This window comes from Bufo bufo, chromosome 2 (assembly GCF_905171765.1).
Source record: "Bufo bufo chromosome 2, aBufBuf1.1, whole genome shotgun sequence".
Classification (NCBI taxonomy): Eukaryota; Metazoa; Chordata; class Amphibia; order Anura; family Bufonidae; genus Bufo; species Bufo bufo.
The window spans coordinates 172,760,531-172,832,619 of NC_053390.1; positions in this window are offsets into that span (position 1 = coordinate 172,760,531).

Sequence of the window (72,089 nt, forward strand, 5' to 3'; positions counted from 1 at the left end):
GAGCAGGCCGTTCCGAGAACGGCCCCGGGAGGCTGTTCTCGGAACTGCCTGCTCCCGGAGACCGCATTTCATTTCAGACCGGCTCACACACAGGCACAGGTAAGGACTTACCTGTGCCTCGCCAGACTTGTCAGTTAAGATGGCAGATCGCATGTGTTCGCTGGCGAACACTGCAAACTGGCCATCACTGGTTATCACTGGTTACGGGACACATGCTGTTGTAAAGCAGCCACAGCACACTTTGAAAAACAGTGGTGCCTGGGGACTGCTTAACGCGGGATGGCCGCCAGCATCAGGCTGCGGAAGGCCTCACTGTCCACAAGCCTAAATGCAACATTTCCAGGGCCAGTAAGGTGCGCATTTAGTGTTATGGCCTGTGGGTGGGTGGCTGGGTATTTGTGCTTGCATTCAAATTCCTGGGGTAAGGACATTTGTACGCTGCGCTGGGACACGGAAGTGGATGTGGTCGCTGATGGTGCTTGCGAAGGTCCAGGTGCAGGGCGGGGGGCATCTGGGCTTGAGCCTTTGACAGGAGATTTGCCAGCATGTAACACAGGGGAAGAGGAGGCAGTGGTGTGACCCGCAGACACAGATTGTGGACCCAGGCGTTCGCCCTACCTATTACGGTGCTTTGATGCCATGCGCCGGATCATGCTGGTGGTGGTGAGGTTGCTAGTGCTTACGCCCCTGCTCATTTTTGATTGGCACAGGTTGCAAGTTACAATTCTTTTGTCATCCGCACTTTCCTCAGAAAAGTGCCATACTGCGGAACACCTACCCCTTGGCAAGGGAGATTTACGCAAGGGTGTGCTCTGAGGAACAGTTGCGGGCCTGTTTGGTGTGGCTCGCCTTCTCTCTGTTGCCACCCCACTGCCTCTTCCAGCCTGTTGCGGTGCTGCGGGTCCCTCATCCTCTGTACTGCTGTCCTCGCTCGGCTTTCCACCTTCCCAGATTGGGTCAGTGACTACATCGTCCAGCACCTCCTCTTCCACTTCCTCACTTTGGTCATCCTCCTGACTTGTTGACCTAACAACAACCTCAGATATTGACATCTGTGTCTCATCCTCATCATCAACCTCTTGAGACACTAATTGCTGTTAACTTATTGGCAACTGTGTCTCATAGTCATCATCCACCTTGTGAAACACTAATTGCCGTTCCCCACCGTCATCTTCTTGTGACTGTGGATGCTCAAGAGTTTGGGAATCAGGGCACAAGATCTCATGTCCCTCTTCACGCAGGCTTGTCAAGATGCCCAAATGAAGGAATGGCGATATGAATGTCCAAATGTGGGATCACTTGTTTGCCCAGACTCTCCATGGTGGGAGAATGGAGGATCATGGTGAGGATTGTGTTGACCATAATCTTTGCTGCTAAGACTGGACTTGGTGGAAGACAGGGTGGTGCTTAACTGACTGGAATCCAACCGACCACCTGGTCGAACTGGTCTGACTACAAGAGCATTGTCCTGCGCCGCCCTGCAAACTGGGACATGAAACTAGGTATCTTGGATGATTGTTTTTCTTGTGCTCTGCGTAGCAGCCAAGAAACATGCGAGGCGGAGACTCGAGCATTGCGTTCGAGTACATGCGATATTCGGCCGAATACCGCCATGTGCCGAGCATCAAGATGCTCGAGCCGAACTGGTGTTCGGCCGAGCATGCTCGATTATCACTAGTGCATAACAATAAATAAATAAATAAATAAATAGAGCATCAGTAGTAAAATCCCAGAAAACCCCTTTAATGTAAGGACCTCAGTTATTGTAAAGCACTAAAAAGTATAACATGCCAAAATATCTACATCAATAAGACAGTCCTATAGCTTTACTAACTTAGGTTCCAAACACTACTTTCCTTACCTACCTTAGTAGCAAAACAACCTCCCTGTGTGAAAATAAACATTTGTCTTCCTGTAGAAATGAATACCAGTCTTATTGCATACCAGATACTTAGAAGATATCCTACTGCTTGTAAACAAATACAAAACTTGAAAACACAATAGACCAACATGTCATGGCCCTAAAGCTTTTTGTTTTCTTAGCCCTAAGGTCATGGAGATTTATCTCTGTCATTCCATTCCACTATATTTAGTTGTTGGGCATATCTAAGAGAAGTCAATCTCTAGCCAAAAACTGAAAACTGATTAAGTCTTCTTAAAGACCTGATGAAGTATCTTCAGTAGAGCAGAGCTGCAGTAGGTGTGGGTCTTGCTGTGTTTACTAACCCTAAATCCACAAATGTTAGATTGATCTTGGTTGATCCTGTTATTGTTCTAAGCATCACTGTTGTATGTTGGACTTTTCAACCTATTCTTCTGTCGCACACCCAAAATGAATAGTAAAAGAGGAGCCAGAGATTTTTGGCATCCATGAGCAATTGGGGATGGTAACTACTATCTGAATATTGTCCAGCTTTTGACCGATTTAATTTTTATACAGCACTGCATAACCTGCATTCACTAAGGACCCCTGGTAAGGAGGACTTTTGGACTTCAGGAATCTAAATAGACAAGAGCTGACACAACGCTATAGGCTAAACAGTGAGAAGGGGCTGGATGTAAAAGTGAAACAGAATTCTAGTATGACCACATGGCACGGTTGTGATCCGGTTGGGTTTGCGGCCGTGCTGAGAACCACGCTGCCAATTAGCCCGCAGCTGCCTTTCATTTAACTAATGAAGACCGCACTGTTTAGTCGGTCTTCATTGTTAATGGCCGTGCCCTACTGAAGTTGCTGCGTAGCCATTAACAACGAAGACCGACAATATAATGCGGTCTTCATTAATTAATTGAAAGGCAGCTGTGGGCTATCACAACCTGAACGGATCATGACCGTTCCATGTGGAACCCTTCGTGTGTATTAATATACAAACAATGAATATTGTAAATTACAGCCAATAGAGTGTAGTTGAGTGCAAATCTCGTTTATTTGAATGCAAGTAAAAAAGTGCGGCTTTTTGTGCAAACGTTTTCGGCTGATATAATCAGCCTTCTTCAGGAACTGTGTCGCTTGTGGGTAAAAGAGTCAAAGGTTGTTACACCATGAAAAGAGAGAGTGGGGCGCTACTGGGCGCCTACAAGAAATGTGTAGGAGGCCAGTAGCGCCACACTCTCTCTTTTCATGGTGTACCAACTTTTGACTCTTTTACCCACAAGCGGCACAGTGCCTAAAGAAGGCTGATTATATCAGCCGAAAACGTTTGCACAAAAAGCCGCACTTTACTTGCAGTCAAATAAACAAGATTTGCACTCAACTACACTTCATTGGCTGTGATTTACAATATTCATTGATTCGGGGCTGGAAACCCTATTCACAGCACATCTTAAGCATGAAGCAACAAAGTATTTTGTATCACGTTTAATATACAAGCAAATACCTTAGATAAAGGTAGGTTGAACCTGTAAATTGTGGTCCGATCTGCCAACAATCTAAAGTGTATGTGGCAATATGACAGTTATTCCAAATAGGTTGCTGGAAAATATCACCTTGGCAGTGGTATACTTATTTCTCCTTGTTGAAATCATAAATGATAAGGACCATTTTGTTGACAGCTAGCGATGGACGAACATCTGCCGGGATGGTTAGCGAACGCGATCAAATGTTCGCGAACGGCAAGTTTGCGGCGGGTCCCATTTATTTTAATGGCAGGCGAACCTGAAAAACCTTCAGCTATATAGTTGCAGCCAAGAAATAATTACTAGAAGTGCACAAATAGTCCCACAACATGGACAGTGACATACCAGATGTATTATTCGAATTAGCGATTTCCATTCATTATTTTTTTCAATGCAAAATATCGGCAATATAATTTTCACGTACGCGCATGCGCAAATGCACTATACAGTACCCAAATGCACTATAAAGTATATTATAACATTGTACAAGGAAGGCAATCCATTAGAATATACTTAAAGATAAAACATAACCTTTAATAATGTTACTATGAGGGTCCATTCACACGTCCGTAAGTGTTTTGCGGATCCGCAAAACATGAACAACGGCAATGTGCATTCCGCAATTTGCGGACCGCACATCGCCGACACTATAATAGAATATGCCTAATCTTGTCTACAGTTGCGGACAAGAATAGGACATGTTCCATTATTTTGCGGAAACGGAAGCACGGATGCAGAAGTGCGGATCCGCAAATGCAGATGCGGACAGCACATTCCGGCCCCATTGAAAATGAATGAGTCTGCACCCGTTCCGCACCCATTTTGCGGACGTGTGAATGGAAAAGATATCCCTCAAAATGAAAATAAATTAAATTATTAAAGTTAAGCAAAAAGCATAGATGTGGTAGGCAATAACAAGTGTTCGGCGGCACTAAATCAGATGCTCGGCGGCACCAAATCAGAAACCATATGTCCTACCACAATCTGGGGGGTTCCAGTGCACATCCATGAATCCTGGAGGGAAAGCAAAAAACATCTATCCCTGGGCTAGATGATGATGTGGTATTGAAGGACAGGGTGGGCAAAGAACTGTCCCTGATATTGCCCTACAGGGGGGTGCTATTCTGGCCCTGATAGCCTAACCACAGAGCACCTGCCCTAATAAGAGTGACCCCGTCCGGAACCTTACCCTATATAAAAATGGCCCTAGTAAGCCCCTAGCCCCTAGGCCCCTGACTTCCAGGTGATCACTATATAGATCTATGTGTTTTTGACTCATTATAAAAGTATATTATAAGTATATCGCACCCCTCTGTGTATCACACCTATCGATAGCACACCTATACCAGTTCTTAACCACTTAAGGACCACAGGTTTATACCCCCCTAAAGACCAGGCCCTTTTTTACAAATCGGCACTCCACAAATTTAGCGGTTTATTGCTCGGTCATGCAACTTACCACCCAAATGAATTTTACCTCCTTTTCTTCTCACTAATAGAGCTTTCATTTGGTGGTATTTCATTGCTGATGACATTTTAACTTTTTTTGTTATTAATCGAAATTTAACGATTTTTTTGCAAAAAAATGACATTTTTCACTTTCAGTTGTAAAATTTCGCAAAAAAAACGACATCCATATATAAATTTTTCTCTAAATTTATTGTTCTACATGTCTTTGATAAAAAAATAATGTTTGGGTAAAAAAAAATGGTTTGGGTAAAAGTTATAGCGTTTACAAACTATGGTACAAAAATGTGAATTTCCGCTTTTTGAAGCAGCTCTGACTTTCTGAGCACCTGTCATGTTTCCTGAGGTTCTACAATGCCCAGACAGTACAAACACCCCAAAAATGACCCCATTTTGGAAATTAGACACCCTAAGGTATTCGCTGATGGGCATAGTGAGTTCATAGAACTTTTTATTTTTTGTCACAAGTTAGCGGAAAATGATGATTTTTTTTTTTCTTTCTTACAAAGTCTCATATTCCACTAAATTGTGACAAAAAATAAAAAGTTCTATGAACTCACTATGCCCATCAGCGAATACCTTTGGGTGTCTTCTTTCCAAAATGGGGTCACTTGTGGGGTAGTTATACTGCCCTGGCATTCTAGGGGCCCAAATGTGTGGTAAGGAGTTTGAAAAATGGGAAAAGTTGTCTTTTGCCAAGATATTTCTCTCACCCAGCATGGGTATATGTAAAATGACACCCCAAAACACATTCCCCAACTTCTCCCGAGTACGGAGATACCACATGTGTGACACTTTTTTGCAGCCTAGGTGGGCAAAGGGGCCCACATTCCAAAGAGCACCTTTCGGATTTCACAGGGCATTTTTTACACATTTTGATTTCAAACTTGTTACCACACATTTGGGCCCCTAGAATGCCAGGACAGTATAACTACCCCACAAGTGACCCCATTTTGGAAAGAAGACACCCCAAGGTATTTTGTGATGGGCATAGTGAGTTCATGGAAGTTTTTATTTTTTGTCACAAGTTAGTGGAATATGAGACTTTGTAAGAAAAAAAAATAAAAAAAAATCATCATTTTCCACTAACTTGTGACAAAAAATAAAAAATTCTAGGAACTCGCCATGCCCCTCACGGAATACCTTGGGGTGTCTTCTTTTCAAAATGGGGTCACTTGTGGGGTAGTTATACTGCCCTGGCATTCTAGGGGCCCAAATGTGTGGTAAGGAGTTTGAAATTAAATTCTGTAAAAAATGACCTGTGAAATCCGAAAGGTGCTCTTTGGAATGTGGGCCCCTTTGCCCACCTAGGCTGCAAAAAAAGTGTCACACATGTGGTATCTCCGTTCTCAGGAGAAGTTGGGGAATGTGTTTTGGGGTGTCATTTTACATATACCCATGCTGGGTGAGAGAAATATCTTGGCAAAAGACAACTTTTCCCATTTTTTTATACAAAGTTGGCATTTGACCAAGATATTTATCTCACCCAGCATGGGTATATGTAAAATGACACCCCAAAACACATTCCCCAACTTCTCCTGAGAACGGAGATAGCACATGTGTATCACTTTTTTGCAGCCTAGATGCGCAAAGGGGCCCACATTCCTTTTAGGAGGGCATTTTTAGACATTTGGATCCCAGACTTCTTCTCACGCTTTACGGCCCCTAAAATGCCAGGGCAGTATAAATACCCCACATGTGACCCCATTTTGGAAAGAAGACACCCCAAGGTATTCAATGAGGGGCATGGCGAGTTCAAAGAAATATTTTTTTTTTGGCACAAGTTAGCGGAATTTGATTTTTTTCGTTTTTTCTCACAAAGTCTCCCTTTCCGCTAACTTGGGACAAAAATTTCAATCTTTCCTGGACTCAATATGCCCCTCAGCGAATACCTTGGGGTGTCTTCTTTCCAAAATGGGGTCATTTGCGGGGTGTTTGTACTGCCCTGGCATTTGAGGGTCTCCGCAATCATTACATGTATGGCCAGCATTAGGAGTTTCTGCTATTCTCCTTATATTGAGCATACGGGTAATGAGATTTTTTTTTTCCGTTCAGCCTCTGGGCTGAAAGAAAAAATGAACGGCACAGATTTCTTTATTCGCATCGATCAATGTGGATGAAAAAATCTCTGCCAAAAAGAAAAATGAGGGGAAAGGCGTCTGCCAGGACATAGGAGCTCTGCCCAACATCCATACCCACTTAGCTCGTATGCCCTGGCAAACCAGATTTATCCATTCACATCAATCGATGTGGATAAATAAATCATTGCCGAGATTTTTTAATTTTTTTTATATATACAAAGTGTTTGCCAAAGTATATGAACACTGCCGCCTCCTCAGCTCATATGCCTCGGCAAACGTATCTTTTACTGCAGAGGAGAAATCTCGTGTTGCAGCGCCGCATACACCGACTTGTGTGTAATCTGACAGCAGCGCAATGCTTCTGTCAGAATGCACATCAGTGCTGCAGCTGCTTGATTGCTTGGTCCACCTAGAAGGTAAAAAAAAAAAAAAAAAAAACAGGCCGCAACGCAATAAATTTTATTAACATTAACTTTAGAGAACATTAACTTTTATAAACTTTTGAAACAGAACAATAACTTTTTTGCTTACCGGTGATTTTATTTTTTTTGTTTTTTTTTACCTTTATAGGACAAACCTCTTCTTCCCCATGGGACAATGTGCAAAGCGCAAATCGCCCAGAGATGTGGCGAAGTACATTATGCACTTTGTCCCAGGTGAAAGGAGAGGTTTGTAGCAGCTCTGTGTGAAAGGGCCCTAATAGCCCTGTGTGCCTGTCCTGTGTCACGCGATCCCTACACTAATAGTGTACCTGAGTGTGGAACTTGCGGAAACACTCCCCTATGCATAGGGCAGGCTGGTCAGGACAGTCAGGACAAAAAAAGGTGGTGTCACGCCTTATTCCACCCCTGCTGCAGACACAACATCTTTTTCTTGGGGAACGTTGAGTTGGGGTACCAGGATAGACAGACGGGAAGTGTCTGCCATGTAGCCGGCTCACTACATCAGGGCCTTGGGGCACGGACCCTCCTGGATACAGGAGTTCCGAAATGATCTCTTCCTGGAATTTTAGGAAGGATCCTGTTCTCCCAGCCTTACTGTAGAGAACAAAACTATTATAGACAGCCAATTGAATTAAATAAACAGATACCTTTTTATACCAGCGTCTGGTGCGTCGGGAAACTAAATAGGGAGCCAACATCTGGTCATTGAAGTCCACCCCTCCCATGTGAAGGTTATAGTCATGGACAGAGAGGGGTTTCACAATGACTCCAGTTGCCCGTTCAATTTGGACAGTCGTGTCTGCGTGAATGGTGGACAGAAGGTAAACGTCCCTCTTGTCCCTCCACTTCACCGCGAGCAGTTCTTGGTCACACAAGGCAGCCCTCTCCCCCCGTGCAAGTCGGGTACTAACGAGCCGTTGGGGGAAGCCCCGGCGACTAGGTCGCGCGGTGCCACAGCATTGAATTCCGACTAGATGTAAGTGCCGAAAGAGGGCAACGCTTGAGTAAAAATTGTCCACGTATAAGTGGTACCCCTTGTGGAGTAAGGGTGACACCAAGTCCCAGACAATCTTGCCACTGCTCCCCAGGTAGTCAGGACATCCGACCGGCTCCAGTTTTGAGTCTTTTCCCTCATAGACCCTAAAACGATATGTATAGCCTGTGGCCCTTTCACAGAGCTTATACAGTTTGACCCCATAACGGGCGCGCTTGCTGGGGATGTACTGTTTTATGCCAAGGCGCCCGGTAAAATGTACTAGGGACTCGTCTATGCAGATGTTTTGATTAGGGGTATACGCATCTGCAAATCTGGATGACAAATGGTCTATGAGGGGCCGAATTTTATGGAGCCGGTCATAAGCAGGGTGGCCTCTTGGATGACAGGTGCTATTGTCCGTAAAATGCATAAAGCACATGATGGCCTCAAAACGTGCCCTAGACATTGCAGCAGAGAACATGGGCATGTAATGTATTGGGTCTTTAGACCAATATGACCGCAATACATTTTTTTTTGTTAGACCCATGCTGAGGAGAAGGCCCAAAAAAATTTTTAACTCAGAAACGGTGACTGGTTTCCACCGGAAAGGCTGGGCATAGAAGCTTTCCGGATTGGCGGTAATAAACTGTGTGGCGTAGTGGTTGGTTTCTGCCACAACTAGGTCATAGAGATCCGCGGTGAAGAACAGCTCAAAAAACTGAAGGGCCGATCCTAAATGAGCCGTCTCCACGCGAACTCCAGACTGGGCGGTGAAAGGGGGCAATACAGGTGCGGCGGAAGCAGGGGAGTGCCAATTGGGATTTGCCAGCACCTCTGGGAGACTAAGGGTTCTACGGGCCTGTGAACGCGGTGGCTGCGACAGGGGAGTTATTGCACGTGCCACCGTACCAGCTGGAACTGCCCTTCTGGTGCTCGCCACTTCACCAGGGAATACGGCAGTGCTGGTAGAAGGTCCAGGATGTGCTGCGCTGCTGGTGTATGCCGCACCATAAACAAGATCAGCGCTAGCACCACTCTGCTGCAAATGAGGGTCATCATGCAGGGTAGGTAGAACCCTGACATGGGATCGGGTACGTCTGGCCGTGGCAGGGACCTCTACCTCGTCATCCTCACTAGCGGTTAGAGTGCCACTGCTGTCTACAGGTTCATATTCTGAACCACTGGATTCAGCGGGTGAGTCGTTCCCATCGCTTTCATCCATCAGGGCCAGAATCCTGTAGGCCTCTTCAGCGGAATACCCCTTGTTTGACATTTTGGGTTCACTAAATTTAGGGGGTATTCCTCTGAGACTACCCAGGAAAAAGAGCAAACCTACCTAGCAAAAAGGAGTGCTTGCGAAGTAAAGCTGCGACCGCTAATAAAGATCCAAAAAGCTCAAAAGTGATCTTTATAGCGGCGCAGCGATTTTACTGTGTTTTTGCAGGGATCAGAAAAAAAAATTCTGTCACTGCGGCGGGGCGGACTGAACGCAACTGTGCGCACAAGATCAGGCCTGATCGGGCGAACACTGCGTTTTGTAGAGCCTAAGGTGACCCTAATGTACTTATATAGATCTGATTGTGATCAGTATTGATCACTTACAGATACTATATAGTACTAGTGCTGATTAGCGACAGCGATGACGCTAATCAGCGACTAATCGGTGACTGCGGTGCGGTGGGCGCTAAACTACCTAACAAGTGGCTAACTAACTGGCGGTGATAAGGGACCCTTACAGGGGGGGTGATCAGTGACAGGGGGTGGACAAGGGGGTGATCAGGGTGATCAGGGAGTCTAATATGGGCGATCAGGTGCTAAATAAGGGGTTAAATAAAGACAGGGTAATGTCTAATGTGTAGTGTGGTGATTTGGTGCTACTTACTGAGCTGCCTGTGTCCTCTGGTGGTCGATCCAAGCGAAAGGGACCACCAGAGGACCAGGCAGCAGTTATATCAGACGCTATTTTCAAAATAGCGTCTGATATAAGCATTTCATTCGTCCATTCAAAAATCTACAGCCTGCCAGCCAATGATCGCGGCCGGCAGGCTGCAGAAGAACTTGTGCACTATGCGTTCCTGTGAACGCGCGCTCCTGTGTGCGCGCGTTTACAGGAAATCTCGGCTCACGCGAGATGACACCAATCGGCGTTAGCGTAGCCTGGGGGAGCCGCCGCGATGACGCCTTTCGGCGTTAGCTTAGCGGTAAGTGGTTAAAAATACTTTTGTGGCCCTATTAGCTAGCGTTTTTGTGTCCCTAACAGCCTGTCCCTGCTCCACACAGCAACCGCTCCCTACACTGGCAAAACACTGAATGTAAAATGGCAGCCAGATCAGGTTTATTTATAAGGTAGGGGGTATGTCCATGTGCTGAAACATCTCAGTTGGCTGTCCTGTACCACCTGATGGATGTGTCATGGGTCAAAGTTCTTCACAATGTAAAAGAATATGGCGGGCGTGAATATCTCCTTATGTTCACATGTTCGGCGAATCGCGAACATGCAAAGTTCGCCGTGAAACGATCGCCGGGCGAACCGCAAGGCCATCTCTACCGACAGCTGTCTCATTTAGGCAGAGTTCACACGTCAGTTATTTCCATCAGTTATTGTGAGTCAAAACCAGGTGCTGGTCAGAAACACAGAACAGGAACAAATCTTTCCATTATACCTTATTTCTGTGTAGCCTTCATTACTGGTTTTGGCTCACAATAACTGATGCAAATAACTGACCAAATAACTGAAGTACGAACTTGGCCTTACATGGCTGACTTAAAGCTTTTAAGGTTTCAGGCAGTTGTTTTCTGAATGATTTGTCAATCAGATTGGTCTGTGAAGATTATTGTTCTGGATGACACTGTGTTAGTTAAAATGACAAATTGACCAACAAACTCTGCCTTTATCTGTGACTAGGATGGACTTCTCTTACTAGAGTGCACATCTGACATTTGGCAAGAACAATTTCCCAAGTATTGTCAATGATTGCACCTCAAAACAACCAAAAAAGCAAACACGTCAGTTCAAGTTTTCCACAATTGTGTCATCAGCTTTTGTCATGCCTGTTCTTGCATATGGCCTGACCTCAAATGGTCCACAAATATAATAAAAGATTTGGTTCATCCCTTATCAGCCTCCCTGGACTTAACTATGAACCCTAACTAAATCAAACTGACTCTAAAGATCTAGAAAATTGCTACATTTTTGTATGACAATACTGTATGTAGAAGACTCCTAGAGTATGTTTGGAGCAAAACTGGACATAGAATCACTTAGAAAACGAAATAAACCCAAACACCCTAGACATATAGGTTTGACCAGGAGCCAGGATTATTGATTAGCCTAAACGTGCTTCCAGATCCACATCTAAACTTAATATCTGAAAGCTTCCAAAGAAACCAGGGAACAAATAACCTAGACTTATTTGAAATTTGGCCCCAGTCTTCACCACTGTGATCCATTCTACTATATGTATCCATACTGCTCTACATGGTTTCCTATTCAGACTGCTTTGAATGAAAAAAAAATCACCAGTTGGCACATTCCCAGATCTATGTCCCTCCACACTCCAATCAAGTACTTTTTTTTATTAACAGTTGTCAACTAATTTAGACACCATTTCAAACAAGTTTTCCTACTAGGAAACCTCACGTGAACATTTGATTGCCTTATCCTCCCAAGTCCCCAAAACTATTCAAAATCTATAAAGACTTGATCACCCAATCTGTTGATAAAGTTCTACCTCATATTGGGGCCTCAAAGAGGGACTAGATTTTCTGCCACAGAAATAGAACAAATTACAATCTTTGCTATGGCCCTTCCAAATCCCTAAACCTACAAGAAACCTATTACAAATGTATTTAGTGTTTAACAGTTTCGGTGCAAAGTTAGTGCTCACCTGGATGTTTAGGGAAGGGAAGGTATAACTATTAGATCTGTGGGGGTCCTACCTCTGGGATCCTCACCAATCATGAGAACCCAGCACCCAGTGGAGCACCCTGAAATGAACAGAGTGGCCAGTCGGTCATGCGAGTGGCCATTCATACATTTCTATGGGAGTTTCAGAGATAGCTAAGTACAGTGCTTGGCTATATCTGGAACTCCCATAGAAATGAATGGACAGAGGATAACTTCACATAACTGGAATACCCATGCTCTGGCTTAATGTCAGGTTAGGTTTGGTTGAGCTTAGTCAAATATACCGTAATACGATACTGTCTATCAGGGGCGTTTCTAGGGTCTCAAAAGATCCGGGGCCCAAGTCCCAATGAATATGGCCCAGTTCTCTAAATCAACCCCCCTCCCCCCACACACCGCATTTTGCAGAATGTGCTATACAGCAGCACATACCTGTCACATACGGGGCCTCCCAGGTGACGTCTCCTCCGATGTAGATCTTCTTTGTCATCATTTTCTCCATTTGGTCCGTACAACCTCTTTCAGACGCTCCTTGTCTCTGCAGAGTGTGACACACAGACATCTTAGCTTCCTCATGTTTCTATCATCATCCCCCAACCTGGAGTCCCAACAGTGTTATCCTGCTGCTTGCTGTGCTCCCCAATACCCCCAAATATTATCCTGAAGAAAAATGAGTGCCCTCATTAGTAATACTGCCCCCTACAGTGCCCCTAATAGTGATAACGCCCCCCAAGAATGCCCCCATTAGTAATACTGCCCTCTACAGTGCCCCCAACCGTGATAACGCCCCCCAAGAGTGCACCCATTAGTAGAACAGCCCTCCAGTATTAATAATATCCTCACAGACCCCTCAGTAGTAATAAGGCCCCCCATAGTGCTCTTAGTAGAAATAAGGCGGATCTAGAAGTCCCTCCTATAGAGACCCCAGTAGTAATAAGAACGCCTATAATGTCCCCTGGATTTATAATACCCCTACAGTGCCCCCAGTATTTATGCTGCCCCTCACTGTTATAATGCTCACCCTGAAGTGCCCTCAGTATTTATAATGCCTCTTGCAGTTATATTCCTCCCTCAACTATACAGTCCCATGTAAATAACTTCACACCATCTCTCTGGCCCCCTCCAATATACAATCCCATGTAAATAACATCCCTCTCTATCTACACCCCCATCCAAAATACAGTCCGGTAAATAACATCACCTCCTCCCCAGTCGCCTCCAACATGAAATCCTATGTAAACATCACCCCCTCAACATTTAGTCCCATGTAAATAAAATCACCCCCCCCACCAACCACCTTCAACATACAGTTCTATGTAAATAATATCGCCCCTCAACATTTAGTCCCATGTAAATAACATCCCTCCCTTCCTCAGACCCCTGTAACATTCTGTTCCATGTAAATAATATCGCCCCCTCAACATTCAGTCCCATGTAAATAACATCCCTCCCTTCCTCAGACCCCTGTAACATACAGTTCCATGTAAATAATATTGCCCCCTCAACATTCAATCCCATGTAAATAACATCCCTCCCTTCCTCAGACCCCTGTAACATACAGTCCCATGTAAATAACATCACTCCCTCCCACAGCCGCCATCAATATACAATCCCATTCAAATAACATCACTGCCTCCCCAGCCCCCTCCAACATACAGTCCCATGTAAATAACATCACTTCCTCCCCCAGCCCCCTCCAACATACAGTCCCATGTAAATAATATCACTTCCTCCTACAGCCACCATCGATACACAGTCCCATGTAAATAACATCCCTCCCTTCAGCCTTAACATACAGTCCCAGTTAAATAACCACAACAACAGCATTGCTCTGCCTCTGCCCTCACTTACCTCTCCTCATGTAGCAGACATCACCACAGCATCTTCACCCAGGACTTCTCCTCTTCACTGCGGTCCTCTCCTGCACTGGTCATATGATGATGACATCAATGCAGGTCCTTCCAAACCACTGCCTGCTTTAATGGTCACATGATCTGTGATGTCACCACAGGTCCTTCAGCTCTGCAAGTGCATTAGATTTTATTGTATTGCCGTCCTGAGGATGGCAATACAGTTGTATGTATCTGGCAGGTAGTACATTCGGGGCCTGGGACTAAACATCAGGGGCCCAGGCCCCGAATATTTTAACCTAGCAACGCCCCTGCTGTCTATAATATATATATATATATATATATATATATATATATATATATATATATATCACAAAAGCAAGTAAGACCTGTAATTTATTGGTTGCTAAAAGAAAGAAGCAGACAACTAACAAGACGACCATGTTAAAGGGCAACTGAGATAGCCCTAAGCCTCTTGTAATATTTATTAATGTCAGCCTTTCAATTTATTTTGTTTGCTTCTTCAAAGTTTTTGTAGTTTTCCATCTTGACCTAATACCCTGTTAACTTTTATGAGCAGGATGTGGTTTAATTAACAAAGCTGTTCCATGAAAATGTCACATGAACTTAAATTATTAACTGTTTTTTTTGTCTGTTAACATGATGATTGATTTTAAATGGTTCCCCCTCTCTGCCAAATAAATTGAATCAAAGTTACCATAAGAAAGTCTAGTAAATGGTGGAGCCACTACCCCTTATTTCTTCAAAAGATGCGTAAGGCAGTACAAACCATAAAGTGTATATTAAAAAGTGATAACATAATAGCAGAATATACAGTAGGATATCTAAAACATATTTGGTATTGAACTGGAAAATTGCCCAATTCAGATCATAAAAAAAGCAAAACCTGACACTTGTATTAGTCAATAGAAACATATAGTCTAAATGGCAACCCCATTAATCTGCTGCATGTAGTAATCCTGACATTTGGAGAAAGAACATTATAATACCCTCGATCAGTGCTTGAAGTGGGCCGGAACGCGGCGGCACTCAGTACCGGCACTTCCAAAAATTGCCCTGGAGAGTACCAGCACCTCTCCGTGCGCCCAGTACGTGGGTTTCCGGTACCGGAGCGCAGCGGAGAGCTGGCAGTATCTCCTCCCTAATGTCGTTGGCTGGGCAGCTAGTGGAGGGGGGCGGGTCGTTGCAGAGTACGGCTCAGGCTGGCGCAGGCAGGGAGTTGACCTCACGTTAGGTGACGTCAACTCCTTCCCGCGCGCCTGTGACTGAGGAGCGATCAGTGCGGCGACCAGTGACTGGTCCTCCTTGGAGTCAGGAGTCGGACGGTGCAGCAAAGAACATCGACTTTGCTTTGGAATCCAACTTCTGAAGAGTACTGGTGAGTGACAGGCACCCCCCCTCCCCCCACACACATTAGTTCCTCTCTGTACCAGTACCCCCCCCCCCCCCCCTGGCAGGGGGGTACTGGTACAGAGAGGAATTAATGTGTGTGATGAGGGGGGGGGGGGTCTGATGTGCAGGGGGGTACTGGTACAGAGAGGAACGAATGTGCGGTGGTGGGGGGGGGGGGTACTGGTACATAGAGGAACTAATATATATGTGTCTGATGGGTGGGTCTGATGTGTAGGGGGCCCCTGCACATCAGACCCCCCCATCACACACATATATATTAGTTCCTCTATGTACCAGGACCCCCCCCCCACCACCGCACATTCGTTCCTCTCTGTACCAGTACCCCCCTGCACATCAGACCCCCCCCCCCTCATCACACACATTAGTTCCTCTCTTTACCAGTACCCCCCCCCCCACCACCACCACACATTAGTGCCTCTCTGTACCAGTACCCCTCTGCACATCAGACCCCCCATCACACACATATATATTAGTTCCTCTATGTACCAGTACCCCCCCCCCCCACCACCGCACATTCGTTCCTCTCTGAACCAGTACCCCCCTGCACATCAGACCCCCCCCTCATCACACACACACACACATTAATTCCTCTCTGTACCAGTACCCCCCTGGCAGGGGGGTACTGGTACAGAGAGGAATTAATGTGTGTGTGTGTGATGAGTGGGGGGGGGGTCTGATGTGCAGGGGGGTACTGGTACAGAGAGGAACGAATGTGCGGTGGTGGGGGGGGGTACTGTACTGGTACATAGAGGAACTAATATATATGTGTGTGATGGGGGGGTCTGATGTGCAGGGGGGGGGAGCACCGGCGCCTAATAGAGTACCGGCACCTCTTTTGGCCCACTTAAAGCACTGCCCTCGATGCTCTGTACTGAACACTTAGATGCATTGACAGTATAAGGGCAGAGTTTGCAGACACCTAGTGTGCCATTGATTATGCATTAAAACATGCTATATATTTCACAGGATGATTGCTGCTGAACCCCAGCTAACATCTATAATCTCCAGGAGAACCTAACAGCAAATGCTTAATCTCCCTCCCGCATCACCACAGGTGAAATTAAACATTGCATGTACCCTTTAAAATTAGTGACACTCATGTAATGCATGGAAATGCTAGGTCCTCCAAAGAGAGAGACACTCTTACTAGCAGCTCAACACGTTAGTTTATAGAGGATGTTATTGGGGGAATTCAAATCTGTTAAATAACTCAGAATTATTTAATAAGATGTTTTTTTTGTTTTTTTTAAACCAGATACAACTCTTCTAACGTATTTTTCTAAGAAATACTACTAGGTATTTTCCTAGTGCACTGTTAAAGGTTATTAGGAGTGTCCATTTTATTCTCAGCCCTGTGCTATTATCCCGGGTTTCCTGCCAGTGTGCTAAAATTCTATGAAACCCACAATCCATCACAGTCAACCAACATCTTTTTTTAGAAAACAATCCGTTTTCACTATAGACTGTTGTAACGGAAGTCAGTTTAAACTTTTACCATCTGTTCCACAGTCTCATTATGAATGTAAAATGAGCATAATTCACAGTTGCATCATAACAAAGGAGGGTGTAAGTGATCAGAACATGTGTGTATTCTTTAATTCATAAATCATACATCTGTTGTTTTTCATTTATTACTGAAGAGAGCCAAATAAATGACTTCTAGTATCTTCAGTAACAGGTTTATTTACCGTAGAAATACATTTATAATTTCCACGTAGTTGGGCTGCTTTTTATGTTTTTTTTCTAGATTTTACAATTCTTTTAAAATTTTTCAAACAGAATATTTACCAGTAATTTTGTTTTTTACAAAAATTTTGTGTAAAGTAAAATAAATATATACAATGGTATGTCTAAACTGCAAAACACTTGAGGAGTTACATGTATACATATACATAATATGGTTTTGTAAATTGTTAATAAAATTCTAAAGAGTCCGAAAAATGCCATAATGATTTCTGCACTAAAATAGTTGTAAAACTTCATATATAGAAATTAAACGAAGTATTAACTCTATAATCACATTTTAGTGCTACCAATGAAAATTATCTTATTTTTCAGAATATTTACTTGTATTTAGTGTTGGGAGAGCATGCTCAGCCGAACACTTTTTTACTCGATCATCGCGATGCTCGGCACATCGCGGTGTTCAAGTGTGATGCTCGAGTCTCCTCCCCGCACGTTTGTTGGCTGCTACGCAGCCAATAAACGTGCTGGTAAGTACTGGCACTCACTGGAATGCCATAGCCATGTTGGCTACTGGCACTACAGTAATTTGCTGGCTGGAACGCGTCATCAGGTTCAATATAGCACCCGATGACACGTGGTTCGGCTCAGTCTTAGTCAGGGAGAGCTGCAGCAGAAGGGACAGATAGTGAAGGGACAGGAATTGGTTTGTTTGTTCGGCAGGTGAAAGGTGTTAGAGACCCAAAAGTCCTTTTAAGGACTATTGTTTTATCTGGCTGCAATATATATTATTAGCGCAACCTGCGCTAAATTGCATGCAATTGTTTGGCCGCTGCGCTGACAGTGACACAACCTCTGCTACATCTGCTGTGTTACATTTGCGCTGTGAAATTCAGCGTAATTGTTTGGCCGCTGGTGACAGCGACATTACCTGCGCTACATCTCCAGTGTAACGTTAGCGCATCCTAAATATCCATTGGAACGACAGGCACTCACCATCTGTAACCACCCAGATATATCTTAAAAAGTTGAGGTTTATTGGCAATTACATTAAGATACGATTAATAACAGCACATAAAAGAGGCTAAAATACATTCCAAACCAGTCACATACAATATCCTGTGTGGCACATGGGCAGGAGACACCAGCCTCCAGGACCAGGCGGATGGCTACTGACCACGCAGCCACACCACCCAAACAAATATCCTCCTATGCAGTATAAACAGCTGATTGTGATTTGAGTGGCGCACACTTCCTCAACTTCCAAAAAGCTGTTGAATATATCCTCCTATGTGAGAGGTTGCTAGTAATCATAAAATAAGGCAATCTTTCTCCCCTGTATAACATGCAATTAAAAAGTCAAATAAAACAGTCAAATAAAATAAAACAAAACAGTCCTGTTTGGTCCTCCTGGACTATAACATCAGCTGCAGTCAGATCAATACTTGAAGTCTGCAGCACGCCAGACTTGCAGGGTATAGTGAAGTGAGGTCACGGTTATGGGCGATCGAGGGTTACTCACTGTATTGGAGAACCCTGGGCAGGCATGCGGCAGTGAAGGAGAGGTAGACACAAGTTCCTCTGGGGCACACTCTGTATGTAGGGACCAGTCCTGATGGTGGATGAGGTGCCCTGGATGTTACAGGTATTTTGAGTGCCTGAAGCAAGGTCCCTTTTGGAATCGTGACGCCAGTGCCTGTAACGGTGGCACACCGATTTATAGTAGTAATAAGTGAGGTACACAGGTGGTATAGTGAACCAAACGTTGCTTTACTCAAACAGTCCAACTTTGTACATCAAGATGGTAATGCAGTCCTTTATATCAAGTGCTTCACAAGCAGGCTTATTTCACAAGATGGCAGGTATTGATCATGCAAGATACTCAGAGGGTAAATCCATAACACACTCAGAATCAGGTTGTACCTTTCCTCGGAAATAGTGTACACTGCTCTTTTAGAACTCCTGTCTGGTTTCTTATCCCAAGGCCCGGATGCCTAAATGCTGGCTTAAATCCTTGGTAAATATATATCCTCCTCCCGTATTAATTCTTGCTTTGCTTTATAGTTCCTCTGCCTATTAGTTTACTTATCTTGGCTGGAAATATCCTTACTTGGCTTGAAGGTAACTGCAGGTTTCTCCCAGGAGGTCCTGTCCTTCTACTGGGGTGACTTCTGAGCTAACTGAGGCTCATTTGGAGTACAGGCAGGCTAGGATTCTTCACTAGCCTCCTGGTCATAGCTAGCAGCCGGGGCTATCAAGCTGCATGTCAGGAGGAGGCCCTCAGCATATTTCTGGCTGGTGCCTTCTCACTTCTGTCTCCACAGACTCCTGACTATGAACTCTCCTCTCCCTGTCTGGGCCTGAGAATTTATACTAGGGGCTCCCTATCTCCCTCTAGTGTCTGGGATGTCTAACTACACCCTAACTAGGCCTGCTAAGCATTAACACAGGGGAACATTGCATATGAAAACACATTAGAAAATACATTAAATGCATAGTTAAACATAACATTTCTGTCCCTTGTGAGTAGGAGTAACGCATCACCCAATTGTCCCTTGTGTAGTGCCCACCTTTACCTAGTGGGACACTACAAGTCCACTTATTAGTTCAGGGTTTTTACACTAATACCAAGTTTGATTGTATGTACACACTTCTGAGTCGGATATATAAATTGGTATATATAATCTATAATATCTGTAAGAGATGATCTCTTCCAAAGATTCCGTACTGGCTGAGGGTTAGTGTGCCATATCAGTTAGACAGTGGTTACTATCAAATGTCACTTAATTGATGTTGTGTCCGTTAGAGGTAATTGTCGTGCTTCAAGCAAAACTGTAAATAAAAATTGATAATAGCTAAAGTTGGTTGATTAACATTACTGTGTGCATAGGTATTGTTATCCAATGTCACTGAGTTGGTATTATTATCCAATGTCACTGAGTTAGTATTGTGTCCATTTTATCATCATAGAAATAGAAGTAATGTATATCAATCGGTAGAGCCGCTGCACCGTGGCATCCCACGTGGCGGTCGGCACCTTAGTGTCTGTTACCTCCTTTCTGAAGACAGCTCTGACCATAGACCATAATACCTCTACTCCCGGCAGCGTTGGATGTGATCTCTGAGGACGGTACCTGGTGTCTCACGTAGTCCTGTGTGAGAGCTTGGCGTCCCACGTGTTCCTATGCATCGACTTCAGGTTTCACAGTCCTGTAGTTCAGTATCAGGCAATCTCCCTTGCCAAGGAGTAGGTGTTCCGCAGTCTGGCGCTTTTTTGAGGAAAGTGTGGACGGTAAAAGAATTGTCATTTGCAACCTGTGCTGTATCAAAATGAGCAGGGGCGTGAACATTAGCAACCTCACCACCACCAGCATGATCAGCCATGTGGCATCAAAGCACCCTAATAGGTGGGCCGAATGCCTGTGTCCACAATCAGTGTCTGCGGGTCACACCACTGCCTCCTCTTCCCCTGTGTTACGTGCTGGCCAATCCCCTGTCCAAGATTGGCCATATGCCTCCCGCCATGCACATGGTCCTTCGCAAGCACCATGATCTACCACATCCACTTCTGTGTCCCAACGCAGCGTACAGCTGTCCATACCCCAGGCCTTTGAACAAAAGCGCAAATACCCAGCCACCCACCCACAGGCTATAGCATTAAATGCGCACCTTTCCAAATTGCTGGACCTGGAAATGTTTCCATTTAGGCTTGTGGACACCGAGGCTTTCCGCAGCCTGATGGCGGTTGCCGTCCCTCGTTACTCAGTCCCTAGCCGCCACTATTTTTCCCAGTGTGCTATCCCCATCTTACACCAGTATGCATCCTGTAACATCACCCGTGCCCTGACCAATGCAGTTATTGGGAAGGTCCACTTAACGAATGATACATGGACAAGTGCTTGTGGCAAGGGACGCTACATTTCCCTGACTGCACACTGGGTGAACGTTGTGGAGGCCAGGAGCGAGTCATACCCTGGGATGGCACAGGTGCTACCGATGCCAATGATTGAGGGCCCTACTTCCATCAGGATTTCCGCCACCACCTACATTAGTGGCTGCAACTAACTTCTCCTCCTCCACCTCCTCCTCCACTTCCACCTCTGAATTCTCATCTTGCAGCACCAGTCAGCCATCAGTCAGTATCTGGAAGCAGTGTAGCACTGCAGTGGGGAAGCGGAAACAGGCCATGCTGAAACTTATTTGCTTAGGTGACAAACAGCACACTGCTGCAGAGCTTTGGCAGGGTATAAGGGATCAGACTGAGCTGTGGCTCTCGCCACTCAACCTAAAACCAGGCATGGTTGTGTCTGATAATGGCAGTAACTTAGTGGCGGCTTTGGAGCTCAGCAAGCTCACATGGATACCATGCCAACCCCACGTGTTCAACTTAGTGGTTCAGCGGTTTCTCAAAACCTACCCCAATTTGCCTGAGCTACTGGTGAAGGTGCGAGCCGCATGTGTGCCCATTTCCGCAAGTCATCTACAGCTACCGCTGGTTTGGCAACGCTGTAACTCCACGTTCCACATGTTGGCCAGGCTTTGTGAGCAGCAGAGGACAGTAGTGGAATACCAGCTGCAACATGGTCATCGCCTTTCCAGTCAGCTTCCGCTCTTCACAAGCGATGAGTGGGCATGGATGTCTGACCTCTGTAAGGTTTTACGCAACTTTGAAGAATCAACACAGATGGTGAGCGGCGATGCCGCTATTATCAGCGTGACCATCCCACTTCTGTGTCTACTGAAACACTCGCTGCTCACAATGAAGGTGGACGCTTTGCATGTAGAAGAGGTGGAAATGGAGGAAGACAATACAAATGGTGATAGCCAGACCACCCTCTGTTCATCTTCTTAGCGTGAATTTGATGATGATGATGAGGAGGAGCAGGAGACGGTTGCCTCCGCTACACAGGGTAGTACCCATAGCAGGTTTATTCCATCTGTTCAGCGTGGATGTGCCGAAGAGGAGGAAGAGGATGAGGAGATTGAGAGTCATCCTTCTGATGAGGACAGCAAAGTCTTGTCTGTTGGCACACATGGCTGACTTTATGTTATGCTGCCTTTCCCGTCACCCTCGCGTTATACGCATTTTGGCCAACACCGATTATTGGTTGTTCACCCTTCTCGACCCCCGCTTCAAAGAGAACTTCTCATCTCCCATTCCTGTGGTGGAGAGGAGTAGCAAAATAGTGCAATACCAGAAGGTCCTTGTGGAAAAATTGCTCAAAATATTTCCAGCTGACAACGCTGGCGGCATAGTACGTAGTTCCTTGGGCAACCGAGGAGGGGAGACGAGGGGAACACACAGCAGGGCAAGGCAACACTCTCCAAGGCCTGGGACAGTTTTATGACACCACGGCAGCACCCTCAGCCTGATGCGCTCTAGTGTAACAAGGAGAGAAAAGTTTTGAAAGATGGTGAAGAAGACCGTGTCAGCGTCCTCAATGATCCCTCTGTGCCTTACAACTATTGGGTGTCCAAGCTGGACACGTGGCATGAACTGGCGCTCAACGCCTTGAAGGTGCTGGCCTGTCCTGCGCCCAGCGTTTTGTCAGAGCAGGTTTTAGTGCTGCTGGGGGCATATTAACTGATAAGTGCATCCGACTGTCAACTGAAAATGCTGAGAGGTTGACTCTTATCAAAATGAACAAGGCCTGGATTTCCCCTGACTTCTCTACTCCACCAGAGGAAAGCAGCTGAATATAAAGGCACTTTAAATGTGGCTTTTATGGTGTATTGAATACACTGTATTCCCATGCACCCCTTCCACCACAAAAAAGGGTATATGGTTCAATCTTCCTTTTCTCGTCCTCCTCCTCCTCCATCATATCAACATGCTTATTAGGCTGCCCTCGCTTCTAATGTTTTAGAGGGTCAGCTCCGCAGCAGACCCTCAGCCCTAATGTTTTAGATGGTCAGATCAGCAGCAGGCCCTCGCCCCTAATGTTTTGGATGGTCAGCTCAGCAGCAGACCCTCAACCCTAATGTTTTAGAAGGTCAGATCAGCAGCAGACTCTCATCCCTAATGTTTTGGAAGGTCAGATCAGCAGCAGACCCTCACCACTAATTTTTTAGATGGTCAGCCCAACAGCAGACCCTCCCCCCTAATTTTTTAGATGGTCAGCTTAGCAGCAGACCCTCACCCCTAATGTTTTTGAAGGTCAGATCAGCAGCAGACCCTCACCCATAATGTTTTAGAAGGTCAGATCAGCAGCAGACCCTCACCCCTAATTTTTTTAGATGGTCAGCTCAGCAGAAGACCCTCAGTCCCAATTTTTTAGATGGTCAGATCAGCAGCAGGCCCTCGCCCCTAATGTTTTGGATGGTCAGCTCAGCAGCAGACACTCCCCCCTAATTTTTTAGATGGTCAGCTTAGCAGCAGACCCTCACCCCTAATGTTTTTGAAGGTCAGATCAGCAGCAGACCCTCACCCATAATGTTTTAGAAGGTCATATCAGCAGCAGACCCTCACCCCTAATTTTTTAGATGCTCAGCTCAGCAGAAGACCCTCAACCCCAATTTTTTAGATGGTCAGATCAGCAGCAGGCCCTAATGTTTTAAAGGGTCACCAGCAGGCCCTTGCTCTTAATGTTTCTGAGGGTCACCAGCAGACCATCAATCATAATTTTTCAAGGCTGTGTATGATGCCCTCCTTTATGTGTAATAAAGGGTGTATTGGAGTGCCGATTCCTTGTAATTTTTGGCAGCCCTTTCATTTAGTGCATAGGCTTTATGAGTGTAGCAGTCCCACTACCTGAAGAATTGTACTACAATGTGAATGAGGCCCTCCTTTATGTCATATACAGGTTGTAACAGACTGCCTCTTCCTTGTAATTTTTGGCAGCACTTGCACTTTATATACAAGTAAATACACAGGGAATCATTTTTCCTAACAATTTTTCCTGTAAGATCGATTTTATCTTTGGTTTGGTGCATATTATTGTTAGTCTGTAAAAGTGGCGTACTACTCGGACAACATAGTTCCCAGCAGCGACCTGGGAGTCCAAGATGCATCCAGACATCCTCTCCATGCTGTTTTCGAACCATTTCAGTGGTGTTTCCGTCAATTTCTGACCTTTTCCTATGAACCAGACACCCTCCCCTCTTCAAAGCAGGGGGTGCCTGGTTTAATGCTCGGGTTCTGCCATTGACTTCCATTGTGCTCGGGTGCTCGCCAGAGCATCCCAAAGTGTTCTACTCGAGCACCCGATCACTTTGGTGCTCGATCAACACTACTGGTATTTATATGGTATAATAAATATACGGTGAATGTATATAATAGCAATATCTTTATCATTTAAAGACGACCATTCTGTAAAATGTTATCCTGCTTAAGACTGTAAACGGGCTTTGCTACATTATTTTTTATGAATTCAATCTAAGCCATATAGAAATTAACTAACAGAGTTTGATTCGCTTTACTGAGATATTCACCTTTCTACAAACTGTAGTTAAGCCTCTTGGCTCTCCAAAGAAGAGATAATAGGCCAATCAAAGTGCAGTTGTCAGACCCAAGGATGCCAGAGAATTTTCCTTCAGTCTGGTTCTACTGAGTTTTTTTACCAATTCTTTGGGGATGAATGCATGAAAGGTGAAAGGGGTGTGACTTAGAGGAAAGGGACATGTCTTAATATGCACCATTTTATTGTAATTATTACTATTATGTTTTTATTTTAAAGCACCATTAATTCCATGGTGCTGTACATCTAAAAATGGGTACACATGCATAATATAAAACAAAACAAGCACAAAAACAAGTACAATAAACAGGAACCTATTAACAGACTGGAATGTAGGGGGTGAAGAGCCTGCCCACGAAGGTTTACAATTTACAAGGGAAGGGGAAAGGAGACAATAGGTGAGGATAAAAGCTTGCTTATCTGCCACATGCTTATTGTAGGTGATATACTTGATGAGGTGGGTTTTCAGGTTGCTTTTGAAGGTTTGGATGTTGGGGGAGAGTTTGATGTGCTGGGGTAGTGAGTTCCAGGTGAGTATGGTTGATGCATGTAAGAAATTGTCACAGCCTTTGGTTTGCGCTGTGACACTGTTGCTACACTTGCGGTTGCCCGCGGCAACGTTTTGCTGTGTGAGCATGTGGTGGCAGTGTCTCGGCCTTCTGGGTGATTGCCGTGACATGGTTGCCATGCATGCGGTTGACGGTGGTAACGTGTTTCATATGCTTGTGTGTGCACTTCCCCTTTAAGTGGCTTCCTTTCTCTGTCTGGTGTTGGAAGGGTTAACGCCCTTCCTAGTGTTTTGTGAACACTGGGTTTATGTGTTTGTGGGTGTTGCTGCTTGGGCTTTTTAGTCTCTGCTGGAAGCCTGCTGCTCAGTGTGTGCTTATGGTTCACTGCTCCTGGCTTTACCATCACTCCAGTGAGGGCCACCCTTGTGGTCATAGATGTTAAATGTTATCCCGGTGTCTCCTTTCCTTCCTGTCCTTATTTGTATGGAGTGGGTTATGTTTAGGGTGTTTGTATGTCTAGTTTGGTGCTACATATCTGGTGGTGTTTAGTGTCCAGCTTGTTTACTAGACATTCCCCTGTCTGATGTTTTTCCAGCTATGGCTGTCCTGGGTCCCTGTGTGGTTTGTGGTGTGTGCTGTGTCCTTTAAGGTTGGTGTGGACACCAGCACTTGTGCACGGGTTCCAGTCAGTGTGTCTGTGGCAGGTAAGTGTGTTTTTGGTTTCGCTTACTTGCCATCTCCATATGCTGTATGTGTTCCCCTCTCCTTGCAGCCTGGCCTTAGATAGAGACTCCTGTTCCTCCATGACTGGGATGAACAGGTCGTCTCTCCCCTGCTCTTAAGTGAGGGATTTCCAGGGTGACTCAGGATATTAGGTATCCAGGGTATGAGCCGTCCCACCATCGGGGTCCGCTCATACGGTGAGGAGTCAAGGAGAGGATTAGGGATGTTGTAGGAGGTGACCTGCTCCCTTATTACTCCTTTTTGGCCTGGCTGATCCCCTTTACCCTTTGACACCGCACGGTGGGGGGGTTTCCCCCACTCCCCACATTGACAGTATGACCACAAAGGCTCCTTGCTTGGAGCCTTCGGAAGAGGGCCCAGCATGTGTCGCCTGCCGTTTTTCTGGCGCACATGCTTATCCTCCGGAGGGAGGGTGAAAGGTGAGATGCTGTTAACAGTGCGGTTCCCTGTGACTGTTGGTTGCAGTAGGTGTGAACCGTCACTTGTGTTTGCATTTCTCCTCGTACATTTCTCAATGGTTCAGGTGCTTGTGTTGTGTGCTGGATGCATTCCTTTGGTGTGCTGGTTGGGGATGCATGCTGGCAACGACCTGGTGTGAACCGTGTCTGAGTTGGATGCAGCAATCAGTGTGCTTTCTCTGGGCTGTTTGGTGGCTGGTGCCCTAGTTCCTGTGTGTTGCTCCAGGGGCTGGCGGCAGTCTTAGAGAGACATCCTTGCTCTGACACTGAATCTTCTTACTTCCCCTTGTCCATGTCTCAGTGGTTTTGTCACTTGTGTTGTGTGCTGGCTGCATTCCTGTGGTGTACTGGCTGTGTGCTGGTTGGGAATGCTTGCTGGCAGCGACCTTGTGTGAACTGGGTCTGAGGTGGACACAGTGTTCAGTGCAGTCTGAGCTGTATGGTGGCTGGCTGCCTGGTTTCTAGGTGGTTCCGGGGGCTGGCAGCAGTCTTTTAGAGACTTGCTTGCACTGACGCTGATCCTGTTACTTTCCCCACTCTCCCCGTCCTGTTGTTTTTTGGGTGTTCTGTTTAGTTCCCTTTATTTTTGTTGGGGGGGCTTTGAGGGGTGGGAGTGTCATGGCCTTTGGTTTGCGATGTGACACTGTTGCTACACTTGCAGTTGCCCGCGGCAAAGTGTTGCTGTGTGAGCATGTGGTGGCAGTGTCTCGGCCTTCTGGGTGATTGCCGTGACATGTTTGCCACGCATGCGGTTGCCGGTGGTAACGTGTTTTGTTTGCTTGTGTGTGCACTTCCCCTTTTAGTGGCTTCCTTCCTCTGTCTGGTGTTGGAAGGGTTAACGCCCTTCCTAGTGTTTTGTGAACACTGGGTTTATGTGTTTGTGGCTGCTTGGGCTATTTAATCTCTGCTGGAAGCCTGTTGCTCAGTGTTCTTTCAGGCTTGGTGTGTGTGCTGGTGGTTCACTGCTCCTGGCTTTACCATCACTCCAGTGAGGGCCACCCTTGTGGTCATAGATGTTCAATGTTATCCCGGTGTCTCCTTCCCTTCCTATCCCTATTTGTATGGAGTGGGTTATGTTTAGGCGGTTGGTATGTCTAGTTTGGTGTTACATGTCTGGGTGTGTTTGGTGTCGAGCATGTTTACTAGATATTCCCCTGTCTCATGTTATAGCAGCTATGGGTGTCCTGGGTCCCTGTGTGGTTTGTGGTGTGTGCTGTGTCCTTTAAGGTTGGTGTGGACACCAGCACTTGTGCACGGGTTCCAGTCAGTGTGTCTGTGGCAGGTAAGTGTGTTATGGGTTTTGCTTACCTGCCATCTCCATATGCTGTATGTGTTCCCCTCTCCTTGCAGCCTGGCCTCAGATAAAGAGTCCTGTTCCTCCATTACTGGGATGAACAGGTCGTCTCTTCCCTTTTCCTTGGTGAGGTATTACCAGGGCGACTTAGGGTTTCTAGGAATCCTGAGTATGAGTCGTCCTACAATCGGGGTCCGCTCATACGGTGAGGAGTCAGGGAGAGGATTAGGGAAGCTGTAGGAGGTGACCTGCTGCCTTATTACTCCTTTTGGCCAGGCTGATTCCCTTTTACCCTTTGACACCGCACGGTGGGGGGTTTCCCCCACTCCCCGCCGTGACAGAAATCCTGCAGACAATTGTATGAGGAACATTTCACCAAATTTACCATCCAGCCTATGCCACTGTGATAAATGTGGCAGATCTTTAGACTGCCTATCTAAGTTTACAGGGGCAAATGAAACACCAGTCTTAAAGGGATTGTCCCACAAAGAATATTCTACAGTTTTCAAACCAGAACCTGGATCTGAATACTTTTGTAATAGCATGTAAAATGCATCGGTATTGTACCACCTGCTGTTTTATTTTTTTCTCCTCATCACTCAGATGGCCGCACATGCTCAGTTTCATTCTTCAACTGTCTCTTACACTGTGATAGCGGGAGAGCTCCTGAGCTGCATCCAGGGGTGCACCACCAATGAGGCCAGGTGAGGCGATTGCCTCAGGCAGCAGCAGGTAGAGGCAAGAGGGAGTCATTGAAAGGGCCATGGGCAATGAATGCTTTCATTGTGGCAAAGGGTTTAGGTTAAGAAATTGGCATGGGGGGGCACTATTTCAGTTTTTGCCTCAGGCAGCAGAAAGGCCAGGTGCACCACTGGCTGCAGAAGAACAGACACTCCCTTTGAGCTGTCAGCTTAATATAAATCTAGCAGAGCAATGAATGGAGAATTTCTGGATCCATTTGAGGTACAGGGATAGTTCTAGCTTTGTTAGAAAGAGATTATCGTGTACAATGGGATAATTCTTTTAATAAAAAAAATAAGCTGGCGTAAGATGCTTCAAATTTATTAACATACACATGTCTCTCAATGTTGGCCTATCTGGGGAAGTGTGTGCCAGTAACTAAAATCTATATCATGTTTGTCCCCTGGTGAGCCTAATCTTTTGATCTATTCACTGAATAATCATTTGCATATGCAGTACACAGGGGAAATCATGTTTTGTAATGTATATTAATCATATGATTTGGGGCACTCACTGTATTTTGTACAGGGATATGATAATCATGTGTACAACTGTATGAATACATCATGAAGTATTATGGCGCTATGCAATTTTTATGACACTTTTGACACTTTATTTCTGTATTTTATGTCCAATTATGTATATTGATTCATTGCACATGCATATATATACAGTACAGACCAAAAGTTTGGACACATCTTCTCATTCAAAGAGTTTTCTTTATTTTCATGACTATGAAAATTGTAGATTCACACTGAAGGTATCAAAACTATGAATTAACACATGTGGAATTATATACATAACAAACAAGTGTGAAACAACTGAAAATATGTCATATTCTAGGTTCTTCAAAGTAGACACCTTTTGCTTTGATTACTGCTTTGCACACTCTTGGCATTCTTTTGGTGAGCTTCAAGAGGTAGTCCCCTGAAATGGTTTTCACTTCACAGGTGTGCCCTGTCAGGTTTAATAAATGGGATTTCTTGCCTTATAAATGGGGTTGGGACCATCAGTGGCGTTGAGGAGAAGTCAGGTGGATACACAGCTGATAGTCCTACTGAATAGACTGTTAGAATTTGTATTATGGCAAGAAAAAAGCAGCTAAGTAAAGAAAAACGAGTGGCCATCATTACTTTAAGAAATGAAGGTCAGTCAGTCAGCCGAAAAATTGGGAAAACTTTGAAAGTAAGGGCTATTTGACCATGAAGGAGAGTGATGGGGTGCTGCGCCAGATGAACTGGCCTCCACAGTCACAGGACCTGAACCCAATCGAGATGGTTTGGGGTGAGCTGGACCTCAGAGTGAAGGCAAAAGGGCCAACAAGTGCTAAGCATCTCTGGGAACTCCTTCAAGACTGTAGGGAAGACCATTTCAGGGGACTACCTCTTGAAGCTCATCAAGAGAATGCCAAGAGTGTGCAAAGCAGTAATCAAAGCAAAAGGTGGCTACTTTGAAGAACCTAGAACATGACATATTTTCAGTTGTTTCACACTTGTTTGTTATGTATATAATTCCACATGTGTTAATTCATAGTTTTGATGCCTTCATAGTCATGAAAATAAAGAAAACTCTTTGAATGAGAAGGTGTGTCCAAACTTTTGGTCAGTACTGTATATATACACTCACCTAAAAAATTATTAGGAACACCCTACTAATACGGTTTTGGACCCCCTTTTGCCTTCAGAACTGCCTTAATTCTACGTGGCATTGATTCAACAAGGTGCTGATAGCATTCATTAGAAATGTTGGCCCATATTGATAGGATAGCTTCTTGCAGTTGATGGAGATTTGAGGGATGAACATCCAGGGCACGAAGCTCCCGTTCCACCACATCCCAAAGATGCTCTATTGGGTTGAGATCTGGTGACTGTGGGGGTCATTTTAGTACAGTGAACTCATTGTCATGTTCAAGAAACCAATTTGAAATGATTCGAGCTTTGTGACATGGTGCATTATCCTGCTGGAAGTAGTCATCAGAGGATGGATACATGTTCTCATTCTGTTTACGCCAAATTCGGACTCTACCATTTGAATGTCTCAACAGAAATCGAGACTCATCAGACTAGGCAACATTTTTCCAGTCTTCAACAGTCCAATTTTGGTGAGCTCGTGCAAATAATAGCCTCTTTTTCCTATTTGTAGTGGAGATGAGTGGTACCCGGTGGGGTCTTCTACTGTTGTAGCCCATCCGCCTCAAGGTTGTGCGTGTTGTGGCTTCACAAATGCTTTGCGGCATACCTCGGTTGTAATGAGTGGTTATTTCAGTCAATGTTGCTCTTCTATCAGCTTGAATCAGTCGGCCCATTCTCCTCTGACCTCTAGCATCCACAAGGCATTTTTGCCCACAGGACTGCCGCATACTGGATGTTTTTCCCTTTTCACACCATTCTTTGTAAACCCTAGAAATGGTTGTGCGTGAAAATCCCAGTAACTGAGCAGATTGTGAAATACTCAGACCGGCCCGTCTGGCACCAACAACCATGCCACGCTCAAAATTGCTTAAATCACCCTTATTTCCAATTCTGACATTCAGTTTGGAGTTCAGGAGATTGTCTTGACCAGGACCACCCCCCTAAATACATTGAAGCAACTGCCATGTGATTGGTTGACTAGATAATTGCATTAATGAGAAATAGAATAGGTGTTCCTTATAATTCTTTAGGTGAGTGTGTGTGTGTGTGTGTGTGTGTGTATATATATATATATATATAACAAAGAATAACAGCAGCACAGTGGAAAAAGAAGTTAGGATGCAAGCTCCTATAGAAAGATGGACAACCTTCCTTCCAATAGTATATCCAAAGAATAGGCAGCACTCCAAAATCTGGTATAAGATGGTGACCCGTTTATTCCCAGGCAATGTTTCAGCCCACACAATGGGGCCTTTGTCAAGCATTACAATAGTGTCACACGTGTATAAATACCCGCATCAAGCCATGTGATGAAAGTGAACAGTTTAACCATTCGGTGCATCAAGTGATTACAACATATGCTAATGCAATAAAAAATATCAAAATTAATACAATAAGTGCATGATTACAATGGATAAAAACAATATCTCCATGATTAGAATCGTGATAAAATGTAAATACATAATATCAATCCATTAATACATAAAAAATCTAAAGTGCCAGTGCATAGATCAAGTGAAGGGTTAAAAACAAAACAGGCTCAACTGATCTTTCACAGCTGACCGATATTAAATATCAGGAAATATCAAAAAACAGCGTAGCAGTGTAGCTTAAGACCGATCATCCTGGTGAGGACCATCGATCCAATGCTGATGTGTCAACAGGTGACAAGGCACGCTAGTATCCCATCCCTGTAGGCAAACATCAGAACACCCCCTACATGCACACCAGTCACAGGATAACAAGTTGAAGTTGAATAATAAAACATAATATGCAAAAAGGTCCCAAACAGATGAATCCACTGATGTTCGTTCAGTCTACAACGATGAAGAATAATGCAGCCAGACCATGCGGACACCAATAACCTCTTCTGGTACACTGAGCAAATATGGCAAAGGACTTCAATCTATAATAAAAGACAGGGCCTCAGCGCGTCTTCTGCGATGTGGACATCGCTGGGGAGGGGTGCCGCTGCGGCCGTGGGAGTTGAGTGATTCAACTGACTTTGCGCTTGCGCAGTGACTACAGGGGAACGCTGACTACATGCTGACACACTGAACCACCAATGGTATGCTGTTTTTTGATATTTCCTCATATTTAATATCTGTCAGCTGTGAAAGATCAGTTGAGCCTGTTTTGTTTTTAACCCTTCACTTGATCTATGCACTGGCACTTTAGATTTTTTATGTATTAATGGATTGATATTATGTATTTACATTTTATCACGTTTCTAATCATGGAGATATTGTTTTTATCCATTGTAATCATGCACTTATTGTATTAATTTTGATATTTTTGATTGTATAAGCATAAGTTGTAATCACTTGAAGCACCGAATGGTTAAACTGTTCACTTTCATCACATGACTTGATGCGGGTATTTATACACATGTAATGCTTGACAAAGGCCCCATTGTGTGGGCTGAAACGTTGCCTGGGAATAAACGGGTCACCACCTTTTACCACATTTTGGAGTGCTGCCTATTCTTTGGATATATATATATATATATATATGTAATCTGCTCACCTGTATAACTGCTTGAAAAAGGCTCTAGGGTTGAGCCGAAACATGTGCATCCACATGGGTGAATGAAATTTTCTTTGGAGTGCTGCCTTTTCGCTATTTTTTTAAAATCCACATTAGCTAGGAGCTGTTGTAGATCTTAGTTGCAATTTGCACCAATTTTCTATCGTAAATTTTGTTAAAGGGTTTGGCCCATCTGGAACATTGATGGCATATTGCAAGGAAATGCCGTCAATGTCAAACAGGTGCGGGTCCAGCCTCTGTGACCCACTCCTATCTACAGAACGGGGCCCTTGAAGTGAACAGAGAGCAGCTGTATGTGGCCACCCTCTGTTCACTGCTATGGGAGTTACAAAAATAGGAGTGCGCTGGCTCGACTATTTCCAACAGTCCCATAGCCAAAAATAGAAAGATGGCCATTCTTGCTCAGTATGCTATCCATACATGACTACGGGACTTCCGAAAACTGCATTCGCTTAGCTATTTTATAAACTCTAATCACGATCTGCTGCCGGAAAACAAGTCCGTATGGGGACGAGCGATGGCATTAGCGATTGCTCTTCCTCATACTGTGGAGGAGACCACTGCATGTAATAGCAGCTGTCTCCTCTGCTAGCGAGCAGGCGATTTCCGAGAAGAAATGCTTCCCTCCCAATAATCGTCTGCCTGATCTTTTAATCTAATACAGCTCTAACATTGTCCTTATTTACATAAGATTGGACAAGACATGTAAAAACTCACTTCAGACACGCATATCAGCTGCTATATCTTTAATCACTTTTCTGATATTACCTCCTCCTCTGATTGGTCTGAATGGAGAGCTATCTTAAACTGTAAACTCTTGCTATTCTAGGTTCACATATGTGGCAAAATTTCAGTTTCCTGTTCCGGAATGAAAAACTGGGATAGCTGGATCTAGCATATGTTTGCCAATTTGTTTGCCATATTTTTGCCACAATCAGCAATAAAAGGCTGTTCAATGAAACCTCCACTGCAGATGTGATCCTAGCCGAACTCTTATGTTTTAGACTTTTTTTTATTCTACCTGTATCTTTACATCTTCACACCCGTTTTGTATCATATACTATGGAAGATGATTACACCATATGAATAATAATAATTAAAAGAACAATAATAATTATATTAGGTAAATTTGGTTGCATTATATATTTAATATGTTTAATTAACTGCCTTCCAAACACACAGGTACAGGGACAAATTAGTTAAAAGCTATTAGGCCAATTTCACACAAGTGTACTCAGTGCAAGAAGTACTCTCCATGTGTCAGAGGTGTTTCCTATCCTGAATGCTGCTCCTATGTCATGGACCCATGGCATTTTAATAATTTACTGTATAATGCTGTGTGTTCCTCCTTGACCTCAATTCTAATGCTTTGTACTGAAGGCATTTTGTGAGTACAATTCATTAGAGTTGGGATCAAGCAGGAACCCTCAGCATTATAAATCATTATAATGTCGTAAGTCCATGTCATAGGAGCAGGGAAATACCTCTGACTTAGGCCTCATGCACATGACCGTTGTTGTGTTCTGTTCCGCAAAATGGGGTTCCATTGTTCCGTGATCCGTTTTTTTGTTTCCGTGTGTCTTCCTTTATTTTTGGAGGATCACCAGACATGAAGGAAAGTAAAAAAAAAGTCTAAGTCAAGTTTGCCATGCAAATGATAGGAAAAAAAACGGACGCGAACAATCTTGTGTGCCTCCGCGTTTTTTCACGGTCTCATTGACTTGAATGGGTCAGCAAACCGTTTTCCGTGAAAAAAATAGGACAGGTTATATTTTTTTGACGGACTGGAACCACGGATCACGGACGCGGATGACAAACAGTGCATTAGCCGAGTTTTCAACGGACCCATTGAAAGTCAATGGGTCCGCAGAAAATCACGAAAACGGAACAACGGACATGGAATAAAATAACGGTCGTGTGCATGAGGCCTTACAGAGCATATTTCTCGCATTGGATACATTTGTGTGAAATTTGCTTTATACCATGTGTACTTTTTTTTTGTAATGTGTGAAGAACCTATTACATAACCATGGTTGGAAACCATTAACCCAGCCTTGCTTAAAGCATTAGTGTAATCAACAAACAATGATACCAATCAATCTGTTGGATAGTAAAGGCGGATTTAGATAGGCTGATTGAGCGGCCGATTGTTGGGAAGGGACTGTTCCTTCCCGGCAGTCAGCTGCTCGCTCAGTGAAGAAGACTGCTGCATTTACATGCAGCAATCTCCTTCACAGTATGAGGATGAGGGATCGCTATTGTCCCCATACAGAATTATTGGTGGTCATTGAAACGATGATTGGTGGTGCCTGCATGAACGACACGATCACCCGATGAACAAGCGTTTTGCTCGTTCATCGGGTGATCAGCATTCTGAGGAATGGTCATTCTCAAAAATCTGGACAATTATTAGTTCCTCTAAATCCACCTTAACATAGAAAGCCAAATGACTTTAAACCTATTAAGCATAAGAGGCAATATACAAAAAAACTGATTAGAATTTACTACCAATCACTCCAGTCCCTATTTCTAGTGGTGCTTATAGGCTTATTTCTCAGGCACAGTATGACCAATTCTATAAAGACTCCATGCAGATGTTACCCATGGTCAAATAAAAACTTAGAAGAACCTCAGTGCAGCAAAGCAACAAACTAAACATCATGAACTATTTGAAAAACAAAACAAAATAAAATAATCCTAAAGATATAGAAAAATTATGATATCTTTAACCCCTTAATGCAAAATGCTGTGCATGAATGGCGGGGGATGCTGTGCCAGAATGCATTCTGCTGCACATGCACAGCGGGCTGATCGGGTGAGTGCAGGAGCTACGCCTGCACGATCACTGCAGGGGTCCGGCAGTTCCTGATAGCAGGGACCCTGCTTTATCCGCCAACATCATTGTTTACAGCGATGCCGGCGGATTAACCCCTTAACCCCTTTTTTTCACCTTACATAACAAAAAGTGTAATACCAAGCGATCGAAAAGTCATATGCACCCTAAAATAGTACCAATCATACCATCATCTCATACCGCCCCTACAGACATTCACCCCAAAAATTTAAAAATATATGGCTTTCAGAATATGGAGACAATAAAAAATATATTTTTTCAAAAATGCTTTATTATGTAAAACTGAAACAAACAAACAATATTTGGTAATGTTGCATCTGTAACAACCTGCTCTGTAAAAATAGCTCATGATATAACCTGTCAGATGAACGCTGTAAATAATAAAAAATAAAAACAGTGCCAAAACAGCTATTTTTTGGTTACATTGAATCAAAAAAAGTGTAATATATAACAACCAAAAATCATCTGTACCCTAAAATAGTACTGACAAAACTGCCACCTTATCCGGCAGTTTCCAAAATGGGGTCACTTTTTTGGACTTTCTACTCTAGGGATGCATCAGGGGGTCTTCAAATGTGGCATGGCAAGCTAAAATTATCCCAGTGAAATCTACCCTCCAAAAAACATATGGATTTCCTTTCCTTCTGCGCAATGCTGTCTGCCTATACAGCAGTTTAAGATTTGCTTCTAAACTTCTAAGCCTTCTAACATCCCTAAAAAATATAATGGCATTCACAAAATGATCCAAACAGGAAGTAGACATATGGGAAATGTAAAGTGATAACTATTATATGAGGTATCACTATCTGTTTTAAAAGCAGATAAATAAAAATTTGGAAAGTTGCAAATTTTTCCACATTGTTGGTAAATTTGGTATTTTTTTTATAAATAAAAATGAAATATTTTTATTCAAATTTACCACTGTCATGAAGTACAATATGTGACGAGAAAACTGTTTCAGAATGGCTTGAATAAGTAAAAGCATTACTTATCACCACATAAAGTGACACATGTCAGATTTGCAAAAATCAGTCTGGTCCTTAAGGTGAAAAATGGCCCAGTCCTTAAAGCAGCTCACCCCTGCTTTTCTGTGCGACAGTTTCCTTGCGTTATAGCACATTTTTTACTTTCTTTACACTTCAACACCTCTAACAGCATATACATGGTTAATGTGATTTACAATCTGTTCATGAAAAATCTTGTAAATAAATTCATAAATCTTTTACTGTTTTATGTAACAATCTTTTTTCCGTTTGTAATTTTTGTAAATCACAATAACCATGTACAGTATATGCTGGTTAGAGGTGTTGAAGTGTAAAGAAAGTAAAAAAATGTGCTATAACACAAGTAAACTGTGGCACAGAAAAGCAGGGGTGAGCTGCTAAACTCACTCCCCTATTTCCTATTCTTCCAAAGAAGTTTCAGTGACCTTTTAGGTGTTTGTAAAAAAGGTATTGCTATTGTTTTTAAGTCAACATTACTAATTGGTGTTTTCAACACATTTTGTGGACATGTTGGTTTTGAATGGCTTTTTATCTAGGATACAAGGCAATAAAAGCCTTTATGGCTGATTGATGTGTTAAATGCACACCAATAACAGAAGTATCAATGCTGATCAAGGACAACAAGGTTTTCTATGTCTTCTTACTCCCATTTCTATCACACAGTTAAACACTTTTCTCACGACAATAACCTTCAACAAAAGAAGAATCAAGTGTTGGTCAAAGAAGAGCAATGAATGGTAAAATACGTTACTTCTAATTCATTTCACACTCAGTATTTCCGCCACCACTTGCAATGTGTGGACTTAAAGTACTCGCATAATTAAAGCCCTCAAAGGGCAGTATGGCGACAAACTGGAAAACAAGTATTAAACAACTATAGACCCAATACACTAAAACAAAGACAACCTATAAGTTTGATCCCAGTTACTCAAAGCATGCATCATTTACTAAGTACATATTTAAATACACCTCAGTTTTTATGCTCTGGATCTATTCTTATATGTAATGGTGATGTAGACTGTTTGGAACTGATTATTTTAACATCCTGCATATAAAAATACGTCTTAATGATAAATATATTTTCTGGTCAGATTACACACTAAATACTGAACTTATAAAATCAACGTTCTCCAACCTGCGGCTCTTCAGCTATTGCAAAACTACAACTCCCATTATACTCTGACAGCCTGTGGCTATCAGGGCAAGATAGGAGTTGTAGTTTTGCAACAGCTGAAGAGCCGCAGGTTGGAGATCACTATCACGAAAGGGAGCTTTTCTGAAAAATCTTTGACTGGTACCACTGTATATACTGTGTATACATTTTAGAGCTTAATATACGCACAACAATCGAAAATGAAACAAAAAATGAAGGTATTCCAGTTTTAATGATTACATTTACTTATTTAGACAATAAGATGTACAACATTTTTTAATATTCCCCTACTTACAATTTTGCTCTCAGACCTTTATTATATCCATGCATTTGCCTCTCCATAAAGAAAAAGAAAAAATTGTCAAGTCCATTTTAGTCTTATAAAAAGCATCCATAGAAGAGCTACATAGGACTAAACATGGTGTCAGTCATGTGAGATGTCATGTGACCTTGACAAGTATCATGTGACCTGGCTTTCAGTTAACTGCCAAGGTATCCAACAAGTAATAGTAGTGTACTGAGGGGCAGAACATGTACAGTATATACACACAGGTAGATCGACAGATAGGACGGCACTACTCTATCTCTCCTCCATGGTTTTTACATTAAGGGAACATTCTCTGCAATGATGACATCGGGGATCACAACAGACTTTAGTAGTGCTCAGTCTCGGTCAGATCAAACAAATATGAGGTATGAAGATAAAAGATGGCACTCACCAATAAAAGTCCAATTTTTACTTTATTGTTCCACATAGACCCAGAAACGTACAGGCAGACGATAGGGATGCACAAAGCCACACAGGCACCATGAGGCAACGGCCATTTCGCGTAGATCACGCTTCCTCTGGCCTCTTCAGGTGATCTATAGTGTTGAGCGCGAATATTTGAAAAGTGAATTTTTATCGCGAATATTGGCACTTCGAGAATTCGTGAATATTTAGAATATAGTGCTATATATTCGTAATGACGAATATATATATATATATATATATATATATTCTTTAACACAGTACACATCAGGTGATCATCCCTCCCTTCTTCTAGCTTGTTGGCCAATGAGAAGGCGTTGTCACAGCTTAGCAACATCCCTAGCAACTAATAGAAAAGTTGCCTACCCCTTACTATATAAGAACCTCCCTAGCAGCTATTTTCTAAAGTTTATTGCAGTTATGAAAGAGACAGCAGTGTCATTGATGTGCTCTGTGCTTTGTTGTATTACATTAGACAGTTAATATATATATATATATATATATATATATATATATAATATAGTTAGGGGGAGATAGTCCGTGTAGGTTAGATTGATCTATAGTGTACCAGATATTGCCTAAAATTCGCAAACACAAATATATTGGAGCACTCTATCTGTATATAAAGCTATTATAATGTTCTGCCGTGCCAACCATTTTCTCCAGTCTCAGGAAACTTATACCAGCTTGAAAAATGTAGCATAAAAGTGACCCACGGCTGTATTTCGCGCGCATTACGTGAATATTACATTACCGATTTTCGCAATCAGGAATATAATCTCGAATTCGTGAATATATGACAGATATTCAACAAAATATTCGCGAAATATTGCAAATTCGAATATTGCCCCTGCCATTCATCACTAGTGATGTTTGCGAAACGCCCGTCGCCTCATGGTGCCTGTTTGGCGCCCTGCACCCCTATCGTCTGCCTGTATGTTTCTGTGTCTATGTGGAACAATAAAGTAAGAATTGGACTTTAATTAATGGGTGAGTGCCATCTTTTATCTTTATACCTCATGTACAGTATATACACCACTACTACCTGCAACAGCACACAGATCTCTGTGTGTGCTGTTTATTTATTTTTTTACACTAAACTTTATTAACATGACATTACTTAGAGACAGGCAGTCATTTTACAAATTGCTATAGACAGGCGCATAATGATGTAGTTACTGTAATAATCACAATACAAATCGTGATTCCACCGCCAGTCTTTCTACTTAGCACATAAATGTGTCCTGTGTGCTGACCCAGCAAATGTATGTCATGTAACACTGCTGTTTACTAAATGTCAGAAATTTCATGATATGGAGGGTGTCACGTGACTGATGACATGGTTCAGTTAGACCATGGATACATTACACAAGAATAATACATGGGCTATACCATTTTCCTGCATATAGGGGTCAACTTCCTGATATAAGAGAGGCCTCTATGCAGAATTTAAAATACATATACATTAGAAAATTGTATGATTTCCTATTATTTAAACAAATAAATAATTTTAAAAAAATGGAATATCCATTTAATACATCTGAGATGAGATAGACAAAGTATAAACTGCCAGTGGTGCTTGGTCAGTTATCACACAACCAAAGTGGTGCACCCTTTATTTTGGGTTCTGCAGCAGGGTATATTTTGAGGTAGGGTCACATGGATGTGGCCTGGCTGCCATAAAGGAGACCAGGAGAAGGAGGACACTCTTGTTGAACTAGCTGGCACCAGTAACTGGTGATGCCACTTCATGTGCTTCAGTAGAGATATGGAGGGAGATTTATCAACATGGTGTAAAGTAGAACTGACTTTTTTGCCCACAGCAACCAATAATATTCCACCTTTCATTTTTCACAGCTTCTTTGGAAAATGAAAGGTGGAATCTGATTGGTTGCTATGGGCAACTAAGCCAGTTCTACTTTACATCAGGTTGATAAATCTCCCCCATTGTGTCTACATTATTTTTTGTATTTGAATACCCACAGGTTATTTTAATCCTGCATATCTTGCACATACCAATGCTTTTGTCTTCCAGCACTGGGGAGAAAAACTGGCAAATAGGAGATACTCGCACTCTCTTCAAAGGGTGGCTTAGGTCTGGCTTGCTTAGAGCCTGCACCCATGGTATCAGCAACATCATTAGTTCCCCAGATGACCATAATAGAAACAAGTCTGCCCTTGGCACTTTTTGGGAGGTTTTGGCTGTACCATACCTCGGCTCTTTATTGCCACCGCTGCCACCATCCTTCTCCTCTGATGTGACCTCTTCCTCAGCACCCCGATCTGGCTCCAAGATTCTGTCCAACACAGAATCATCATCATCCTCACCCTCCATGCCACTTTTATCAGACATATGTCATTTTAGGCTCCTTGGTTCATGATTCCAAAAAATATTTGCCCCAAGTGCCACTGTTTCTATTGCTATTCCTACCACCATCACTGTGGTTATAGGTGCCACTACCATCAACAACAAAAATACAGCTATGCATGAGATGTCCCACCTCTGCCTAAACCTCCTCCTCTTCAGGTATTTACATAGCTCATGGTGTTTTGTTGTCTCTTATTAGGAAAAAAAAAAGATACCCCTCTAGGAAGGGGCAGTGAAGTCAGATATTATGCAACTGAAAGGCTTCTCTGGTTTTGCAAGGAGGAGGGGCAAGCGAAATGCTGTGACCCCTGGCTCCAAGGCATGCAAGTCATAGTGTCAGACTTAGAGGTGAAATCCATATCATCTCTTCTTTTTTGTCCTCAATATTAATGTGGCAGCTATCATAAGACAGGGAATGACCTATTATTATTATTACTACTATGAACCAGATTGCTGGTGTTGCTACTATTTACAACCTGATTCTTGGAAGATGAGGCCTGGGTCTTTTGCACTGTTCTGTTTCCTAGAAATTCTATTATGCAACCTTTGAAAAGTCTTGGGTTTGTTATACAGATTATTAAATGGTACTACAAAAATTTCAAGTGTTTTTTCTTTAAAGAAAGATGCACAATTAAATGTCCCTCTTCTGCTACAAACACACTACACACTGGTATTGACAATTTACTTTGGTAATAATTAGAGATGAGCAAATTTCCGGACTCCCCTGCATAACGGAAATGGGACGGATCCGTTTTGCAGCCCATAGACTTCTATTATGACTGAATGAATAATGGAATGCCTCTAAAGGCATTCCATTCTGCATTCTGTCATAAAATTGCATTATGGTCCGTGATAACGGAATCCATAATGTAATTATGCTTTTACCACCAACGAAGCATTAACAAATTTCAAAATATGAAATTCGCTCATCTCTAGTAATAATTCCATGTTTGCAGTAAAATGCTTTTTTTTTTATTATGCTTTCAATATCACGGGTATAACAATGCAATTCTTGCAGTGAAATGTCTTTGAATGACATGGTCTGATGAAGTAATGAATTTAATAACATTGATAAAACAATGCTATGTGTGCTGCAAAAAGTCTTTGAACTATAAGTTCAATATCACAGGTATAAAACTAGCGGCATTGCAGTTCTGCTGTAACTAGCTGTTATCTTGCAGCAATATACAACGTGTTTAATAGCACTCTAAGGGTAAAAAAATTACATTATTGCGGTATTGTTTTGCTGTAACTATCCATTTAATTTTCTACTATATGCAATATGCAGGAAACTGCATTGTTGCTATATTTACCGTAAGAAACAATAGAAGCTCTTTGCACATATTATTGATCAAAAATATGTTGGGCCCATTTACCCACGACAAGGTGGCTTCAAACAGAGGGGACCTACTCTAATACATGTCTCTCCTGGGCTATCAGCCTACAATCTGGGCAAAGTAAGATCCAGCCATGTCCAGCTATGGTACGGTATTGCCCATATTGTAGGCTGATAGCCCAAAAGAGGCATGTTTTAGAGTAGGTCCCGACATATTTTGGATATATTGGAGGTACTGTGTGGCAGTGTTCTTTAACTCCAGTCCTCAGGGCCCACCTACCAGTCATGATTTGAGAGTATCCCACAGAATGAGTACCTGTGGCAAGTCCTGATGCACTGAAACTAATTGTATCATCTGCTCAATACTAAGGAAATCCTTAACACACGGGCAGGTGAGCAATGAGGATTGGAGTTGAGGAACCCTGCTGTAGGGAATGCTATTACCATTAAGAACAATTTGGGAGCATGTTATTATGAGGAACTATTTGAATGGAACTAGCTCAATATTGGAGGTAGCAGCAGGATGACAGTGTTTAGGCACCAGGAAGGAGAGAATGATAGTAAAGTGAGGAATCTAAAACAAATTTCTGTGAAACTCTGCAGAGACGAGACGAGACACGGCTGAAAGATGGTGTCATGGTGGTCTAATCTCCGAATCAAGACATTGAGGAAAGTCTACATCACAGGAGATGTCACTGGATGTAAGAGGTATGTGCTGCTGTATTTTCCTGTATATTTCATAGCAATGTATGTAATGTCCATCCAAATATCTGTTTCACGGTAGGGTTGGGGGGAGGGGGATATATAATTTGGCCCACACTGCCTCAGCCCGGCCCCAGACTTCAGGTCACATTGTGCGTGTTCTAAATTCTGAGGCCTCACACCCATCTACTACATTATTTGTACTCATTAGTGTTGATCACGAATATTCGAATTTCGAATTTTTATCGCGAATATAGGTACTTCGAAAATTCGGGAATATTTCAAATGTAGTTATATATATTCATAATTTTGAATATTCAAAAAAAAAATTATCTTTTTTTTTTTTTTTTATTTGATTTTTTTTTTTAAATCAGTACACATGATCAGTCCCTGCTTCTAGCTTGTGGGCCAATAAGAAGGCTGCAATATACTTGACTTTAGGAGTAGTAGTGTTTGCGAATTTTGCTCTATATTAATTTTTTTCGAATATTCGCTATATTGCTATATATTCTTGTTTTAGAATATTACGAATATTCGAAAAAACGAAGTTATAGCAATATAGCGAATATTCGAAAAAAATCGAATATAGAGCAATTTAGCTTATATAGTGCTATAATCTTCTTTGTCTAATAGTTGTAAGTTGAAAAATTTGCAATAAAAAATTTGAATCCGAAAATTCTAATTACGAAAATTCGCATATTACACAATCATTACCTTGCCGATTTTTCGAGTAAAAAAAAATCGTGAATTTTTGAATTTGCGAATATTTTACGAATATTCTACAAAATATTTGCGAAATATCGCAAATTCGAAAATGACCCCTGCCGCTCATCACTAGTACTCAGAGTTATCACTGTGTTATCTGTAGTGTTACATAGGACTGCAAGTGACATCTACTACTAAAAGTGGCATGACCACAGGTTGGGGGGGGCACAATACTTGGCTTGCCCCAGGTGCTGGCAACCCACGCTATGCCACTGGTTACTTGTAGTTCTATGTATGTATTGAAATCTCCTATCCAATCATCAACCATAGAAAGAAGTATAACATCACACTAAAGGTTGTGACTTGCTTCTAGATTATTTATTACACATTTTATTAGGCATGTTTTAGGTATCTAGCAAAAAAAGGTGCATCAGAGATATGTCCTGGGAGGTACAATAAAAAGCAGGATGTGCAGAAAGATCCACAAGTCCCTCCCAGGACATGATGTGGCTGATGCCTGATGGAGGGTTATTACTTGAAATGTTGCACATCTTATCACAACCAGTGTATGTGGTGGATCTAAGCCAGGCATCCTCAAACTGCGGCCCTCCAGCTGTTGCAAAACTACAACTCCCAGCTTACCCGAACAGCCTACAGGTATCAGCCTACAGAAGGGCATTATGGGAGTTGTAGTTTTACAACAGCTGGAGGGCCGCAGTTTGAGGATGCCTGATCTAAGCTAATTATGTGAAAAAAAAATGCTTGAACTAAGACACAACCTTTGCCACGCTGTTCTATTTCTTTTTGTGGATCATGTGAACATCTTCTGGGAACCTTTTGAAGTAAACGCGATTGCCCAAAATGGGCATCTCCTTTTGGAACATCATAGTTATCCAACAAAGAGAATGCCTCATCAAGACTACCTCCTAAGAAATATGGACATCACAGAGGGGAATCCTCTGCTCAGAACCCTTTCTACAAGTCATGTGGGTACAACTTGCTCTTTATTTTCAAACGAATGGTCAAAATTTAACACTACATTTCCCTTGTATATAGTTGTGTGTGTATATTTAGAAATGGGATTTTAAAAAAGATGCAGGAGGAAGTGAGAGTGTTTAAAAAAATCTAAACTAGTAGTCAAGGAAAGTGTTTAATTATGCTGATTGTTTGATTATTTTATAAAATCACTAATTAGTATGCTTGCCCAATATCTAAAAATGCATGAAATTGTGCAGTGAATGGATTGAATATGGTAAGGAAATAGTTTCTATCAACAAACATAAGCTACTAGAATTACTTTTTAAAATGAAATTTTATTAGAAATTGACATAGTGTGAACACTGCAGCATTCGATTGTTTACAGCGATAGTCACCACCTGAAATGAACATTTGCTATTAGTTATAATGCGATTACAGAAGACCAGTGTAATTACAATGCTAAATGATATATAATGCACCTTAACCTGCGTGAAATAACTGATGATGAGCATCAATTGACAGGAGTCAGTTAATTGAACGTGTTCAACTCTCCCATGAGCATAAGCAGCAGTACATATAACTAAAATAACATGCTTCCAATAAATATAGTTTTATTGATCTTTTAAGAACTAATAAAGTGGAAAAAACTGAATCCCAACAGCAAGAAGTACACTGGGACTAATATAAAACTAGCTTCAGCACTTCAGCTGCCAATGTACTTTGAAAAAGCAACAACTAGAAGCTGATTTGTGAATTAAAGGAAATTTCCAAGGAATATTTTATTTTTTTAAATGGGAAAGATTTCCTGCTGCTACCATTTCATTGCTGCTCTGATTCCCATTGCTCTGTACTTTTGGTCCCCGGCTGATCATACATAAAACAGCTTGGACTGAATGCTCAGCCAATAACTGGTTGAGTCAGGTCACCGCTGGGGCTAGTGGTTGGCTGAGCGGGCAGTCCAAGCCATTTCCTGTGTGTTGAGTTTAGGCCAAGGAAGTAGAGTGCAGCATTGGAAAGGCATTGACAGGGTATTTCTGAGCCTATGATTGTTATTGTTAAGCCCCTTGCAGACGAGCGTTCCTCCTGCAGCGAGTCCGCATTGCAGCACCCAGCCTGACGTCCCAGCACGGAAGGGATTCCCATAGCATTATATTGATTTGTGATCCTATATAAACCTTACAGTTCTGGAATGTATTGGATAACACTGGCAGCATTATGCCAGTGTTATCCAATACATTCCAGAACTGTAAGGGTTATATAGGATCATAAATCAATATAATGCTATGTGAATCCCGTCAGTGCTGGGAGGTCAGACCGAGTGCTGCGATGCGGACTCGCTGCAGGAGGAACGCTCGTCTGCAAGGGGCCTAACCAATTCTGAAACAGGATATATATATATATATCTGTGTGTGAACAGTGGTGACAGACAACACTTGGTTCAGCAGTCTTAAAAGTCTAAACACAGTTTATTTTATATCCAGCACAAAATAAGGCATCCAAGTTATACAAGCACTTGGGGTGAAGGCACTACACCAAAATAACACAAACATTAAATCAAAGACTTGGCCCGTCTGAGCGTTAACTAAACAATGGTTCATACTTCACCTAGGTACAACTCCCATGCAGATCAGACTTTTCACACTCAGATACAGGCCGACCAGTTGTACAATCCCATTGTAATACATGTCATGATATTTAATGCTATGTAGACCAATATTATTTATGTTTTTGATATGGATATTCATTATCATTCTACTGTAAAACAGAATTTACTTTTTCGAACCTTAAAAATTTTGAATAAAAAAAGAATTCAAAAAGATACAGGCCGACCAGCTTCAAGGTTTTGACCCAAACTGAAGCCTCTATTTATTCCCCAGTAATGACCCCAGTAACTACATCTGGGAACCCATCAAGTTAGGGGGAATAGCTGTACTGCAGTGGGGTGGAATGATAGGTTCCTATCCCAATCCTACTTACCATTCCAAAAAAATTCTAGCCCATAAACAAACTCTGAATAAACCAGCTGGAGAAAACTACACTTGCTGAAACCAAACTTCTTGATTCCTTTTATCTCACCCATCTGAGCAATCTGGGAGAGATACACTGCTCAAAAAAATAAAGGGAACACAAAAATAACACATCCTAGATCTGAATTAATTAAATATTCTTCTGAAATACTTTGTTCTTTACAAAGTTGAATGTGCTGACAACAAAATCACACAAAAATTAAAAAATGGAAATCAAATTTTTCAACCCGTGGAGGTCTGGATTTGGAGTCACACTCAAAATTAAAGTGGAAAAACACACTACAGGCTGATCCAACTTTGATGTAATGTCCTTAAAACAAGTCAAAATGGGGCTCAGTAGTGTGTGTGGTCTCCACGTGCCTGTATGACCTCCCTACAATGCCTGTGCATGCTCCTGATGAGGTGGCGGACGGTCTCCTGAGGGATCTCCTCCCAGACCTGGACTAAAGCATCTGCCAATTCCTGGACAGTCTGTGGTGCAACGTGACGTTGGTGGATAGAGCGAGACATGATGTCCCAGATGTGCTCAATTGGATTCAGGTCTGGGGAACGGGCGGGCCAGTCCATAGCATCAATGCCTTCGTCTTGCAGGAACTGCTGACACACTCCAGCCACATGAGGTCTAGCATTGTCTTGCATTAGGAGGAACCCAGGGCCAACCGCACCAGCATATGGTCTCACAAGGGGTCTGAGGATCGAATCTCGGTACCTAATGGCAGTCAGGCTACCTCTGGCGAGCACATGGAGGGCTGTGCGGCCCTCCAAAGAAATGCCACCCCACACCATTACTGACCCAATGCCAAACTGGTCATGCTGGAGGATGTTGCAGGCAGCAGAACGTTCTCAACGGCGTCTCCAGACTCTGTCACATGTGCTCAGTGTAAACCTGCTTTCATCTGTGAAGAGCACAGGGAGCCAGTGGCGAATTTGTCAATCTTGGTGTTCTCTGGCAAATGCCAAATGTCCTGCACGGTGTTGGGATGTAAGCACAACCCCCACCTGTGGACGTCGGGCCCTCATATCACCCTCATGGAGTCTGTTTCTGACCGTTTGAGCAGACACATGCACATTTATGGCCTGCTGGAGGTCATTTTGCAGGGCTCTGGCAGTGCTCCTCCTGTTCCACCCTGCACAAAGGTGGAGGTAGCGGTCCTGCTGCTGGGTTGTTGCCCTCCTACGGCCTCCTCCACGTCTCCTGATGTACTGGCTTGTCTCCTGGTAGCGCCTCCATGCTCTGGACACTACGCTGACAGACACAGCAAACCTTCTTGCCACAGCTCGCATTGATGTGCCATCCTGGATAAGCTGCACTACCTGAGCCACTTGTGTGGGTTGTAGACTCCGTCTCATGCTACCACTAGAGTGAAAGCACTGCCAGCATTCAAAAGTGACCAAAACATCAGCCAGGAAGCATAGGAACTGAGAAGTGGTTTGTAGTTACCACCTGCAGAACCACTCCTTTATTGGGGGTGTCTTGCTAATTGCCTATAATTTCCACCTGTTGTCTATCCCATTTGCACAACAGCATGTGAAATTGATTGTCACTCAGTGTTGCTTCCTAAGTAGACAGTTTGAGTTCACAGAAGTGTGATTGACTTGGAGTTACATTGTGTTGTTTAAGTGTTCCCTTTATTTTTTTGAGCAGTGTATATTTATTGCTTCTGTTACATATCTATCTTTGGATTGCAGTTCTTTCTATGAAGCCAATGTCTAAAGCATTTGGGCACTTCCTAGGATGTTGCCAAGGGACTCATGATATTTGCAATGTCAGGAAGTGGGGAAAATAGAATAAGTAATGTGTCCTTTTGCAGTAACTTGATGGAAACATTATTTTTAAATCACAGTAATTATTTACAATGGGTCTTTTTTGGAAGTACTTACTTTCTAAATATATTTCCTCTTCCAGGAATACACTTCAATGGGAACATAAAACAACAGTAGTATAAGGACATGGACAATGCACTGAATAAAAACTCCCACGTCTTATAGCATCACTTGCTGGTTAATCCGTAATCAAGATCTCTAAAGCATCAACAATGCATTTTTAGAGGCACATCATTTTAGTAGCCTATGTAATACCATATAAACTGAAACTTTAGATTGTACTAAAAAATCAAAGGAGGTCTTTTGCCAGCAATAAGAACTGTCATTAGGCCTAGATAAGACAATGTTACAGTGTTACCATATTTGACTTCTAGTAGAAATCCCCATGTTAATTTAGTTAGAACCAATGATAGGATAGGTCTACAAAACCCAGAGGTGCATTGGATCAGGCACTACACACTGACATGTCATTTCTCAGTATAAGGAAATATTACCATTGGTGAAAGCACAGCTTATGAAGTTTGCATAAGCAAATTAAGGTTAGAAAGACATATTTAAAGGGTTGTTTGGGCTCAGAGATGAACCCAGACATATTCCTATCTTCCCCCGTCCAGCCACCCTGATATGAGCATTGGAGCATTTGCTGCTCCGGTGCTCTCCCTTTCCCTGCGCTGTGTACTTTAGTACACTGCAAGGTGGAGGCTCCCACACAGCAGTGTTGCAGGTGACATCACCGGCTCTGATGGGTGGGCTTTATAGCTACCCCAGCCGTTTTACAGACTAGGACAGTGTTAAAGCCCACCCATAAGTGCCGGTGATGTCACTTGGCTCACTGCTGGAAGAAAGCCTCCACCTAGCAGTCCCTATGGAGAGCCCAGTACGTCACCGGATGTCCAAAATATGCCTCTGCCATGCGCAATACAGCACAGGGAAAATGAGAGCATCAGAGCATATCGGGCGGGGGCAGAGGGGTGAATATGGATATATATCCAGGTTCAGCTCTGAACCCGGACAACCCCTTTAATTGAATTTATATATGAGAGATCATGTCAATATGTCTTCATAAAGGTCAGAAAACATGGATCATGGATCAAATTTTCCTAGCATAATTCTACATGACAAGGATTGACTGTCAATGTCTTCTCCATCCCAGTGCATTTGTTTAAATCTGCTGGTGGACATTATCATGATGCTATGAACTGAACTCATCAGTTGTGCCATCATTTTGTTTGAAATATTAATATATTGCTGGAAAAATATTGTTTAATTTACTGAAATATATGACCAAGCATAAAATAAAGTGAAGTGCTTCCTAAATTATACCAGTATTGTTGTATGACTTTGTGCATTATGCAGTGTTCTGTTACTTGTAGTTCTATGTATGTATTGCAATCTCCTTTCCAATTTACTGCAATATATGACCAAACAAGTCACAACCTTTAGTGTGCTGTTCTACCTCTTTCTATGATTGATGATTGGATAGGAGATTGCAATACATACATAGAACTACAAGTATCAACACACTTCTTAATGCACAAAACCATAACAACAACAAAGTGAATTGCTTTGTAAATTATACCAGTATTGTTGATATAAAAGGGGTTGTTGCCACTCTTGTATATGGGCCCTGTCTGGTATTGCAGCAGACCCCCAAAATCACTTAAAGCACCAGTTTCTAATATCTACACACCCTGTGCCAAATGTGCTGCACCTTTTGATGGCGTGTCACACAGAATAATATAATGTCTATACAGTCTGTGCCTTTCAATGTCATCATGACTGCTACTGTTATTTTAGATTTAAAGGGATATTCAGGTAATAAGCTATCACCTAACCACTGGATAGATTACAACTGCTAGATTGGTAGGGGTCTAACCACAGGGATCCCCACTGATCACCAGGATTCCTGTGTCCTTCATTTTAATGGACTGGGGGTCAAGCTCAACACAATGCAATTCAATGTGTTTGTGGGGCTGTAAGACACCCTAAGGATGCATTCAGACGTCAGTATTTTTCTTTTCCAGATTTCCATTCCGTTTCTTGCAGATCCGCGTTTCCGCAAAAACCTTCCATTTTTACCAATTTTACATCTGAATCCGTTCCGTTTTTCTGCAAAAAAAGGAAGGTGGAATATATGTTGCTAAGGTACTAAAAAATGTTTTTGGGATATTTCCTAGAAACAGATCCGCAATTTCGGATGACATGAGGATGACATATTCATGCATTCCGCATGTCATACGCATTTTTGTGGACTCATTGACTACATTGGGACCACGGACCACATTTTGCGGACAATAGTAGGACAAGCTCTATTTTTTTTGCAGATTCACATAACGGAATGGAACAACGGATGCGGACAGCGCACATTCTTTGCGGGGCCATTGAAATGAATGGGTCCACATTCCTTTCCGCAAATTTGCGGAATGGAAGCGATTTACAAAATACTGACGTGTGAATGGACGCTAAGGCAGTGGCGGTGAACCTATGGCAAAGGTGTCTGAGGTGGCACTCAGAGCCCTCTCTGTGGGTATCTGCACCCTGGAAAAAGCCTAAGGTATACAAATATGCCTTAGACTTTTCCCGCCATTCATCAGCCCAGGGCGCACTATGAACTGCACAAGCATCGCACTAAATGGCATTGGATACTTGACCAGGATAGATGTTGTCTCATTTCTGACTATGTGTGAGTATCCTACAAGGTGAGGTACTTCGTATATTCGAGTACTATGGACGACATAGTGTGCCAGCTGGACAACGACCCTAAGTATATGTGGAGAATGGCAAATAAATGGTTCAATGACAATGAAGTAGAGGTGCTGGATTGACCCTCACAGTCCCCAGACCTCAACCCAATCGAACACTTGTCGGTAAAGTTAAAGAAAACGCTGTATTCGTATCCAAGTGAGTCGACCAGTATGCACCAACATTGGGAACGTGTAGAAGAGACTTGGGAACAGAATTTGGTCGAGACATGCTTGAATCTGATCGAGAGTAGTGTTGAGCACGAATATTCGAATAGCGAATTTTTATTACGAATATCGCCACTTTGAGAATTTGCGAATATTTAGAATATAGTGCTATATATTCGTTATATTGAATATTCTGGATTTTTTTCCATCTGAACACATAATTCCTCTCTGCTTCTTGTTTTTAGGCCAATGAGAAGGAAGCAATGTCAAGTTCACAGCAATACTTAGTGCACCAATCAGTAATCTGTAGTCAGACCTGCTAAAATGTGAAGTTGCACTGACGATTAGCGCAATCGCAAATATATTGGAGCATTTGACTATATCTGCATATAAAGCTATTCCAATGTTCTGCCGTGCCAACCATTTTTTCCAGTCTCAGGAAACTTATACCAGCTTGAAAAATGTAGCCAAAGTGACCCACGCCTGTATTTTGCGTTATAAATTCGCATTACGTGATTTTTACATTGCCAATTTTTCGCATTCAATAAAATAATCTCGAATTCACAAAATTCACGAATATATGATAAATATTCTACAAAATATTCATGAAATATCGCAAATTCTAATATAGCCCCTGCCGCTCATCAGTAATCGAGAGCATGTCCAGAAGAATTCAGTGTTGAAAGCCAAAGGTGGATTTACAAAATACTAACAAAATATAAAAAATTAAAAAATTTTATTTTAGGAGCAAAACAGTAACAATGCAGTTACGTGACAAGAATGTGCATAACTAATCATATGCTAAATAGTTGCAAGTCCAATTTATATATGAGATAGCCAAGACGATTGTCTGTAAAATGATGGTAGTCTCACGTTCCAAGCTGTAGTGGATGGTGAGATATGGAGCCTGACAGTCAAAAGTTCAAAATATTGTTACCTTTTTGCTCATCAGTTTACAATCTACTTCTAATAAATATTGACATGAGCTATCGTTTCAATCCATACATCAACTATGCAGAAATACTAGCACAGTACAGAACAAAATTCCAGGGAGCATAAAATATTTCTCACTGTATGCATTTACAAAAATCCTTGCAGTAGGTAAAGAAATGCTTTAAATATATGCAATCATGTGGTTCTTTCATGGCTGAGTAATAGATGACCTCATGCTTAGAATATTTTAAAACCTACCTGTTACCTAATTGTTTATATACTGGTTACTCATAAGTCATTAAAAAATCTGTAAGATCTCTGAAGTGCCTTCTTTTACTGGAGTTCTTTATTCTTGCTTTGAACTGGATTGAAATTTAACAGGAGGGGATTAGCAAGGAAATGAGTGTGCATAGTACTTACAAGTGGACTTTTGTCATGATGACATATGTAGAATGAAATGAATGTCCTTGTAGAACTGCAAAAGATTCTACTTAATGCAAATTGGCATGTTTCAAAACCAGTTATACTGAAAAAGAAAGATATTAAATGGTTAACTTACTAACAGAAATCTACCAGTTGCTGTTTTTAATGAATAATGGCTGGATAAAATTAGTTAGGGCTCTTTCACACTTGCGTTGTTGGGTTCCGGCATAGAGTTCCGTCGTCGGGGCTCTATGCCGGAAGAATCCTGATCAGGACTATCCCAATGCATTCTGAATGGAGAGAAATCCGTTCAGGATGCATCAGGATGTCTTCAGTTCCAGAACGGAACGTTTTTTGGTCGGAGAAAATAGCGCAGCATGCTGCGCTTTTTGCTCCGGCCAAAAATCCTGAACACTTGCCGCAAGGCCGGATCTGGAATTAATGGCCATTGAAAGGCATTAATCCGGCCTTAAGCTAAACGTCGTTTCGGCGCATTACCGGATCAGACGTTTAGCTTTTTCTGAATGGTTACCATGGCTTCCAGGACGCTAAAGTCCTGTTTGCCATGGTAAAGTGTAGTGGGGAGCGGGGGAGCAGTATACTTACCGTCCGTGCGGCTCCCGGGGCGCTTCAGAGTGACGTCAGGGCGCCCCACGTGCATGGATGACGTGTCGCATGGATCACGTCATCCATGCGCATGGGGCGCTCTGACTTCATTCTGGCGGCTATGGCAGCCAGGACTTTAATAGCGTCCTGGGTGCCATAGTAACACTGAACGCATCGTCTTCAAATGCTTTCAGTTCACTTGCGTTGTTACGGATCCGGTGGGCACCTCCGGTAAATGGAGTGCACTACGGATCCGGACAACGCAAGTGTGAAAGAGGCCTTAGTTAGAAATTATTTTTTATCTTTATGTTTATCTTTATTAACATTTTTCCAAAATAAGACAATAAGCCCCTAGGCCCCTGACTTCCAGGTGATCACTATATAGATCTATTTGTTTTTGACTCATTATAAAAGTATATTATAAGTATATCGCACCCCTCTGTGTATCACACATATCGATAGCAGACCTATACTAGTGCTTAAAATGACTTTTGTGGCCCTATTAGCTAGCATTTGGTGTCCCTTACAGCCTGTCCCTGCTCCACACAGCAACCTCTCCCTACACTGGCAAAACACTGAATGTAAAATGGTGACCAGATCAGGTTTATTTATAAGGTAGGGGGTATGTCCATGTGCTGAAATGTCTCAATTGGCTGTCCTGTACCACCTGATGGATGTGTCATGGGTCAAAGTTCTTCACAATGTAAAAGAATATGGCGGGCGCAAATTTCTTTATATGTTCGGCGAATCGCGAACACGCAAAGTCCGCAGCGAAACGACCGCTGGGCGAACCGCAAAGCCATCTCTATTAAGAAACAGTCTCCTTAGATTAACTGCTGTGCTTCTATCTGGCATAAACCCAGATTGATCTTTGTGAATTATCGGAGATATAACTTTATTAAGTCTATTGGCCAATACTTTAGCTAATATTTTGATATCATGTGGTAGTAGTGAAATGGGTCTATATAAGATTCGGATTGAGTTAAATCCTTATTTGGCTTTGGAATCACTACCACTAAAGCTTCACGCATAGATGCGAGCAGGATACCAACTTGTAGGGCTTCATTAAATGGGCTCCCTATATCGCTTAAAGAATTCCGCCGGAAGTCCATCTGATCCTGGGGATTTATCATTGGGAGAGGAGCTCAAGGCCATCTCTAATTCTTCTAGTGTTAGGGGTTCTTCCAGGAGAGCAGCGGATTTCGGTGTTAGCCTAGTAAGCGATATATGAGCAAGATATCGTTGAATATCGTCTTTAGTCACTGTTATTTTTGAGGTGTACAATTCCCTATAAAAGCAATGAAATGTCTTCAATATAGTATCATCCTCCACGGAGAGATCTTCATCGAGAGTCCGTATGGCTGCAATTCTAGAAGGACCATCTTGTGATCGCATCACCCTCGCTAATAAGCTACCAGTACTTTCACCCACCTCAAAATATTTTTGTTGTAAGGAGAATCGTTTATTATTAGCTATATGTAGTAAGTGCTCATTGAACCTAGCTTGTGCTTCTTTCCACTGTGCCTCTACATGTGGGGACGGGGCGTCTATGAACCTGTGTTCCCATGTCAGCACCTCCAGTTGCATGGCCTTAGTATGTGCCCAAGACTTAGATTTACGCCTCTGTATTCTTTGAATAAAGAGGCCTCTTACATACGCCTTCATAGCATCCCAAACCGAGTTGAGGGATGCAGACCCTACATTGTTATCAAAGAATTCTATAATGAGTCTAGTCAGTGGCTCTTCCTCATCCAATAATTGGATCCAGAATGAATTAAGCTTCCATACCGACATACCCCGATGACTCCCGGATTCCTCAAGCATCAATTCAAGGTGAATGGGGGAGTGGTCAGAGAGGCTACGAGGTAAGTATTCCACTACCGATACATAAGAAGAGGTCTCCAGCGACCAAATAGGCAAGTCTATCCTGGACAGAGATGAGTTTGAAGCTGAAAAGCAAGAGAATTGTCTCTCCATTGGAAATCAAATCCTCCAGAGACCATATAAATCTACCTCTCTCAATAGTCTTGCCAATGAGGTCTCTCCAGACGACGACGCAGCCTGGGACGATGAAAACCAGTCCAATTCAGGATCAAGACAATTATTAAAATCTCCTACCATCAAAGTAGGAATCTGCGGCATGCAGGAGATCCATTCCAAGATTTCCTTGATTGCCACAGTGAAATATGGGGGTGGAATGTAGACAGCTATCAACAGGAACTGTACCCTAAAAATAGTACAATGTAATCACACATATCTCCCCTCCAAGTCAAATTTACTAGTATGACATTCAAACGGAATTGCTCTATGAACCAGAATGCTAATCCCTCTAGCTTGCGAAGAAAAGGTAGACTGGAAGGCTTGTGAAATCCAAGGCTTAGCCAACAGTCTATGATGCTGGCGTTTCAGATGGGTCTCAGTAAGACATAAAACGGCTGGTTGATACGGTTGAGTAGCAGTAAAGACCGCCTGACGCTTGATTGGATTACCCAAGCCTCTCACATTTCACGCTATAATATTGGTTTTACCCACCATCACACAATGATACATATAACTGTAGGATAGCGAAAAATCTGGTATGCTGGAGCCTATCGCCCAACTGTGTTGCAATAGAGAAAGTTGTCTCTCTGCTCAAAAAATTCCACCAAAGAAAGAAAACACAAGATAACATCCTACAAGAAGGGACATTCTCAGCGGTCCCAACGGAGAGTGTGAGGCATAGAAGATTCTCCTGCAGCCCACAACATTGGAAGCAATAACAAGCCCACATAAAAAGTAGACATAGAGATAATCAACAGAACTCCCAAACAGCAACCCCGGCCATTAATACGTTTGCATGACAAGCGGCTGTTTAGTCCTGTGCGGCATCAAAAAACCCACCACAGCAGCAAGCAGCACTCCTGAAAAGACAGATACATTAACCTACAACAGGAAAGGGCAAAAAAACATTATCGACAAATGCAGTCCTGCAGGAAAGAAGTATGGTTAGTGCAAATATAGAGCAAAATACTCATCCGCCCTGGTATGAAGGCAAAAGTCTGTCAAGGCTGCAGAAGGACATCTTCAGGTCTGTGACGACGGATCTACTCCTGGCATGGCACACAGGCATCCTAGTTGTTCAGTCCAACGGTAGGCGTCCTCCGGCGACTCAAAGAAGTGGGTTTTGCCCTGGAATTGCACACGTAGCTTAGACAGGTAGAGCATGGAGTACTGAATTCCATGGGATCTTAGAGTGCGTTTCACATCCAAGAAGCGAGCTCTACGTCTTCGCAATTCCGCCGAAAAGTCCGGAAAAATTGAGATTTTGTATCCGCCGATGGAAAGATCCGGATGGTCCCTGGCCTTGCGAAAAATACTATTCCGGTCCTGGAAAAGTAGAAGCTTCATCAAAACTGGTCTGGGAGGGCCCCCGGAGGCAAAGGACGGGACGGCACTCTGTGTGCTCTTTCAATAGCAAAGAAAGGAGACAGGGAGTCTTTAGCGACCGTATTTCTGAACCAATCCCTCAGCTTTCTCTGGAATTCCTATTAGACGAAGACATAAATTACACAAGCTATCTAGAAAAAAACAAAAAAAACAATCGAGCACAGAAGAAATCAAACACTGCCAAGAATAGCATCCCTCTGTCATGGCAAGGACCCCTCTGGGCTGAAAAAGTAGTCTGCATAGAGTTCCTGAACTGCAATGCCTGCAGTCCCAGGTCGTCTATGCAGGGTCCTATCCAAACCCAAACCTGGTGACGTAGGAAAATCTTCCATGTCAACAGAAGAGGAAGCCTCGTGAATCCTGGTGAAGTTGTGTAGAACAACACAAGCTTGAATCACCAGTTTAGCATTCTCCAGATCCATCTGTATGGATGACAAAAACACCCTCCACTTGCTAGAGAGTATCCCGAAAGCGCACTCAACATACCGACGGGCACGAGTCAACCTGTAGTTGAAAATACGCCTCATGACATCCAAACCATACTTTGGAAAGGGCCGCATAACATGGTGAGTCAATGCAAACCCTTCATCCACCACAATGACAAATGGAGTCAGCGGACCAGCTGATCCGGGCAGTCTTCTGGACTCGGGCAGGGCAAGCTGGTTGGCACAAAGCTGCTCCCCCATTCTAGAAGCACTAAAGATGCGAGCATCTGCTGTGCTTCCATAGGCCCCGATATCAACTATCATAAACCGGTAGTTACTGTCAGCAACAGCCATAAGCACTACCAAAAAATATTGCTTATAATTGAAGAATCGGGACCCTGAGTGAGGAGGCTTCTTAACACGGATGTGCTTGCCATCCAGTGCCCTGATGCAGTTGGGAAACTGCGCAGAAAGATTGAAGCCCTCAGCGATCCGAACCCAATCATCCGTCTTGGGCTGTGGCATCACCGTCTCTTGGAGTTGATGCCAGATGACATGGCAAGTGTGACGCACAATCCGAGAAATGGTTGAGGTTCCCAAAAGAAACTCAAAATGCAGGGATGCAAAAGAGTTCCCAGTTGAAAGGAATCTGTAGAAAAATACAGAAAAATAAAATAACAGTAAGCAGCTAAAAAAAGGTAACATACAATACATGATTCCTATAACGTTTTATATGAGATATATGGGTACAACTAAAAAAAAAACACTTTCAGAAATTGAGGTGTGGGCACTACTCACACAAGCTATGCTAGAGCAACTGTGTTTACACCATTTCATACAGAATGTATGGCCGACTTCAAGGACAATGTGAACACTCTGCATGATGATGACATTAGCCAAACAAACACAAATAGTTAACAATTTTAAAATACACGACTACCTTTAATCTGGCCATGTTATGTGTTAGGGATTTAACACCAGAAATATATTTGACAATGGACCAAACATATTATGGACAAAGAAAGGTAACTTCTACAAACATTAGCACATGTCTAACACCAGCCATTTCCAGAAACATGTTACTGATGACAGAATCAGTGCACATTACTCTTTGAACTATGAATAAGATATAGCTTACCTCAACGTGACAATGAGCCTTTCCTCAGGAGTAATGCTGCACCTCATATTGGTGTCCATGAAGGTAAGGACAGTACAGAGAGACAACAGCAAGCAATCAAATGTAGACACTGACATCCGACAGAACGCCCAAAACTTCTCAGGATGCTGCCAAAGATCTTGGTAGAGGGTATGAAAGTGTCCTTTCCGGTAGCGTTGGGAAACAATCTGATGGACCCAAAATTGCCGCCTTCTACTCGGTTCCTCGTCCAACAAAAGGAAGCACTGTCCCCATCGTCGAGAAACTAGCCAGTGCAGTACAACTTCTTCCTCAGATTCATCCACCATGGTGAAACCAAGACGCAACAAGGGAAAAGCCAAGAACAGCAAAGCCAAGCAACCAAACAAACCTCTGTACCCTGTAAAGACTACAGAAAATGGCCACCAAACAAAACTCAGGTGACCATCATATATACCTGTATCTTGGGTGTGGATATTTAAATCTCACTTATTTTTTTACCATTTCTTGTTTTTTTGCGGTCCGCAAAAAAACGGAAGACACACGGAAAACACAACGGAAACAAAAACATAAACGGATCGTGTGCATTAGGCCTTTGTCTCATTTTTTTTACATCACAGAAACCTGAAATTTTAAGGCTACATGCACACACGTGTTTTGCGGTCCGCAAATTGCGGATCCACAAAAAAAAGGATGACGTTCCGTATGGCATCCGTTTTTTTTGTGGATCCATTGTAATGCATTGCCTATCCTTGTCCGCAAACTAGAAAAAAATAGGACATGCACTATTTTTTTTGCGTGGAAACGGAACGGACATACTGATGCGGACAGCACACGGTATGCTGTCCGCATTTTTGCGGACCCATTGAAATGAATGGGTCTGCATCTTATCTGCAAAAAAAACAGAACGGACACGGAAACAAACAACGTTCGTGTGCATGCAGCCTAACAGGGGTGTGTAGACTTTTTATATCCACTGTATATTTAAAATATAAAATATACACTATCCAAAACTTTCAAAGACGTCCATAACAAGATTTCTAGTTTGCTGGAAAGAGTATGGGTGGATTGGCATGGGGGGAATCACACTGACAAACTGTCATAAAAAGAAGTATATTTCATTTAAATTGCTGATTATTCTAAACTTTGAAGTAAAGGTGGATCAAGGTGGTCCTATCAGAGATTGACGGCTATCTCTGTATACACAGTCATAGAGGGAAGGCTGCCAATCACTGATAGAACGTCTCCTGGACTTCAAAGCCCAGAATAAGCACAGATATAAATGAATAAAATACAAGTTTTACTGAGTCTTTTCCCCATAAAGCTATCAATCTGCTCAGCTCCTCCTGCTCTATAACATGCTGTCTTCAGCTCAGACACCATGTTCAATGTGACAGATTCCCTTTAAATGGTAAAAACCAAGGGATTGACAGGATAACACACTTAGGACTAGCCAAATGTCAAATCAGTTAGTTGGTACAGTGGGTCCAGACTCACTGTTTGTTACATTCTGTTTTCCTGTTCTTTGTACCATTACAATATCAACTGAACCCTGTGGGAATATCTGAGGAAATACTGGACAGAATAGTAACTCAGAAAGAATACTCTGATAAGCTTCTTGGAATATTATCCATGCATCAACTGGAGTAATATAAAAAGGAACCATATACGTTACCACCAGATGGTAGGCCGATCCTGGTTAGCGCTGTTAATTTTAATCTTATCACCGAGAGGCAGATTGGTTGCTCAGGATCCTCTCTGTTTCACCGCTGAAACTGACTAACGGCATCCCGTGTAGTCTTGCTGTGTTCTCGTGGCATCCCACGTGACTTGGCTGTGATTCCACGTGACTGAGCACGTAACCAGGCAGTCGTGTATTACAAAGGTAGCGCTACCATTGTAATACACAAATGCCTGGTTACGTGCATGGTATTTTATGAGCAACCAATCTGCCTCTCGGCGGTAAGATTAAAATTAACAGCACTAACCAGGATCGGCCTACCATCTGCTGGTAACGTATATGGTTCCTTTTTATATTGCTCCAGTTGATACATAGATAATATTCCATGAGCGTTTTCCTTCATCTACAAGAGCTGTATTACCCACACGTACAGTTTACCATCCCTACTAGGAACACTAACACATTGTACCCACAGTATATTTGATTCCATTGAAGTGTACAAAAGACTTTATCTGGTCATCATTGGAGCCAGAAACTTTGTTCACTAGTACGGCGTAGAATTCACGTTGCATTTATTACCCCCTATGTGCATTTTATGGTATTTTATGCTATTTTATTTTGTTCATTTTAGCTCAGTGGTGTTTTATGAGATACATTGGTGTTTAATATTGTACTTATATACATATGTTGTCCAGGGCTCCTTGATATTTGAGTGCCCCTCCTTTTCTTTTATCAAACAAGAATTTCTAACCAAGGCGTACCCGATGGATTCAATAAAAAACTCGCTCGACAAAGTTAGAGCTATGAATAGAACAGATTTTTTAACACCAACAGATAAAGTATCAAAACAAGAAGATAAACTGGTCACACCTTTTGAAAGATAAGACTATAGGATCCATCCTTACTGAGAAACCACGGATCACATACACTAAAGCCGTGAACCTAGGCCTAAAAATAGCACCAACCATTAAGACTAGAACCACACCAAACATATCCAATTGGCTGTCATTCAAAGATTTCCACAGGTGTGGCAAGTGCAACAACTGTAAGACAACCTCTTTTCCCCCCAAAAAAAACAGATATCACATCCTCACAAAATTCATACACATTCTAAATCAAAGACGGTCTAACCTGTGACTCAACAGACGTCATTTACATCTTAGAATGCCCATGCAACAAACAGTACGTTGGACGCACTACATGCACCCTTAAGAATAGAGTCTCTGAACACATGACAAACATAAAAAAGGGGTTCGAACTACACTCAGTCTCCAAACACTATAAAGATCATCACAATAGCGACCCCTCCACCTTAAGATTCACAGCAATAGAGAAAGTCAGGATACATTGGAGAGGAGGCGACCACATTAGCAATATGTCTACAGTCGTGGCCAAAAGTTTTGAGAATGACACAAATATTAGTTTTCACAAAGTTTGCTGCTAAACTGCTTTTAGATCTTTGTTTCAGTTGTTTCTGTGATGTAGTGAAATATAATTACACGCACTTCATATGTTTCAAAGGCTTTTATCGACACTTACATGACATTTATGCAAAGAGTCAGTATTTGCAGTGTTGGCCCTTCTTTTTCAGGACCTCTGCAATTCGACTGGGCATGCTCTCAATCAACTTCTGGGCCAATTCCTGACTGATAGCAACCCATTCTTTCATAATCACTTCTTGGAGTTTGTCAGAATTAGTGGGTTTTTGTTTGTCCACCCGCCTCTTGAGGATTAACCACAAGTTCTCAATGGGATTAAGATCTGGGGAGTTTCCAGGCCATGGACCCAAAATGTCAACGTTTTGGTCCCCAAGCCACTTAGTTATCACTTTTGCCTTATGGCACGGTGCTCCATCGTGCTGGAAAATGCATTGTTCTTCACCAAACTGTTGTTGGATTGTTGGAAGAAGTGTTTTGGTACCATTCTTTATTTATGGCTGTGTTTTGGGCAAAATTGTGAGTGAGCCCACTCCCTTGGATGAGATGCAACCCCACACATGAATGGTCTCAGGATGCTTTACTGTTGGCATGACACAGGACTGATGGTAGCGCTCACCTTTTCTTCTCCGGACAAGCCTTTTTCCAGATGCCCCAAACAATCGGAAAGAGGCTTCATCGGAGAATATGACTTTGCCCCAGTCCTCAGCAGTCCATTCACCATACTTTCTGCAGAAGATCAATCTGTCCCTGATGTTTTTTTTGGAGAGAAGTGGCTTCTTTGCTGCCCTTCTTGACACCAGGCCATCTTCCAAAAGTCTTCGCCTCACTGTGCGTGCAGATTCGCTCACACCTGCCTGCTGCCATTCCTGAGCAAGCTCTGCACTGGTGACACTCCGATCCCGCAGCTGAATCCTCTTTAGGAGACGATCCTGGCGCTTGCTGGACTTTCTTGGACGCCCTGAAGCCTTCTTAACAAGAATTGAACTTCTTTCCTTGAAGTTCTTGATGATCCTATAAATTGTTGATTGAGGAGCAATCTTAGTAGCCACAATATCCTTGCCTGTGAAGCCATTTTTATGCAACGCAATGATGGCTGCACGCGTTTCTTTGCAGGTCACCATGGTTAACAATGGAAGAACAATGATTTTAAGCATCACCCTCCTTTTAACATGTCAAGTCTGCCATTTTAACCCAATTAGCCTGACATAATGATCTCCAGCCTTGTGCTCGTCAACATTCTCACCTGAGTTAACAAGACGATTACTGAAACGATCTCAGCAGGTCCTTTAATGACAGCAATGAAATGCAGTGGGAAGGTTTTTTTGGGATTAAGTTAATTTTCATGGAAAAGAAGGACTATGCAATTCATCTGATCAATCTTCATAACATTCTGGAGTATATGCAAATTGCTATTATAAAAACTTAAGCAGCAACTCTTCCAATTTCCAATATTTATGTAATTCTCAAAACTTTTGGCCACGACTGTAGAATGGAATCAAGAAGGATCTTTGAATTTGACACTCTCATTCCGGCAGGACTGAATGCAGATATTGAACTCTTTGGCTTTTTATGAATTCAACTGGATGCCCATGGGCAGCTGCCCGTCTGGGACAGGAGGCCGAGGTCCGGCTGCTTACCAGCACCTCCACGTCCGATACACTATCTAACAAATAACCTACAATCAATAACTACAAATGATTTGCAATTATAAATAAATAACAAATCCCCAAAAAAAAATTATGATGTCAATCACCTTCAAAACCATTTGGGTTTTCCCAGTAGGTGCCTCTTGTCCCTCCTCATAAACGCATCCCTTGGGAAGAGACCGGTGGAGAAAAATAAGAATACCTGTAAAGACCCCAGACAATGACAAGGGTATATAAAATAATAAACAATTTAAATCTCCCTTTCTTCTCTGCTTGTACCCCTATTTAAGGCCTCTCTATAATGATAATATTCTCCACGTTCCTATATAGTTTTCTTTTTTTCTATATACACACATTTGTATGTAGAAGATTTTTTTATATAAGGAATTTTTACATAAAGAATTGTATTTATTTTTTTATATAATATTTTTTTTGTCTTTTTAGATTTTCCCTCTCTATCATCAAGTTCTTTCATTTATGCATACATGAACATATATATATATATATATATATACACATGTATGTACGTGTAAAGACTATTAATATCACAACACAGCGTTCACAATTGTAACACATATTCCCCTAATAAAACGCATCAGAACAGCACCTCTAGCCTAAACCTCACTGCATAAGGATGTGTGGGCATAAATATACACTCACCTAAAGAATTATTAGGAACACCTGTTCTATTTCTCATTAATACAATTATCTAGTCAACCAATCACATGGCAGTTGCTTCAATGCATTTAGGGGGTGCTCCTGGTCAAGACAATCTCCTGAACTCCAAACTGAAAGTCAGAATGGGAAAGAAAGGTGATTTAAGCAATTTTGAGCGTGGCATGGTTGTTGGTGCCAGACGGGCCGGTCTGAGTATTTCACAATCTGCTCAGTTACTGGGATTTTCACGCACAACCATTTCTAGAGTTTACAAAGAATGGTGTGAAAAGGGAAAAACATCCAGTATGTGGCAGTCCTGTGGGCAAAAATGCCTTGTGGATGCTAGAGGTCAGAGGAGAATGGGCCGACTGATTCAAGCTGATAGAAGAGCAACGTTGACTGAAATAACCACTCGTTACAACCGAGGTATGCAGCAAAGCATTTGTGAAGCCACAACACGCACAACCTTGAGGCGGATGGGCTACAACAGCAGAAGACCCCACCGGGTACCACTCATCTCCACTACAAATAGGAAAAAGAAGCTACAATTTGCACGAGCTCACCAAAATTGGACTGTTGAAGACTGGAAAAATGTTGCCTGGTCTGATGAGTCTCGATTTCTGTTGAGACATTCAAATGGTAGAGTCCAAATTTGGCATAAACAGAATGAGAACATGTATCCATCCTCTGATGGCTACTTCCAGCAGGATAATGCACCATGTCACAAAGCTCGAATCATTTCAAATTGGTTTCTTGAACATGACAATGAGTTCACTGTACTAAAATGGCCCCCACAGTCACCAGATCTCAACCCAATAGAGCATCTTTGGGATGTGGTGGAACGGGAGCTTCGTTCCCTGGATGTGCATCCCTCAAATCTCCATCAACTGCAAGATGCTATCCTATCAATATGGGCCAACATTTCTAAAGAATGCTATCAGCACCTTGTTGAATCAATGCCACGTAGAATTAAGGCAGTTCTGAAGGCAAAAGGGGGTCCAACACCGTATTAGTATGGTGTTCCTAATAATTCTTTGGGTGAGTGTATATACATATGTGAAGACTATCCATATCATAATAAAAACCTTCAAAATTTAAACACATATCTCCCTAATAAAAAAGCATCAGAACCGCACCTTTAACTTAATCCTCACTTCAATAACAAGGGGGTATATATATTTTTTTATAAGGCCGTCCCAGCGCACGATCACGAGTTAAATTGCATCTAACAATCACATGATCGCACTTTGAACACACCTATCCTCTGGCGAACACGATTTAATCACCTGACCGCATCATCACGAGTGCCGATCTTTCTTTTTTGTTTGCATCATCACACTGACATCATAATGATCATCTAAATAAGACACTCACTCTTTCACAGTGCAAGTTCGCTTCCTCATGCCACACCATTGAATATTGTTAAAACATCACTCAGAATTAATCCAACACTTGGGTTCGCAGTATCACAGTCACGCCCCCTTTTTCCAGTAATTGGGAACGCCCCTATCATTCCCTTATAATCCAGGAAAATCCACTATGCTGCAGGCCAGTGAAGAAGAAACAGCTTGTTTCGAAACGCGCCTGGTTTCCCCTGCAGCAGCACACGGATCACTGCTCCTCCACAAAGGACCAGACATCCACCCCTGGACCCATTGGATCCAACAAGACAGAATATCCGCAGCATCTCCATACGGGCTGGAACGGCGCTACTCCCGCACGTTTTTTTCAACAGCCCATCTCCCGCCCTCGTGGGACGCCGCGGATATTCTGTCTTGTTTCCAATTTTTTATTATTTTTTTTAATTTAATTTTTAATTTTAATTGTAATTTTTCTATATACACCTTTTTGTATTATCAACCACCACCCTCCCTCTCCAACACCCCCCCTTCCCCATCATTTTTTACATCCATTCCTACATATTTTATATTTTTAAGGATTACAATAAATATCCATTTTTAAACATATTACCGTTACATTTGTATTAATTTATCTTATATACTACAAACATCCAATCCCAGGTAATTGAGTGCCCTCCACTTTGATATAATTTCACAATACCCATTTCTATCTGCGGCATGGTGTAGCCACTTTGATCCTAAGCATAGAGAATCAGTCTGCATTGCTAGCTATAAAGTTCATTGATACTGCAAACTAAATCAAGCTGGTAGCGGTGACCATGAAAGTAGCACACACAAAAAATAAAAATGGGGGGAAAACCTCTTATAAAATGGTAGTGGTCAGCTCACCACTCAGCTGCAGAAGATGCACCTGCATGGCAAGGAGATACAGGCATCACATTTAGGCCTCATGCACACGACAGTATTTTTTCACGGTCTGCAAAACGCGGTTCCGTTGGTCCGTGATCCATGACCATTTTTTCGTCCGTGGGTCTTCCTTGATTTTTGGAGGATCCACGGACATGAAAAAAATGTTTTTTTGGTACCCGCCTGGCCGTGCGGAGCCAAACGGATCCGTCCTGATTTACAATGCAAGTCAATGTGGACGGATCCGTTTGACGTTGACACAATATGGTGCAATTACAAACAGATCCGTCCCCCATTGACTTTCAATGTAAAGTCAGGAGTTAATATACCATAGGATCTGAGTTTTCTCCAATCCGATGGTATATTTTAACTTGAAGAATCCCCATCACCATGGGAACGCCTCTATGTTAGAATATACCATCGGATTTGAGTTACATCGTGAAAACTCATATCCGACAGTATATTCTAACACAGAGGCATTCCCATGGTGATGGGGACGCTTCAAGTTAGAATATACTACGAACTGTGTACATGACTGCCCCCTGCTGCCTGGCAGCACCCGATCTCTTACAGGGGGCTGTGATACGCACAATTAACCCCTCAGGTGCCGCACCTGAAGGGGTTAATTGTGCGTATCATAGCCCCCTGTAAGAGATCAGGGGCTGCCAGGCAGTAGGGGGCAGACCCCCCTCCCTCCCCAGTTTGAATATCATTGGTGGCCAGTGTGCACCCCCCCTCCCTCCCTTTATTGTATTATCATTGGTAGCCAGTGTGCGCCCCCCCGGCCCCCCCTCCCTCCCTCTATTGTATTATCATTGGTAGCCAGTGTGCGGCCCCCCCCGCCTCCCTTTATTGTAATATCATTGTTAGCCAGTGTGCGCCCCCCCCGGCCCCCCACTCCCTCCCTTTATTGTATTATCATTGGTAGCCAGTGTGCGCCCCCCATGGCCCCCCCTCTATTGTATTAATATCATTAGTATCTCCGATCATTGGTGGCAGCGGAGAGTTCCGATCGGAGTCCCAGTTTAATCGCTGGGGCTCCGATCGGTAACCATGGCAACCAGGACGCTACTGCAGTCCTGGTTGCCATGGTTACTTAGCAATATTAGAAGCATCATACTTACCTGCTGCGCTGTCTGTGACCGGCCGGGAGCTCCTCCTACTGGTAAGTGACAGGTCTGTGCGGCGCATTGCTTAATGATCTGTCACTTACCAGTAGGAGGAGCTCCCGGCCGGTCACAGACAGCGCAGCAGGTAAGTATGATGCTTCTAATATTGCTAAGTATTGGGGGAGGAGGGGAGGCCGCACACTGGCCACTAATGATATTAATAAAATAGAGGGGGGGCCGCACACTGGCCACCAATGATAATACAATAGAGGGAGGGAGGGGGGCTTGGGGGGGCCGCACACTGGCTACCAATGATATTAATACAATAAAGGGAGGCGGGTCGGGGGGGGGGCGCACTGGCCACCAAAGAAATTAAAACTGGGGAGGGAGGGGGGTCTGCCCCCTGCTGCCTGGCAGCCCCTGATCTCTTACAGGGGGCTATGATACGCACAATTAACCCTTTCAGGTGCGGCACCTGAGGGGTTAATTGTGCGTATGACAGCCCCTGTAAGAGATCGGGTGCTGCCAGGCAGCAGGGGGCAGTCATGTACACAGTTCTTAGTATATTCTAACTAGAAGCGTCCCCATCACTATGGGAACGCCTCTGTGTTAGAATATACTGTCGGATTTGAGTTTTCACGAAGATCTTCGGATCCGTCTGTATGAAAGTAGCCTACGGACACGGATCACGGACACCGATGCCAATCTTGTGTGCATCCGTGTTTTTTCACGGACCCATTGACTTGAATGGGTCCGTGAACCGTTGTCCGTCAAACGGTGATGGCGGATGGCAAACGGTGCATTTTCCGAGTTTTCAACGGACCCATTGAAAGTCAATGGGTCCGCAGAAAATCACGGAAAACGGAACAACGGCCACGGGTGCACACAACGGTCGTGTGCATGAGGCCTTAGGAAAAGTCCACACAGTAAACTCAGCAACATGGCTATGAGTAAGGAGCTATTCCCTTACGTCCTACCAGCAGCACAGATGGGGATAACTGCCCCCTGTGGACTGGTAGGACCGGCGGAATTTTTAATGAGCCCAAGAACCAATAAGCAATCTTCAGCTCCCTGAAAGGGAGGAGATCGCCCCCCAGCCCACCGTGTTTTTTTCTGTCCTTTGGACAGGTGGACTGGCGTGAGGCTTCCCTTTTGGGGAGCTGAAGTGTGCATGGAAGGGAGCTCTCTAGTTTTTTCCAAGAGATTGCCCCTTTTGCCTTTTGCCTTTTTTTCTAGCTTATTGCGCTATATTGTACAGTTGTACCTCGGGGGAAGGTGTTCCCTCCCCCCTCTTCCTCCGACGCTGGTTTTCGGAGGCGCAGCGGTGCCCCTTCTGTTCTAGGCCGCGCTGGTATCGGCGCTGTGGGCGCTGCTATCTTCCGGAAGTGACGCCCATGTGCGCAACGTCACTTCCGGTTTCTTGTTTCTCCGGCGGCGGTGGTTTTTTCTCACTCACCGCACGGCTGTTTTTCTTCCAGGGTCATCCTGCACAGTCAGGATTGTTAAAAAGATGTGGGGGGAAGGTTTTGAGCCTATAATAAGGCTCCATTAGAGTGTCAGAATTCTGGGCTTAGTCTCAGTGGAAATCCCACCCAGGGGCGGAGCTTTCCCTTCTTAAACTCCCAGAGCCTGTCATTCAGTCTCTGTTTGCATTGCTTTGACAAGCTAGCTCCAGAGTCCCCTGCGCTTGGCATATTCTCATTTGCTATTGTGTATTTTTTCCAGCTCTATTTTCTTCAAGTGCTGGTGGGCGTCCCATATGGTCTCTTTGCACCTCTGTGTGTTTTTTGTTGGATTTTTGACCTGTCTTTTTCTGTTACAGTGATGGCTTCCCCTAGGGATTCGGATCAACAGCGGAAGTCTGGGGCCAAGAGAAAGCACTTGGCCTGTTACGACTGTAACACACCCTTGGACGACAACTGCCCTTACTCCAGGTGTGAAAGTTGTCGCACACAAACAACCACGGAACCCACGATGCAGGAGATGTTCCAGTGGACCAAGACCTATGTGGACGATTCCATAAAGGGAGTAGTGCGCCTACTTAACGAGAGGCTACCAGGATCCTCCCAGGCTCCTTTGGAAGTGGCTGCACCAGTCGAGAGACCCACCCCCTGTTCGGTGGGGTCATCTTCTGAGGAAGAAGAACTAACTTCTTGTTTTTTTCCACCAGAGAAAACACAGAAGTTGCTGAAGTCCATCAGGTCGGGGGACCATGATGTTGACATGGGGGAGTCCTCCGATCCCGCCGGCCGGACACAGCGTGTCTTTAGGGCGGATGAGACCCTTCTCTCTGTGATGTGCACAGAGTGGAGAAAGCCTGAGAAAGGTCCAGTCCTCACCAGGAAGTTTAAACTTATGTACCCGATGGCCAAACCTTTGATGGAATCGTGGGGTTCCATTCCCAAGGTGGACATGGCGATAGCTAAGTTGTCCAGGCGCACTCTGGTCCCTGCAGACGATGGGTCTAGTCTGCAGGACCCTCTTGATCGGAGGGCAGAGTGCACCCTAAGAAGGGTTTACGCGGCGGCCGCTGCCTCCGCCTCAACATCCATTGCGGCCACTGAAGTTGCCTCCTTCCTACGCTCCAAGCTGAACCAAATTCAGACAGACGTTGACCAGAGCGTTTCCCGGGATGACATCTTGACCGCGTTCAAATCAGTCAACCTGGCCATGGATTTTCTGTGCGATTCCGCTCAGATGCAGTTAAAGCTGGCAGCCAAAACAATGGCCCTGGTCTCAGCCGCCCGTAGGCCACTATGGCTGAAACCTTGGAATGTGGACAATGCGTCCAAGTTTAATTTATGCGGGCTCCCCTTCGAGCCGGACAGGCTGTTTGGATCCGAGTTAGATAAAATTATGGAGGGACTCTCCGACAAAAAAGGGAAGAGTCTTCCCCAGCAGCCCTTTCGGGGACGCACCAGACAGGATCGCGGAGGCCGTTCAGGGCAGAAGGCTAGGCGTAGAGATTGGGGGGGGCAGACTCGTAGACCCTCGAGATGCCCCCGCAAACCCACCAGGGAGGCGAAACCCTCCTGACTATGGGCCTCCCAGAGGCTCTTGGTTAAATCCTCCTGCCCCTGACGTGACTCCTCTAGATTTTTCCTTACCCCTCCCCCAGATTCCCGTGGGGGGCCGTCTCTCCCATTTCAAACATCTTTGGGCCCAGCAAATTGCAGACCCCTGGGTTCAGGGTATAGTTTCTGCCGGTTACCAGGTAGATCTCATCTCTCTCCCCCCAGAAAGATTCACCGCCACGCGAAGTTTCGGGTCTGCCAAACAGAAAATTCTAGAGTCCTACATACAGGACTATATCTGCAAGGGAGCTCTGGAGGAGGTACCGGCAAGGGAGAGAGGCCTAGGGATCTATTCTCCAGTATTCCTGGTTCCCAAGAAGACGGGAGATCTCCGAATGATTATCGACTTGAGATTCCTCAATCGATTTGTAAGGAAAACCAGGTTTCGGATGGAAACCATAAGGTCAGTCAGCCATATCCTCAACCCGGGGGACGTCATGGCTACTCTGGACCTCAAGGATGCTTACCTCCACATACCGATCCATCCCGCCTCCCGGAAGTTCCTCAGGATCGCGGTCCAGATTTCAGGGGTTCGCAGGCATTTTCAGTTTGCCGCTCTTCCCTTCGGAATCTCTTCTGCCCCTCTTATCTTCACCAAGGTGGTGGTTTCGGTGGTGGCAGCTTCAAGACTTCAAGGACTGACTATTGTTCCTTATCTGGATGATTGGCTTTTCATAGCCTCTTCAGTTCCGATCCTTACCCACCATCTTCAGATCGCAATCTCCTTTCTCCTCCGCCTGGGCTGGATTATCAACTGGCAGAAGTCGAATGTGAGCCCATCGACTTCAATCCATTATTTAGGATTCGTGGTCGACTCTGTGGAGATGTCCCTCCAGTTGACTCTAGAAAGGAGAGCGCGGATTCAGGACCTGGCAAGGGTCCTTTATGTCCCTCGTCGAGTCTCCATCCGAACTCTCATGAAGATGCTGGGGCTCATGTCAGCGGCTGCGGACGCAGTCCCTTGGGCGCTATGGCACCTCCGTCCTCTTCAGTCGGAGGTCTTAGATTTATGGAACGGCAGCCCTGCGGGGCTAGATTCCCTGGGCTCCCTGTCCAGTCAAACCCGGAACTCCCTCAGATGGTGGTTCCATCTGCCAGCAGGGAAGTCTATGACCCAACCAGTTTGGCTCATATTGACTACAGACACGTCCCTTGTAGGCTGGGGCGCTCACCTGGACGGATCCCCAGTGCAGGGATCTTGGTCTCCTCTGGAGCGGCGTCTCTCTTCCAATCTTCGCGAGATGCGAACTATCCGGCTAGCCCTCCTTCACTTCGCCCCTCAGATCCGGGGCAAAGCAGTGAAAGTCCAGTCAGACAATATGACTGCGGTTCTCTACATAAACAAGCAGGGAGGCACAAGATCATTGCCCCTTCTGTCAGAGATCGGGGTAATTCTTCGGTGGGCAGAGACGAACCTTTCCCATCTGTCTGCCACTCATATTCGAGGCTCCCTCAATATGATCGCGGACTGCTTAAGTCGAGGATTACCGACCATGGAGTGGTCTCTGCATCCGGAGATCTTCAGGCAGTTAGTTCACAGATGGGGTATGCCAGAGGTGGATCTCATGGCGACCAGGTTCAACGCCAAGGTGCTGAGGGTCTGTTCCCTGTACAGGGAAGACAACCCCCTGGCGATAGATGCTCTGTCGATACGTGGAGGTTCAGGCTGGCTTACATCTTCCCTCCGTTTTCCATGATACCGAGGGTATTGACGAAAATCCGTCAGGATCAGGCCTCGGTAATAGCCATCATACCGTTCTGGCCCAGGAGATCCTGGTTTACCCAGCTCATTCAGATGAGTCAGGGACAATACTGGAGGCTCCCCCCGGAGCAGACCCTGGTGTCATGGGACACTCACCTCTGCCCAGATCTGCACAGGTTCAACCTGACAGCCTGGAGGTTGATCAGTCCCTTCCCAACATAGAAGGGCTTTCCGAGTTGGTCCTGAGAACTTTGTCGCATTCCAGAGCAGAGTCTACGAAGAAGGCCTACTCCAGAATCATGAGAATCTTCGTGTCATGGTGTGATTCCAAACAGGT